Source organism: Xiphophorus hellerii, chromosome 21 (assembly GCF_003331165.1).
Source record: "Xiphophorus hellerii strain 12219 chromosome 21, Xiphophorus_hellerii-4.1, whole genome shotgun sequence".
Lineage (NCBI taxonomy): Eukaryota > Metazoa > Chordata > Actinopteri > Cyprinodontiformes > Poeciliidae > Xiphophorus > Xiphophorus hellerii.
The window spans coordinates 6,134,014-6,194,961 of NC_045692.1; the positions used below are offsets into that span (position 1 = coordinate 6,134,014).

A 60,948-nucleotide genomic window follows, 5' to 3' on the forward strand; every position below is an offset into this window, starting at 1 on the left:
GCATCAGCACAGACGTCCCCAACGCCAACGTCAGTCCAAGAAGAGTCTTTTTCAAAGAAGTTCCACGAATGATTGGGTTTGGTTCCTGACACACTCGGTATAATAGCACGTTGCATAACCAAAAAAGGAGATTCAAAGCAATAAATATCTGTTTTTGAGTTCATATGCCTATTTATTCAATAATTTAGCAGCAAAAAGGATTTTTGAGATGAACATTTTTCACACTGGTACATGGTTTTCGATTGAAATGCGATTAATTTTGATTGATCAATTACAGACCCTGCAATTAACTTGATGAAACGTTTTGATTGAGTGCCACCGCTAATTCTGTTACGTAATAGAAAAACAGAAAGTAGTGCAAGATGTGAAGAGATGAATAAAATCAATCTGAAAAGTGCGGTGTACATTTCTATCCAGCCACCCTTTAAAGCAAATGCAACATCAGTTTCCAATTCTTTCCACAGGTTTACAGTTGAATTGAAGTCTGGACTTTGACTAGGCCAACCCAACTTATGAACATTCTTCGATCTGAGCTATGTCAGTGTCCCTCTGGCCATCTGTCTAACGTTGCTGACTTGCTGGAAGGTGAACATCAATTTCTTCTTGTAAATCTGCATAGTGATAAGTTCTATTGGCAACAAGTTCTCCCGCCTGAGATGTGGATCTTTGATCTTCCACCAGAGTGACACTTTCTTTGCAAATATCAAACCTCTGAGGCCTTCGCAGAAAAAAAAAAAATTTAGACAGATTAAATTACACACCGGTCGACTCCGTTTAACTAATCAGGTAAACTTCTGAAGGCATCTGGCAGCATTGGATTTTAATCAGGAGTATCAGAGTAAAGGGGTGCGTTCACTGCGGTGAAACACACACGCAATTCCATCTGTGAGCCGCCTTAATCAAAACGAAGCACGCACAAGTCGGTGCGAGTGCGGGCTAGAAAATGCTGACTGGAAGAACTGTGGGTTTCTACAGGAGCTCACAAAGCCATGAAAGCATGCGATGACAGACTGTGGCGAGCGCGCTCCATTGCCTGTGCAGGAATATAAGCCAACACACACATGCACACGCCCACACACAGAGTCACCTCCACATTCACATGTTCACGCCGACTTAAGGCCTGTCACAGCAAATAGAGCCACTTACATTTTGGCTACAAGTACCTGCCTGGAATAGGAGAAGTGTTTCAAATCTGTCTGAGCCAATAAAAGGTGCTACAGGATCACTTGCATCCTTAGCGGATTAAATTGCAGTTACAATCTACCGAAGGACACAGTTACACACAAAAGGAGAATGCTTATCATTTGGCTATTACTTCGGTCAAGACAAAAAATCGAAACCCTGTGACTGAGTTAGTTCCTTTTTTTGTCATGTTACAACAGAGAGCTACAGCACGTGGGTTGTCACCTGTGCTGTAGGCTATCATTTAAAGTAGTACCTGCAGCGAACCCACAAACTCCATGCAAAAAAAACCTCTGGCTGGGCTGCAAGCCCGGCCCAGAAGCGGCCGAGGGGCCTCTGGTAACTCTGGAGGAGCTGCAGCTCCTGTCAGCAGGACAATTGCAAGTCTTGTACTCCACCCGCCCCACCTTTGCAGAAGAATGTCGAGAACGGAGTCATTGTTATAAATAAAAATCAAGCTTGGAGTAAGCTACACGGGAATACAGCAAGAATATGGCTGAGCAGAACAAAACGTTTTGACCTTTTCGAGAACTACAGGCCCTCTCATCCTCAGGCATATTTCACTCCGCGAAGGTCCACTCCTACTCAAGGTGGACTCAAAGCAGACGTCCATCGGACACGTCTGTGCAAAGGAAAATCTTTATCTGCATGCATATCTGTTGTGCAGTAACCGGTTCGGCAGGAAACAGTGTTCCCATCGACCTATTTGTATGAGCTGATAATGTTGTGAGTTGGCGCAAACAGTTGCCAGGTCACGGCCAGACTGCCACTCTATACCACACTAACAGGTGTGTGATGGCTGCCCCGGTGGAGAAGAAATGGTGTAAGGTGTCTAACTTGCTCATCAACTTGATAGTATCCATTCAGATTGTGGGAAAATGAAGCAATTTCTCATGAGAAATGCAGGCGACCAATATGCTTGACTATGAAATCTCAACTGTCTGCAGACGGTGTGCGCGGAGTTCGCGTGGATACAAAAATATGTACAGCATATGAGTATTTTGGATTTCAAACACCACTGATAACCGTACCATTTCACTCTTCTTTAGCAGGGATGGGGGATCTGGTCAGAGATGAGGAGAAGAGTGAGTTATTTACTGACCAATTCTGGATGGGTATGTGGTAGAGGCTTCAAAAGACTTGAGCACGGGATGAAGCATCACCTTGCAACACGACAGCAAACCCACTTGCATATCCAGACCCTAAACACGCTATAACCACAGTAAAACATGAGTAGCACCATCATGCTACTACCATGCACAGAGCTCAACTCTTTTGTAAAGGAAATTTGATAAGAAATGCAAACCTGCTAGAGACATACCTCAAGAGGCTTGCAGCAGTTTGAACACTTTTGCAAGGCACTGTACATTCAGAAGGCGGGTTGAGAGTAGAACTTAACATAAAAACCCCAGAAAATCAAAGGATGTCGCTGCACCACCACCGTTTTTAAGAATCTAATTCCTCCAAGAAAGAAATATGCTTGCCTCTGTCTGTCTATGCCTGTCTGTGGGTGTGTGTGTGTGCGTGTGTGTAGGGGTGTTTGTTCCTGTTCTCATTAGGATCCACACTGCAGGGCGCTGCTTCAATGTTGTTTCCTGTATAGCCCATTACAGCTACCTGCCCCGGGGTTGGAAGTTGAAGCCCGAGACAAACAACGAGCCGTGTGCAGTAAAATGCACCCGAGAGATTAGTGTGGCGAGGAAATCGCGCTGTGTAAAGAGGGGTGAACTTAAGGTTGAGTCAACCTGAGGCCACAATAAGCTGGCGTGGAGATTTCAAGCAAAGCGTTTTGTTTTGTTTTTTTATTATAAATATATATATTGAGCGGGGCAGGTGACAACAGGCAGGCCTTGAGATGTGTAATTCAATTCAGAAAATAGAGAAATACATTATTAAAATATCACAGCAGGAAAAAAAAAGCAACCTTGCAAAAGGTTCACATGTGGCGCATAGATGTGATTACAAGCTAAAGTAGCAGCATTTCGAGTTTTACCAAAACTGAATGACTTTCAAGATATATAAAGCTTAAAGTAGATGGTTGTTTTCTATGTGAATCTATTTCAAATGTAGTGATTTGATGTCCTTACAGCCAAACCTACTTTCATTCTCACTGTTTCCCCTTCCAATACTCTTAAACTACACAACTATCACAGGTTTTGTATGGACTATGTGGTTACATTAACACAGTGGTGCCACAAATGAAAGCCTGCAGAGGTTTCACAGACTGCAGGGTTTCTCAGACCAACTGAAACCAAATGAGCGCATCCTTGTTGTTAGTTTGCTTGCCAGGTTGAAGGAACATCCACAACACTAGGTGGGGGTAATGGACGATATTCTCTGAATTCAGAGGGGCTCGAGTCTGTTACACGCACTCATAAAGTGAAGAAGGGCGTTTTCACACCTGATACTGCATTAGACTCAGTTTGATTGGGGACCAAACCACCAGTTACATTTTCAGCTAGTGCGGTTCGCTTTCTCACTGCAATTTGTCAAACGATCCAAACCCTTTGGAAAAACCTGACCCTACCTGCCCTCGCCTGTGGTGGCGCTGCACCAAGAACTACTGAAGGAAACAACATGAAAACCTCTGAAGACCAGAGCGCAACTTACTTCTTCACAAAATGTAAATGAATATGGAGTGGCGTTGGATTTATCTTTTGTCTTTTTCAAAACACCACCAGCCATTTCTCCTGCTAGCGCCAGACCGCTAGACTCATATAGATTCTCTAGGTTGTATTTACCCAGAGTGCCCTGCGCCGCAGTCAGCTCCCTGCTTTTGGAGCGGTCTCCGGTCCGCTTGGCCGTCACATATGGATTCGAACAGCAGCAGAATTCACTTCGACCAAAACCTAGGTTTGTAGGTGGACAACAGCTCCATTGTGAACTCACACCTCCCCCAACCAACCAGACTTTCTAGGCAAACGAAAGTGGACTAAACAGGCCTGGTGTAAATTCACCCTAACAGGCAACTTGAAACATTTTAAGTATATCTCATAAGAGAATACTATTTGCATAGTGTTGTTATTCTTTGTTATAATCATGGTGAGAGTTTGGAACAATGGCTGTAATCTAGACGGCTCTAACTGTGGTTTACCAGAAACTTAACACTTTAGAAATGACTGTCACCATTTCCATATCGACGGAGCATGATGTGTTGCTTTTAGAGATTTTCCAGTCTAATTCATGTTGTCAGACAGGTTATATCTAAGTACTTCATTTCATTGTATGTTTTTGACATGCATGAAATAACGATTAATTATTTGTTTCCTATTTATCCTGAATGCTTCTTTGCTCCAAACTCATCAGGTCATCGCTAAAGCTTCATCACTTAGATGGTGTCGGCCCACTGTAGGTATAAAGCTAGCTCAGAGGCTAGTGATAGCCACTATAAGCCACTAAATTATTAATTTTGGGAAATTTAATACTAAGGCCAGAACATGAATCCTAAAAAAATAACTCCAGGAAGGACGAGGCATTACAGCAAAACACCCTGTATCTGAACAGGAGATCCTCTACTAAACATTAGTTGTATTTATAGCAGTGGTCAGATCAATAGAGAGTGATATTTGCTCATGTTTCCTACTTCACTCCCCCAAGTGCTTTGTTGTGCTATTTTCCTGAATGTGCCGGCTGGAAGAGACTACGTGAAGATGCACAGAGTCTTTATATTATCTGCCAAGGTATTTCAATAAAACATAAGGTTACAAATGTGCGTCAGTTCAAGGCGGCAGCACACTTTGAGATGACATACTCCAGTTTAAGGGATGCAGAGGGAAAAATTAGCTCTTCTCTTTAAATGCAATTTTCTTTTAAGACAGCAGCTTTTTGCTTTTTCCCTGCTTCCTCAAAGAATGGATTTGAAGAGACCATGACTAATAGTTGAGACCATAAGATGTTCAAAATATAGTGCGCAGTTTTATACCCCGACCCCGGTTTGACTTTCTCCATAACTTTATCTCCGACTGCTCTCCTTGGTCTTCATTTTTGCGGTCTGTTCAGCAATGTTCTCCAACAAACTTCTGAGGTCTTTAAGGACGGAAAACTAATGCTGCACCCTGAACACACCATTCCTACAGAGAAAAAAACGCTGGTGGCAACAGCTACGAATGCGTCTTCATGAAGGATCAGAATGCAAACAGCCAGCAGGCCTTTCATATTTATTTTGTAAATAATTTTGAATGCTATGAATCATTTCCCCAAGTCCCAATAAAACCCATTAAAGCTTGCGGTTGTGACATGGCAAAATGTGGATATTATTGCATTTCAAGGCAATGTTTTTCTAAAATAGTGATTAAATAAATGGAGAAAAAAAAATCCCCTCAGAACTGTTTTAATCATCACTGTAATAAAAAAAGGGAACTGCTTTAAAGCCAATGATTTTGTTGTGTGATTTAAAAAAGAAACAGAAAAAAAAAAGACGCTGCCAACAACCGTATTCCTTTAATTTCCCCCCAAATAGTATGATGATTTAGGAAGTCTTTTTATATGACTTATTACTCTGGGTAACTGAGAAAAATAACAGACCCCGCTTAATATGCAAGTTTCCAACTCAGACTCATTAAAAAGTCTTCAAACCTTAAAACCAATACATGTTCTACTGCGGCAGTAAAACCTCACAGCAAAATCTGGAGTGAAATCCATCCTTTAGTTTGAGCATATTGATGAAGAGGAGAAAACCTCAAACATCAACAAGAAAAACCTTTATTAGTACCCTTCACAATGCCTGTAAAATAAAAGGAAAATGAAGCCGCATTTTATTTATACGTAACATTTCGGAGGCTGAAGGAACTTTTAGTTTGGAATCAACGACTCGTTTCCCTTTGCATATCCTAGGTGAATGTTTAAGAGATAGTAAATGTGTAGAGTTTGCCAAATATGACTTGAACTTCCCACATTCGGACAATTGAGTATGATTGTGGATTTGTGACGCTGTGGGCCTGCTCTCCTTCTAAAGGGGATAAGAACCTTGTTAGAGTGCTTGAAATCATTAAGCCTTGAAAAAACTGAAGAGAAAAAAAATAAAAATAAAAATGCAGCCTCAACTACTAAATTTAAAATGATGCATCATTGGGTCTTTTGGTAGAATGATCTGAAGTGTATGGCCAAAACAACAGACACAAAATCAACCTTCTTCCATGCCCATCTTAGTGTCCACATCTAAATCACATAGAAAACCAGCAGCCAGAGGTGGCAGGAAGAAGTGTGACTCTGGTGTGCAAGATTTATTTATTTTTTTTCGATCACGTGCAGCAGTAGTCGTGTTTCCATGAACGTATTTTTACGCGTATTTTGAAGTATTGCGTTAGAAAACATTGATGGAAATGCCAAAACTTCAAAAGAACTTCTTCATTTTTGCAAAAACCATTTTCATGCCCGCTCGGGGCGGATTTGGGCTTTTACCGAAAACGAGATGATGCCGCTGAGGGGAGATGGAAAAACATTTGCCCAATAAGTTACTGACGTAGCAAACGTTCCCGTCCACTGGTGGGTCTGTGTGCCTCATCAGAGTCTCAAAACTCAAACAAAATGTTGAAGTCTAAACTTCCAGTTTGGAGGCAACGAGTCTCCCCATTTTTCTGAGATATGTGGTCCATGTTAGTTTTACAACCTTTACTTCCTGTTAATTACAGCCATACGTAGCGTCGACATCTGACTAAATAACACTCTTGGGTGATTTGCTCCAGACCAGTAGACAGAAACACGGCTAATTCACTTTTTTGTGACATTTTAAAAGTTTATGTTACACATAACATAAAGTTTGGACTTTTGAGGATGAGATTTATTTATTTATTTTTTTACAATATTTTATTGTAAAAAAAAAAAAATTCTACCGAACTTTACATGTAGGGGCAATGAACACAGATACTTTGCACATTTACTCTGATTTCCATTTAGCTCTTAATTTTAGCCAATTCTAGATGCATCGAGAACGCAAGTTGCAGCATTTTTTTAAAAAATGTTTGCGTTATTAGTCAGATTTTACATTTCTGTGAAATGGCAGCTTTCATACATTAATCTCAGTTTTGAGTAATAAACTGTCACAAGTTTAAGGGAACTGACTCAAAACTGATGATTATGTTAATTCGGACATTTTGGGTTTGGTTGCTTTAAATAGTCAAAAGGGAACCGACATAGCTCGTCAGTGCACTCAAGACAGGAAGTGGAAGTGACACTAGAGAAACAGTGGCATCACACTAACAAAACAGATGTAAACCGTGCAGCACAAAAGGGGAACTAAAACAAAACAAAGTCTGAAAGTGAAATCAGAGCAAGATCTCCTGATGACGAAGACTTGGTTAATTATAGTCCCATAATCTGCCCTGGCTCTGAGCAACAGAGATATGCCAATCAACTGAATATGAAAGAAAAAAAACCCCATCAATACTAAGAATTCCCAACATTTTCTGCCCTTAAACACATCAAAGAGCAGCATTTACCGAGTGTGAAGGTGAGGCCCAACAGATTTACGTTCACAAGTGGAGCACTACGGCTTTCACCAGGACGCTCCACATGGGACTTTATTAGAGATTGCTTCGGGTTTATTTAAAATGGAATGGAGGCAGAGATGAAAAAGAAAGGAGAAGAGAAAGGGAGAAAAATGGTGTGTAAAAGCAAAGGAAATAAGAGTAGAGGAGATTTTAAAAAAGCGTAGATGGAAGTCAAGTCAACACCTTATTAGTCTGCTTCTACACCTCCAGAAAGAGAGAGAGACCGCAGCAACAAACATCTACAATTCAAACCTTCTACCTCCTTTGTTCCCTATATATGGAGCACTAAGGCTGCGTTCACACAGCAGCCTGAAGTGACACAATTCCGATTTTTTTTTTTTGACGTAATGCGAATCCGATTTTTTTTACGACAGTCTGAACAGCACAGGTCGGATTCTTTTAGAATGCGACCCATATCCGATGCGTATCCGATTCAAATGCGACCTAACGTCCAGGTCGCTTTCATCCAAACTGAACGTCAATGATACTAAACAAATGTCACTACTCTGCGTCCTGACGCGCAAGTGGGAAGAAAAACAACAACTATGATGGACTATATTTAAGGATTAAGTTGTTAATGTGCTGCTCCGGTCGGACAACAACTTCAAATGTGTAAGCGATGCTCCACCGTTAGCCTCCATGTTTACTTCCACAAACACCGAGCACTTCTTCTTTTTATGGCTGTTGGCAGAACACTGAGAACGCTGACGTTACTGCGCCCCCTACTGCGCATGCGGGACACTTTCAGGTCGTTGCCCGTTCACACTGCAGAACACATACAGGTCGCATATGTTTGGAAGTGTGAACGGCCCCAGCAAAAAAAAAAATCCAATTTCACAAAAAATGGGAATTGGATCACTTCAGGATGCAATGTGAACGCAGCCTGCGAGTCCAATCAGCGCATTTCTATCTACAAATTATCACCTGTTATAGTAGTTCAATTATTATTTTTTTTTTCCTCAGTGTCAAATATTCCAGCGGGTGGAGACTCTGAACCATGCTTCAAGGGTTTGCCAGAGACAGTACCAGCTTTGAGACAAATGATGTCAAGGCAGCAACAACGGACCCATCTGTTAGAAGCAGATGCATCAAACTGCTGCGGGGTTAATACACCTGGGATGTCGGTGTCAGATGGCTCAACTGCAGGCATGTTTCCCTGGTTTTAAACCTTCTTTTATGCATCCGAATAGATGGAACAAACACAGACGCGCGGACGGCTCGCAACTCTCACGTCCTGCGGCAGCGTCAGGAGCTTCAAATCAAAGAGAAGATCCTCGCGTCTCCGCGGCAACCCCTGACTCAACACTCTGTTCAAAGGCGGGCCGGCTCCGGAGACCGTCCCGAGGAAGCAGGCTGGCCGCTTTTGCTCGGCGTGTTCGCGAAGCGGCTCGTCCATCTGCCTCTCTCTCGTGACTCAACGCCGTCCTCTTGTCTGCGCCGCCGCGCCAGCCGCGGTTTAGCAGGTGTTGGTGGGGACGGCTCGCACTGATACTGTCAGTCACCATGTTTTCCAATTACCATAGCGCCCGCGCACCAACACGATTGCCTGATTGGCAGCGTTATTTCCGTGGCAATTATTATGATTCTGATTATGTCAATCATTTCGCTCTCTGCTCCATGTGCCATCAAATAGCAGTAGCTTCGGCTTACCAGCGCCTTCCCTCCCCTCACCCCACCCAACTCACGTGTCTTGATGGCTGTTTGAGGTATAGTCTCTGTTTTTTACAGTAGAAAACTTTTTAAAAATTCATGTTCTGCTTGCTGCGAGCGCTATTACCTTTGAGCGCGGTAGCTCATTCCAGATTACTAACGGTCTGTATATGGTCCCCATAATGATCATTTTCACTCTGTGTCAGTAATAATTGCGAGGTTAGTTCTATTTTAGTGCAAGCTCAGGGCTTCTGGTTTTATCTCGCTACTTCTTGTATTATTCATGTCATCCTTGTGTCTTTGACTTTTTCCACAGCGCCCCTCCACTCAAAACGGCAATTACTACTATTACCTCTTCCGCAACGCGTCTGGAGGAGGAAAAGCCATTTTCTTTATTATCCTCGTCATCTGCAGCCACGACTATCATCATCTATTTACTACCTGATTCAATTAGTGAGCCATCAGATGAAAGGTCAGAGCTGTAATCAGTCCTTTGAGAACATGTTTTTCTGCGCATCGAGCCTTCCACTGGGCCTGGCTTTACATCTAAGGACAACTAATGACCTTTCTTTCGCATCCTGCGACCAGAACTCGAACACTTGTTCGGCCGCTCTAATGCTGCATCCGCTCCATCAAACGTGTCCGGCAGGCCGAAAATATTCAAACCTGTTGGAACTTTTTGACATTTTGTTTCACGTTTTCCTTTTTTGTAGTGCAGAAACACCCTTTGCTATACGTATGACTTCATGTGGTTTGTGCTGCGTTCGTTTCCTGCAACATCTAGCAACGCTAACCAGTTGCATTTCGGCTTCATCTGATCAGATGACCTTCTTTGACATGACTGCGGCGTCCCGTACTAAGCTTTGTGGCTTTATTCTAGCAGTGGCTCTCTCCTTCTTAACATGTTTTTCCTACTTAAGCTGTGAATCTCTGCAGCTCCTCCAGAGTTCCCATGGGGATTAAAACGTATCTGCTTCTCCTGAAAGAACTGCCTTGCTGATGAAATTTTCTGATTGTTTACTCTCATCTAAGCAAAAATGACAACATATTTATTACTATGTAAGTAGTGTGTTATATAAGAACATAAACAAATAAGAGAGCAGTGTGAATTTTAAACGTTTTAAGGATATGTGGACACTCTAAACTATTGTGTTCTAACTAACGGACCAGATGGATTTATATTCAAATTAAATTAAACACTATCTACTAATTAGATGACAGGCAGTTTGTTGCACTGAATATTACCTGGAGGGACTGGAGTTAAGGGGTCTGAATACAAATAATTCTGCTTCACGTTTATGTGCCTGCTTGTGTTGATTTATTCCATAAAACAATGCAAATTAACACAGTGAAGACTGTAGTTGTGATGTGGCAAAGTATATATATATATATATATATATATATATATATATATATATATATATATATATATATAAGTTCATGGGGTATGAATTCTTTTGCAAGCCACTGCAAGTCATACAGAATCAGCAGAAAACGTTGAGATTGACACGCTTTATGCATGAAGTCCTCAGATAATGCCTTGTTTATTAAGAACCAGCTTCCTGATTTAATTTTCCCCACCAAATTTTTTTGCAATGGATGGAAACCGACTCAGGCCTAATGTGCATTTTTCCTGCTCGCGTCAGCTCTACACGTGCAGAAGTGAATTAGGTGTAAATCTACCTGTGGACAGTTGTGTACATATGTATATATATTTTCATTATATGTACCGCATCTGCAATTTGCGCAGACTTAAATATGGCACGTTGCTGACAGCTTGCCGGCTCACACGCAAGCAAGCTGTCCCTTCGACTTTTGATTTATGTACTGAAACATTCATATCCGTGTTTGACTGCGTTTTATTACTGAAAGGTAACTAGGGAGTTTCCGATTTTTTTTTATTTAGCAGCACCCTCGGCTGACCCTTGTTGCGAGGTCGCTACGCTCTGTGCAAAAATGCAGCCAAATTTGGTGCAGACCTTTGTGTTCTCTACAGGATCAATCTGACTGCTTTTCCCCTGACCTTTCCTCTGCAGCCAGCAATGAACTGAATGTTCTCATTTTCTCCAAACTCACAAAGAGGTTACCATAAAGTTTAGCACGGAGGGTTATTCCTAAAGTTAATCTGCTAGTCTGCTTACATTTTGTCAAGTAATACCAGCGGACCGAAGTTTCCACTCGTTCTGTTTACAGTGCCTTGCCAAGTAATCATAACCCCCTTTTGAGCCCTTTTAGCGTTTAATAAAATGTATTTGACTGTGATTTTATGTGGAGGATCAACGTAAACCAACAGTAGAGAGAAACATGGTTTTGGTTTCAGTTACAACTGAAATCCTGAAAAGTGGGAATCAGCATTCTGCCTCCTTCTCTGTGATTCTCCTAAACAAAATTCAATATAAGCAATACCTTCAGACGTCATTTAATTAGCAAACTGGGGTCTATTTATCTACCGTCTTCCCATTTTTATGGAAACATTTCCACATTTTCAGGTACTTTCTGGTTTGATTCTCATCTCCCTTCAGTGTTCTGGTCTTCCTCTCATTGAAGTGGATTCCTCTGCTTGAGTTTTATCCGGACCAAGCAGCAAAGAGAAGGAAAAATTGAGAACAATGACATTGATTTTCGGCGCTGCTTTAGAATCGTAGTCTGCCTGTAGTTTTATCAACGCATCAGAGGAAGTGAACAAAGTTATTCAGTCCGTGTTGGCCTCACTTCCAAATATTGACTTAATATCAGCAGTCGACTGGTTCAACTTGGCACATCTCTCTTCACAGCGCAGGCGAGTTTCGGTAAGCTTCATATCGTCAAACTATCACTTTACTTACGTCATGGAAGAATGTTAGTGATATGGGGTAAAATTTTAAACTTTAAGAGAGTCCAGACTCCAGCAAGCAATCGTTTCTCTATAGTCGAGACCCTTTGTACAAAGCGAAGCATAGAACGAAGTGCTGTTTATTACCAGGCTAATTCCAAGGTGTTCCCGTGGTTAAATGGAAATACAGTCTACTCAACATGTTCTGGATCTCCAGGGTCTCTTTTCAAATGGGATGTTCCTGATCAGACGCTCCGCCGAATTGTGTTTCGATGTAGAGGCGCAGTTGCTCTGCTGCTAAACCTTTGACCCCGATCCTGATTGTCAACCCTCACTAAAGGTGAGAGACCAGATCTGAACACATACTGTAACTTTTCTGAAGTTTTTAAAAAAATTATTTTTACTATATGCTAATAGGCTAGAGTTTATCTGCCAAATGCCCATATTTGAAGTTGAATAAAACTGACACCTCCGCTACGACTGACCTATATCCGAATGTCAGCTGACAGACGTCTGGCTCTAACACGCGTCCATAATCACCTCTAAACATCAACAGCTTCTGCCGTCGACTAAACTCTCTGCAGTACGCCTGCCAGATCAAAGAAGGAAAAGGCAACCTTCAGTGCATGTGTGTGTGTGAGTCCATTTCAGCAGCTGCTCTGTCAGCATACTCCCAGTCCATGGGGGTTTTGGGCTGGTGGGGTGCAGGGGTGTGTGTGTGTGTGTGTGTGTGTGTGTAAGGCTGGGGGGCGTTTGAGGGGGGAGATGTCCACACAGCATGCCTAAAGAACTCATCTACAACCTCAGGCGCTGTGCTTGGTGTGTGGGATGATGTGCTGCAGACTCAGCCTCTCAGCTCACTGAAACCCGAACACACAAACACCTCCTCATCACTGACCCGCCTGTACACACATTAACATGCCCGCCGTCTGCATTCATCCAGCAAATACGCCTGTTACCCACGACGACGGGCATTTTTCATCGGGATGTGGGTGCGAGGGGGCAGGGGGGGAGAGCAGAAGCCTGTTATGAGAAACTTCCATTTGATTTGTTATGAATGCAAAGCACAAAGCTAAAAGCTCTTGGGATATTTAGCGTCTGGCTATGAGCTTAATAAGTTTGTGTGTGCTGCATTAATGTGTGTGTGGGTGTGTGTGCGTGTGTGTGTGCGTGTGTGCGTGTGTGACGCGCCCGTGCGAGATGCAAATGTGTGTTTGTTTTGCACTTGGAAAGATGGGAGAGCTCTTTTCTGGTGTAATGCACTCATCTGATGGCTAGTGGCTGGAGGCGCATCCTCTAATTCACTCTCGGAGGCTAATTCCATGCTAACAAGTCAGCGATGCCACATGCTTGTCCTTGCCCACAGCCTGGTAGGCCAGCCTCAAAGCAAACCAATTACCCAGCCTCACTCTGGGTCTGTCAGCCCCCCTCCTCCCCCCCGCAACCCCCAGTAAAGTCACTCTAAACTTTTTTTCCCCCCCCTCAGAGGCTTTTGAATGGAAGAGGTCTGTGAGGGGTGTGAAGGCACGTCGCATTAATAAGCCTGTATTGCTGACATGAAAGACGCCTGGCGAGTGACATGAAGCAGACAAGGCTGAGCTGCGTCGCCTATTAGCCAAAACAGCCATTTAGTGACGAAACCGTCCAACAAATTGAATCGCTACATATTTAAAAAGGAGATGAATGCAATTTTTTTTTTCTTTTGTACATACTTTGAACTTTTTTTATTTCTTTATTTTTTATTTCCATTTTTTTTCAGCTTCCAACAACAAACATCAGTGCAACTAAACCACCTTCAGGAGCCACTTAATTAGAAAATAGAGATGTTTAATTTAAACACACAACATGAAAACAAAAATACATTTTTGTAAGCGATAAAGAAAAAACATGCGTCCACGTGAGAGGATGCAGAGCCACTGGAAATGCTGCAGTAGGTACGCCAGACCAATCGGTGGCACTGTGACACTGCCACAGAATGACGCAAAGGTCATAGAACACTGGACGGCGCCATGTTTGTTTTTGCGTGAGTGAGGCGCATGCAGGATAGCAAGAGAGATGGGGCTTAAAAAACCCCAAACAAACATGCGGTTCACAGTAGACATACTGGTGCGTCACATGGGGTGTTCAAGAGTGTGACGCAACAGGTAGTTGAGTTTAACCTCATTTTTCCTGTGATATTCCAACTGGCGGTAGTTGGAAAATCACTGGGATATTAAAACATCCCACTGCCACCCAGTGGAAATGACGCATCTGTGTCGTGATCCTCTGTTAATGCTGTGGTAATTCTCTCCTAGAGACCTTCTTAGCAAATATTCCTACCTCCTAGCTGTTGCTAACCCCTGGTGTCGCTTTGTGCCTGGATCTTTCTGGAACCCCACTTGAATAGTAACCTGTGTCACCACATAAATGTCTGGCTTCCTTTAAAAAAAAAAACCCTCCCATGGATGAAAATCTACCTGCAAAACGAACTTCAGAAGAGAAACGCCCAACTTGTCGCCCCGCTCATTCATCCACCTGGAGTACCTGCAGGAGAAAATGAAGATTAACACACCTGTGATTCATGCCTGTGTGCGCTCCAGCTGCCATACTCTCATCTATCAAAACACTCACCTGGAGCTCTGTTCCCAGTTGATGTCTCCACCCTGGGGGTCTCCCACTAAATTCCCTGCCATTCCTCTAACCTACAATAAAAAGAAGAAACCCAAACATTCAATCAACCTCCAGGTCCCACCTGAGCTGCACTATTCTGTTCCTCCCTCCCAGGTTCCATTGCCAATCTGAAGCGTTGGAGCCCTAAGCCTTTATGATTTGAACTTTTATTCTAAAAGTCCCATGTTTCCCCTTGTTTCAGTCACAATTCATCTCAGACGTGATGGTTAGAGGCTCCGAAAGACTTGAGATTCATGCAGAGGTTCACCTTCCGGCAAGACAGCGATCCTAAAAACAGCCGGGGCTACAAATAAGTAGCTTAGATCAAATGATGTTAGAATGGCTCTGTCAAAGTCCAGACTCCAATGGAGGATCCATAACGAGGCTTGAACTGATGTTCTCCATCCAATGTAAGTAAGCTTGAGCTGCTTGGTAAAGACAAACGTGCAAAACTTCTAGTCTCTAGTTGAGCAAAGCTGTACAGATATCCCCCAAAATACTTGGTTCTACCAAGTATTGACTCAAGGGGGGGCTGAGTAAAGGGGGCTATGAATACTTTTGTAAGGCACTGTAAATGAACATATCACCACTATGACGGATCCTTTGAGAAAATATTCTGCCCTTAACCAGTTTGAGTGTGGAAAGAGCAGCGAACACAAAGGTGTCAGGATATGCTAAGTGGACTGACTTGACGCTGTGCACGACTGCTGCAGTTCCACTGTGGGAGCAGCTAATTGGATGGTAATTAACAGAGCGAAGGCCGATAAATACCTTTGTGAGCAGGCTTGCCAAGGACACGGAGGTGATGGGACGGTGTTTGTGAACCAGAGCGAGAGACGAGGCTTTTTTTTTTTCCTCCCTTGCCATCCCCTTCCTCCAGCTCCTCTGAAAGATGCTCTTCTCCCTTATCACACCTCCCGCCTATTCTCTCCTGCCCCAGCCTCCTTCGTTTCCATGGAAACACAGGATAAAAAGAGTTACTTCCCGATTAAATCAAAGATTTTCCAAGTGCCAAAAATATTACCGGCTGAGCCGTGTTCCTCGAGTTCAGGATGACGCTCCGTTTTCTTCTTCCAGGTAACGCCTGCGTGCTCCGTGTCTCCGCCGTATGATAACAGACGCGGCCTATTCATACACCCAGGCAAAACTGTTAGGCAGTTCTGTCTCCGAGGGACCAATGAATGGCTTGAGTGCTGACAGTATTTCTTTCTCGCTGTCTTTTCTTTCTTCCAAGGCCTTCTAAATGTCCCACAGAACTGCCTAACCAATCTGTCAGCTGCCATGGTGAAGGTCCAGAGGAGAATTGTATGCATAATTGAGCATCTAGGATAGAAGAAGAACAAACCCTGAAAATCATTCATGTGATTTTTTTTTTTTTTTTTTTGCCACAGGACGCTGCAGTCTGATGTGGTTGCTCCGTCTCCAGATACACTCCAGCTTTACCTGACAGTAAACGGTGCTGTCTCTGTTGTCATCTCTTTGATCCCGATCACCTTCAGAGCTTTGCAAAGAGTAGCTGGCTCCCACAGCCTGAACAAATATTGACGTTGAGGATTTGTGCTGTGCCGGTGGTGGCTTGCAAGAGTGCAAAACCGACGGGTAATAAAGACGTAGGTGTGTCGACCTTCTTTTAGGTGCACAAATTGGAGTTGCAACGTTAAATAGTGGCATAATAATTTCAGTTCCAGCTCAAAGCTGCCATCAAACTACTACCTGTGGGGATCAACAAGACCCTCTTTATTCATTTTAGTTGCTAAACCTTTACAAACTCTAATCCATGGTGATATAAAAGGGCAGTACTATGAGACATTGACTGAGCTTTATATATTATAAAGTTATTCCCTCATCAAAAACATACCTGGAGTGCTGCTGTGATTCTTTCATGCATGTCTGAGAAATACTTTAATCTCCTGTGGAAACCCTTGGAGGGCACCTGAACACTCGCTCTAACGAATCGCCTTGGAGCTGCAGAGTCCAGCCGAGCTTCGCCTGCTCCACTCAGCTCCTCCAGACTAGCGGCAGCAGCAATTAGCTAACACCTGGTGGAACTGTGCATCTGCTGAGCTTCTCATGTACACGACTTTTCATGTGGATGCTCCTAACAACAATGTCAAAGGCTTAATGGAGGAAAGTTGTTGTGTTGTCGTGCTGAAGAGGAATGCCAGAAAGAGTTAGGAGCTTCTTAAACTAAGAGGCAGATTTCAATTGTGAAGTCAAATTCCTTTTCAGTCATGTTTGATATATACAGCATTTTTATAAAACCTGAAGGTAACAGTTGATTGTGATATAAAATGGCCCAAGGCACCTGGAAGATGCATCATACTAACCATTAAAGCTTCACATCTGCCCAACATGGGAGAGATTTGTCTGTCTTCAGTTCTAAGGATAAAGACGTTGACATGGAAGAACAAGCTTAAGTTATGAGATCATAATAAGGTTGGCAACTTATTTTTCTGAAAAGTTCCTTGAAATTCACTTCAAAGCACATTTTCTCTTGACCTTTACACAAGTCTTGTTGGCAAGCGGTGCGTTGCAGCGTAATAATCCATCGCTAACTTTAAATGAAATTATACACACTGACAAATTTGGAGCTACGCTGTAGAAAAATCCAGAGAATAACTACAGGAAAGCACGACAGCGACTTTCGTCTGGCCTCGGAGTAAAAACCGCTGTCACTTGTCCAGCTGCTCAGGGCCCCATGAGTGACGGGAGATCTGCAGCGACGCGGCGTGTAAAGCTTTTATCTGCAGCCTGCTGGGCATGTTCCTCCTTCACACATGGCCGAGTCCTGAAGGGTGATGAAAGTGTGAGGTACCTGACGGGGCGGGCAGCCGGACGGGCACATCCGCAAGTGCGACCAACACAAACGCGCTCTTACGAAAGCAAGTAACTCGGAGTGCGGACGCCAGGTCTTTCCGCTGGCCTCCGAGGGACACGTCTCATCGGAGACGGCCCTCCTTCCTTCACACTGCACTGATGGAACTTCTCATTCCTGGAGCGTCCATTTTATGTGTGCTAGACTGTAACCCACCTCCAAGTGAGGAGCTACAGCAGTGTGCAATATTTACAGTAAGGGCGCCTTTAACTGCTGCGGGACACATGCATTTTTTAATGCACACACTCTTTATGCATATTAACAGGGCCGTATATCTTGCATTGTCCCTTTTTTGTGGCTTTATTGTGCAGCAGTCTCTGAGAGCAATAGCCTGCTTCAGGGGAAAAGAAAGAAAAAAGGGGATTCTTTTGCAGATTGTGTCTGTGCCGCCTTGTACAGTACAGCGGCGCAGATCTACCACCCGGCAGAAGATGATTTATGAGGTACACAGCCACCAAATTACACTTAAATTCAGTGAGGAGCAATACAATTCATTAACACCCCTTTCATTCTGCTGCCTTTGTTAAACACGGGTTAACTGCCACAGGAATCCCAATCGATGCTGAAATGGTTAATGAGTAAACGGCGAGAAACAGAGAATATTAGGGATTGATTTGCTTTGGGGCTATAAAAGGAATTTATAGCGTGCGCTACCAAAAGGAGCCTTAAGTTAAGATGAACCCCGTGATCCTGGCAGCTGTTTTCCTGAAGGCCTGGAGTCCGTCTCACCGTATCCAGATGTTCAGTTTGTGGCATGCACTTTTAATGGTAAAAATTTACAACAACAAAAAAAAAGATTTAAAATGTATCTAATAGTGTAATCTCACACTGGAAGAAAAGAAAATGCTAATTGGAGTACATTAATTCAGTGGAAAATCTCCGGTTTAAAATGATTTTTTTTTTTTTTTTATAAAATCGTTATTGGCAACTACCTTGCGAATCCTGAAAATTAAATTTAACCAGTGCATCTTAGTGTTTTATGCTTTACTTTTATGGGTTTATCAGAGTCCCAAAGTACCTTTAATCTTTAATCCATATCTTCTTGGATTAACGTTTCTTGGTGTAAGAATAACAGGAGACAGAGCGCCGTTTCTCTTAAGTCTGTCACATCATAATGGGAAACGCTGGAGGACACGGTGATTCAAATAACGCGGACGTGAGTTGGCATTCATAAGTCTGAAACGGATACAAGAAAATACCTAAGGCCGGACAAGAACCCAATTTGATTTTGTTCACCTGCGCTTCAAAACGACCATAAGACAAGACGGTATTATCCATTAATGTCAACTTTAGATTTACCTGTATAGCACATTTACAATAACAGAAAAGACCTTATACAAATACATTCTATAGTAGCTAAAACAAATAATTTAAGACAAAGAAGAAGAAAAACAGCATTTAAAGAAAGCGTTCTCAGTAAGTCTGATTGTAATGTTTCAGTTGAAAGAATAAAAAAAAAATGTCATAGCAGTATGTTTCACGCTAGTTGTGCTTTAAATCATAATATCTCCATGCCAATTGGTTGTTGGGAAGGTCCATCAATAAAACCCTTTTCTTGTTATCAGTATGAAAATTAGTGCTATTTAAGCTTCTCATCTGTATAATCTGTTTTATGTGACTTTTCTTTGCTGCCATTGAGCATCTTAACCTGAGACATAGCTAAAGTAGATCAGTGATCATATCTTAAAGGTCTTGAGAAGAAGTTCTTTGGTCAGATGAGACTAAGAGAGTTTTTCCCTCATACTAGGTGGGTTTGGAATGAAGAGGATGGATATGATGTACACAAGGATCTGGAGTTCTGGGAAGTTACAGTGGGCGACGGCATCGTGAGCGATTTGAAATATCCGATTTTAAAGTATTTCAAAAAGCACTGTATTTTTTTACAGAAACCTGAAAGTGGAAAATGATTTGACCTTTCAGTTGGTCAAATAATTACAAAAAAATGGCTCAACAGACTCAAAGTTCCCCTGTTATTATTATACAAGGCAGGTTGCTGTCCTGTTGTAAAGAGGGCAGCATTGACTGCGGATTATTTCACCTCAATGGAAGATAAACTCACTTAAAAACTTTTGAAACATCTTTTAGCAGGTATGCTAACAAATGTGTCTGAGTTTGCACACAGCCTTCACTGATCAGGGGAAACACATTTACCTGGATTCAGCCGCGCCGGAGGTCAGCGCTCCGTAAATATCCTGGCGCTCCGGTTACATGTCACCGCATTTAATTGGGTCGACAAACGGCCCACCTGGGACTCGTGGGAAAGAGAAAGGGGGGTGGCGGCTGGGTGATGAGCTCAAAAAACGGGAACGAGGCCCCCTTTTTCGTTCGCGTCGTTATTTTTCCAAAGTCTTTACGACTCAATTTAGCGGAGTGGGAAATAAAACAAGCGGGGCGTCGGCGCTCCGGGGGCCTGAGATGAGTTAGTGGGGCTCCCCGAGCTGTCAGGGAGCTTGGCGTAGCGGGGTGGGGGTGAGGGGAGGCGGCAGGCAGAGCCACCCTAATCAAGCAAGTTTATTCAGATCAATGTCAGCCTTTAGCTTCGCTTCAAATCCCAGCAACTTGAACTCTCGAGCTGTTGGCTTGCTTTCTCATTCTTCTTCTTCTTCTTCCTGGCTCTCACTCTGGCTCCTTTCAGCACGCTCTGATAGCGCCGTGTGCTAATGGCCCCGTCTGCCTCCTCTTCCTTCATTTCTGCTGTTTTATTCCTCCCCACTGTTATTTTAGACCAAGTGGGAGCGCTCACGCCGGCAGAGGGAGGAGTGGGGCCTGTAATTAAAATTCTGTTCAGCATGACAACGCCGTTTCATGCCTCATTTTGCCGTGCGCGCGCGCGGGACGAATGCGGGATGAGCTCGGCTTTTAATAGGCGAACGAGCTCGCTCCTGGAGCCCCGGGTTGGGCGCGCGCAGGTAGGGCGGACGGCAGGGGGGAGCTGATGCACGCGCGCTACACGCACACCCTGCCAGCCTATGCTTGTGCTCGTGCTGCGGTGTTTTTCGTGTATGTTTTAGGGGAGGAGGAAGAAAAAAAAACTGCTGTGAACTTGTATCTGAGCGCGCGGGCTTACTAGTGCAACACGGCTCTGCATGCTCGCTTGCATGTGCTGACTCTGTGATGTGTTTACTCATTGAAAGGAAGATGTCGAGGGGAAGTAGAGGGGGGCGACCGAGAGCCTCCTGGGATTCCATCCATGGGGCTTGTCAGCTTCTGTCACTCAGTCATCAACCGGCAATATCCCATGCTTCCCTGCTCCGTTGCCCTCTCTCTCTCTCTCTCTCTCTCTCCTCCGACTGCAAAACAAAGACAGCGGCAGGGGCCACAGCTGCTGCATCCAAAGGGACCATCCCTCTCCCAGTCTTTAACCTCTGCTCCCTCCTCTTCCTCCTCATCCTCTCTCCTGCTTCTCCTTCATCAAAGCATTTCTGGCTATTTTGTTTCGCGGCTCTGCCGAGAGTTATTGCTCATGACAACGATCACGGTCGTTTATTTTCTCTCCGCAGCTCGGGCCCCTGCATGCACGCCCGGCTAGCGTTACCCTATGATATTCAAGCGCTCTCTTATTAAATATGCATGAACCCTGGAGATGAAAATTAATTTTGGGAATGTCGCCTCCCCACGAGCACCCCCACCACCCCACCCCACCCACCCCGGTTTTCTCTCCCTTCGCTCTCCCGTCCTTTGAATGCTCAAAATATGCCTTCGTCTGCCTTTGTGTCGAACCGTGAATTCATTATTTCATTCGCCGGTGATGGTGTAACACAACACCATGTGCTCGGAGGTGGAGGGGTGGATGGGTGGCGTTGTAGTTGTACAGATGGATGTTGCGATACCGATCCCCGCTCAAGCAGGAGGCGACGACAGAGAAACAAGGCCCAGTTGGAGAAAAAAACACACAAACACGAGAAAGAAGCCGGGAGTTTTCACGAAATCTCCCAAGTTTCGGGGAAAGTTTGCCCTGAGCTCTTACCGCTCATGAATATTTAGGGGCGGTAAAAATGGGAAAATATTACTTTGAATTATGCATGGAAGAAAACGATGGAAATCTGCAGTAGGACACTGCACGGCTGTTCCCCCCCGCCCCCGCCGTCTGCTTTTCTTCGCCACGCGATCATCTGAGGGCGACGCCGGTCCTCCTCGCTCAACCCCGGCGACCTCCAGGATGTGGGCGCGCGGGAAGGGGCCGAGACCAGCTGAGCTGCTCCATGAATGGCAGGATTTCTCTGTAAGGAGAGTGAGAACTTCAAAACGACGCCTGACAAACACTCGCCTTGAGCAGGGGGCTTGTGTAGGAGGTGACGCCGACTCTAGGATGAAGGATGAAACAAGAACTCCTCAGAGTGGAGGAACGGAGCTCGGGGAAAGCTTTTGAGTTATAGACGTGCTGCTGGAGTCAGACTGCCTCACCATTGTCATAATCAAAAACAACAACAAAAAAACTTAGTTGTTGCTGTATTCTTCTGTATTCATTGACAGAAGATTGTTGACAAGTGAACGTTTTTAGGCCGCCTCAAACTCCATTGGTTTGTTGGAAAGGTCAGAAATACGTTTTCACAGTGCTGTGAAGTAGTGATGTACTTCACTAGTGTCAACTAGTTGATACATGGAATCTCTGAATGAAATGCCTTTTTGAAAACAAGGCAGGGTTATAAAACCAGCTGCGTTCTGCATAGTCTTCTGTTTTACAGATGATTTTAGTGGCTACTTAGCTTGGTCATTACCTTCCAATACAACTCCACTCGATTCTAATCTCCCTTTGGGAGTTCTCCCATTGAGCTGTATTTCTTCAGTAGAATTTGAATATATATACTTGCTGTAACAGTAATTGCCCGTTGGGACCTTGAATCTGAACCTGAAGCAGGCCAATCAGCGAATCGAAGGAGCAGTTGTGAACGATGACGTTTTTCTGGGCCGTTTTGGAATCATAGTCTGCCTGTAGTTTTAGCAACTACAACACAGGAAGAGACGCGAACATTGAATTGTCATTAATAGTCACTTTCTTCGGCTCTGCACTTCTCTCTACGCAGTGGGGGACGGTTGTTTACAGCACAGATCATTTCCGGTAAGCTTCATAGCGTCAAACTGTCATGGACAAATGTTAGCAACGGGCTAAAATTTCAAACTTGGCGACTTTCATTACATTTTAATTGTATGTGTTCCTCTTGGCCAGGTCTACCTTGAAAAGGAGATTTTATCTCACGAGACTCTCATAAAATAAAGGTAGGAAAAGACATGAGAACTGTCTATTTATAATTTCTGTGGAACATTGAGTCAAATTATTTGCAGGAATTCCTGGTATTTTTGTATGGAGCAATGTCTAAAAGCAGCTTCTGAAGCTGAAAGCATAGGCACAATGTTACGTGAGATACTATTGGCTGCTGTTTCCAAAGGAGGCAATCCAAGAGTAGACCGCAAATACTAGCTTCTGCGGTAGTGCTACAATGCTTCAAACTGTACATATTAATGGGTATTAAGGTATGTTAGGTACTTGAACCATTAAAATAGGCATTTCTAAGCCTTTTTAGAGACAGTCTCAAGTATTCGTGGATTTCAGCTATTGGCTTTGGTCTCTAACCCTCGCCAATATCAAGGGTCGTCTGCAGACTGTAGTGCACTGCAGACTACAGTCTGCAGTGCACTACAGTCACTCTTGTCACTCCCTAGTGCCAGAGTGACGCATATTTGCAAGTACTGTAAGAATGCTAGTAGAGGCTAATGGCTAGCTCCTGAGAAACACCATCTGCTACATGGCTTCCTGTCAGTGCTGAAGGCCTTTTACAGTTTTGAATGGCTGAAATTATATTTAATCATCACATGTTCAGAAATTACACACGCTGATCAAAATGGATCATTCCACGCTGAACAAAAACTCTTTAAAACCGAAAATGAGACGTGAGATCTTCCCCAAAAGCTCAGCTAAATTCTTAATCTCGTCTAACTAGGATAGTTTTACCGTCAAATCCCAACATTTCTCTCGTCGGCATTTAAAAAAAAAAAAATATCTTTTTGCTCATGATTTATCTTTTGAGCAAGAGACTTTAAAGAAGAAATCTAAATGTGAAACTGCCTCAAGGTGTTGAAACAGCGCTCTACAGATACGAATGTTGAATAATGTAACTGTAAGGTGGGTGTCAAACACACAGGGTACAGTTACTGGTGTTTGATTGGCACACTCTCTGACTAATGCAATGAACTGCTGCTGATGTAAGATGGTCTTGAGAAAACAGTTTTTATTTACATTAGTGTACTTAGAATCAGGATTTGGTTCAAATTTCCATGAGAAACTAGCAACCTGTCCAAAGTGTCCCAAATCTCTTGAAAAGATGGATAAGCACACAACAAAGTCCCAAAGGAGGGGTGCATAGTTAAAGTGATAGAAGTGCCCCAGATACAGACATATCTCTAGAAGTGATTATCAAGATTCCAACTGGATTAACTCTGATTTTCTTCTGTAGCAATCCTGAACTGCAGTAATTTAGATTTTTAGCTCAAAGATAGCCAAGATGATGAATAACTGAGCTCTCTTAGCTGGTTTTTTTTTTTGGTTCATTAAAGCTGATCAGAAATTATTATTAGTTTTAAAATCCAATTTGAAACATTAGATAATTATATTTATATGCAAAGGGTTGTAAAAAAAAATATTTTTTCCCCGTAATGAAATCAGAATGCATCGTTTTTCTTTCCAGGTCCAAACCTTGAAGAAGGAGCTCGAGGTTTATCGACACCTTTTAACAGTTTTAAACGCTCAGGCCAATAAAGAATTTGTAGGATATTTGTAGCGAATTAGGGCCATTATAGAAAAAAAAAAAAAACATTTCCAGAAAAAAAAAAAAAGAGAGAGAGAAATTTTCAGATCCCAGAAATATTCTAGAGAAAGACATGGATATTTCTAAGCTTGAAAATTAGAAAATTTCCTTAAAAAACCCCCCAAAAAAACAAAAAAAAAAAACCTTGGAAGTTTCAAAAGCTTAAAATTTGACACGGAAATTATCTCAGTTTCAACTGACTTGAAACTCAGAAATTTTGAGATAAATCTCGGAACAAAAATATAGAAAAAAAAAAAGTCTAGCAGAAATTTGACATTTTTTTCTAGAAAACAATTCTCAACATTTTAGTTTTGTAAGTGCGGCAAGCTCTCACTAGTCTAGCCCCTTAAAGCTCTTTCATACGCGACACGTTTCTTCCAGAAAAGGAGGTCTTGAATCCGACGGTCATCTTTAGGTCTTTACTGAGCTTAAAAGAAAATCAAAATAACAAACACATTCAAAACAAATAGAAAGTGACGGTCAAAAGACTGTGTTACTCTCAAGGTGCCAGACTTCTACAAAGAGCAGGTACTTTCATCTTTCATAAACTAATTAGTCACTAACCAATCAAAAGGCACCATGTCATAAGCTCCAACACAATACAATTACAGACGCTTATCTTTTTCAAATAACAGAGTAAAAAATTTAACTCGCATGAACACAAAATAACATTTTGTATTAAGCTCCAAAAATGTATATATGGCTCCTACAAGTTTGTAGGCAGAAATTTTCTATTTACAAAGAATTTTTCCATCCACAATGGCCCTAATACACTGTGCCCCCAGCATGAGTATGAATATATTACACTGAACAGATATTCCAGGGTACCATTTGTGTAAGACATTGGTGCACAAATGGATCCGTCCACCAGCATGTCCTCTCTACCTAGTTACTTCCTTTGTAGCAGTTATGCAAAAGAGTTCCCCCCCATCAGATAGCCACCTGCAAGCGACTGAACAGCAGATAATCATCTCCTTCTCCCAAAGTTCTTTTCTTTCTGGCAAATCTTTGCGATTTTCATCCCCAAAGGAGCCCTGGATAGGCTTTCCGAGATGAACAGCACCCATGCCAGTTCTTACACATTTCTGAAATGTAGACTTCTATTTGGGTTTCCAACTCATGTGCCACAGAAGGAGGGCAGAGATAGAAAAGCAACCAAGAGTTTCATTAACCTGAAACCATGTGGGTTGTTGACCCTGGACAGACCTATGGCCGCTCACAGAGGCCAAAAGTAGAACACCCACATAGGTGTGAGTCAGAGCCGTAAAGTTAGACAACGGGTGTTAATCATTGGCAGGCCTTCCACATACAAGGAGTTTGTGATCGGCAGGTTTTGAGCACATATTAATATTCTTAGAGGTTCTGCTGAATGCCCAGCGTTTCTCTCAGTTTCCCAGGAGTCAGACTTCCTCGTGTTTTAAATTGAGCTTTGTCGACAGCAACATCCAGAAACTTTGGCTGTTTCTCCACACATTTCGTGGTAGTGTGAAGGCATTCTGTGAAGCATGAGTTTTAAAAAAATAAATAAATAAATAAAGTAAAATAAGACTCGTCAGTTTATCAACACTGGCTTAAGAGATCACAAGACGCACGGACTCTTTAGAGGCAAAGTGTTTCAAAGATGACGGATGATGCAGGATCTTGGCACAAAGGCAGAAAAATATGATTATGCACCAGAAAGGAGCCGCCCACTGAACTGAATAGCTTTAACTTTAAAATGGAAATAGGGCGTCAGCATTGAACCATGGTGGGGCTCCTTGATTCCAAATGTATGGGGATTTTTTTTTTTTTTTTTTGTGGAATATTTTCAAACAAAACTAGCACTGTGCATTATTGTATTTCTGTGACTTTGTGTGACACCAGAAGGTTTGTGTCTGCCTGTTCAGCAGAGGGGGAAGCTTTCAGCTGCCCCACTCCAGCCCCCTGTGGCCTTTATTCAGTCACCCCAAATCCATCTGCATAACTGCATCTTTCATGAGCGCTGGTCAATGCCCGATCCATACTGCATGGCACCGCGTATGCGTGTGTGTGTGTGTTCCGAAAGAGTGTGTGAAAGCCCGCACTTTATTTTTCCTCTCCATTTTTTTTTTTTATTTTTATTTTTTAGCTCTTCCACACCTCACAGTGTTTTCTCTTTTTTTTTCTTTTACGTGTGTAAGATGCTGCACAATTGAGCCCCAGTCCTGGTGCTTGTCCTTTGTTTCGGATTACGGTGTTTTTGAGTCCGTCGTCGACTAATTGCTCGGGTCAGCGGATGAATGGTCCCCGTTTCGATTTGCTACAAATTAGCACTCTCACCTGTATCTCTTCATCACGTTCATGGTTCCTACTAGTGGCACCTTGTTTAAGCCCAGTCAATAGTAGCAAAGAGGAATGCAGGGTGCCAGTGGCTGGAAGACGACCCCTGTAGTTCTTATCAGGTAAAGTGGTTTTTGATTAGTGTTAATGGCTCGGACTAAATAGCCTTCAGCTTTTCCACTGGCTACACTTGTTATTATGTGTGCGTGTTGCTGCTCTGCTCAAGGGCATGCCAGCGATTCATCAGGTTGAAAAAGCTGCATCTGCTTTGTAAGGATGGGGGGGGGGGGGGGGGGGGGTGATCTCGCCAGTGCTTTGAAAAAAACTACGTGTAGCAATTGAGCTTTCACATTTAGTCATTCCCCGACCAAAAACGTCCGCGGTTTTGTCGACTAACGTCAAATAGTTTGTTCATTGTATAGCGGAAGAAAAGTGATTCATGGTTTTTCCATTTTTCTAATAAATGTAACTGCACTGGAGCTCTGGATGTGTTTTTTAAAGTCCTGCTGGAAGGTCAACCTCAACCCCTGTCACAGCACTGTAAAAAAAAAAAAAAAAAAAAACATTCTCAAGATGAGTCAAAAAACAGAGAAAATTAAGAGTTGTTCTTCTGACAGATTCTTCACAACCATATTCCCAACCAGTGTCATGTGTTCCTTGGTCCTCATGACAGTGTCTCTTCAGTGATGTTCTCTTGCAAGCCTCTTTTTATTTTATTTAGAGGCATCACAGTAAAGTAAGCAAGTAGCACAAATGCCAAAAAATTTAAAAACCATTTGTCCTTAATATTTTACAGGATTCAAAAGGTCTGAAGCACCGTAATGGGCTGGACACACGGTGAGCGACGAAGTACAGCAACAGGCCAAAGTTTCGTTGTCGCACCTGGGGGGAAACCCAGCACATGGGATGCGACAGCAACAGCCGTGGCAGCAACAAAAGTTGATGGGTTTTCAACTTTCTTGTTGGTTCGCCAGCAGCCTGTGTGTGCACGTCTACGTGTGTGTGGCTTCAACGCACAATGAGCGACAAACGACAGTGACAGGCCAAAGTTTCCACCGCTCGGGCTGAACCCCAACACAACGGGATACAATAGTGATGACAGTGGCCAAAGTTGTACATCTAAAAGCACCTTCACTTCACTTCCCTTCAATTGTCGCCTCATTCTCCATGTAGAAAGTTGAAAGCAGCGGCTTTCAACTTTCTAGTGTTGCGTCGCAAGCCTGCATGTGCACGTCTTCGTGTGCTGGTGTTGACACACGGTGGAACGGCGGACCATAGTGTCGGGCTAAAGCTTACGCCACCTGGAGTGAAACCCAACCCGTGCGATGCAATAGCAACGGCAGGTATTTAGCATTTTTCGCCTTTCTTGTGTTGCGTCGCTAGCCCCCATGTGTACATCTGTGTCTACATGCATGAATTTCGCTCGTCGCTTGGCTAGCAGAGGGGAAGCAATTGTCGCCTTGTGGCCCAACATCCAAAGGAAATATTTGGAGAGGAATCGACATTGCTTCCTGTTTGTCAAGCCCTCAACAACACTGCTCCTTCGACTTCAACCAAACCCCCACACCCAGCATCTTCTTGCCTTTCCCCTCGTTCAAGAAAGCTGCATGGTCTCCCCACAGCCACGACGACAGGGGATTCTTAGTGTCAGCAAGCACACAGACATTAGCAAAGAGGCTTTTCTTGCTCTGCATACATCCAACCCTCATCTAGTTGTGGCCCAGAAAGACAGACTGCAGCACCCGCTCTCCAAAACGCTCGGCATCTGGTGCAACAGACAGCCTTGCATGTTAATGCAGAGTTAATATTATTCTTATGAACTGCGAGTGACTTCGCATGTTAGTGAGCGCTCTGTCAAATTAATGTCACTTCCATTAATGCCGCCGTCTATTTCGTGTCATGGGCACGCTCGCGCCAGGCACCACAGTGGATACACACACACACACACACACACACGCACACACACATAGTTGCAGAAGCTCAGGCAGAGATTTACACCCCTGCATCTCAACAGTGGACAGACACGGTATTTACACACGCACTTGCGCGCACGCCGTTCCTCTACAGATGCAACAGAGGAGAGGAAAATGAATGTCCCGACTCATTTATCACATAGCCTCAAAAGTACAAATGAATCCTGTGATGAAAATCTGTCCTGAGAAATGTCAGGAAGATATTAACTCCAATACATCAAAGTGGAGCTGCAGTCTCTAAGCTGACTGCCAGCCCCTACCGCCCGCCTTTGGTTAAAGAGGGGGAAGCGCACCGGCGCCAATGTAATTTTTGCCAACTCTGACCATTTGTCACACAGAAACGAGTAAATAAAGACACAAGTCACTTCCATCCCAAGATTAACATCCGAAATGGTGCAGAGAGAATTTCATTAGCGCGCAAATGCCATTCTTTAGATCTGTCCGATCTCACCGAAGTGTGAGGGAGCGAAGAAGAAGAAAGGATGGAAGGGGGGATTGCCTTTTCATGTAGATTCCACTAAATGCTTCCCTAACAAAATATGGCAGACTTGTACTAATAAGTAAGTTAAGGCTCAGTGGACAGAGAGAGTGAAACAGCACAGAGGCTAATGGAACTGAGAGCTTTCCATGCCTCCATGGGTGTCTTAATTGTCGAAAGGAGATTCTCAGAAAGATGAGCGTTTCGGCGAGCTGCTCGGGCCGCTGGATTTCGGGAGGGCCTTAAATTGGGAGAGCGGACTCACTGGAGTTGTTTTAAGTCTAAGCCTCTCTCGTGTGCGCGGGCGGCTGGATCAAATCCCTCAATCCCAAGTCTGCAAACAGGTCGAGTAATTAACGCCTGTTTGTGCGCGTCTTTCAATGCGGCCGATGGGGGACTGCAGTCGGCTCGCATCAAAAATCCAGAACTTCTGCTGTTCTGTGCTTCCTCATCCTGCGGTATATGCGTCATGCGCTTGTTTATTCTCGCATAGCTTCGCCCTAGCATTAATTTTCATCACATATGCAAGTAATCTGAGCTTGTTTTTTGTTTTTTCCCCGCCCCCCAATCACAGTCAGTCTGGATTTATTGGCTCTCATTGCTATTGTTAACAGGCTACCTTTATGGTGATCTATGCTAGCACTGCTGGCTCCTAACTAGTTATTACAGCTCTAAGAATCCCAACCAGCGCGGTTCATTAGGGGGGAAATTAGAGTGCAGCGGAGTCCATGAGAGATACACAATGCGCTTTTAATCTAAAAAGGTCAATGTGCACAAGCCATTTTAGAGATTCACTGCGCGCTTGTAATTGGGGGGCCTTGTCGGAAGACGGCGAAGAATTAAATGAAGACAAAGTTGCCGAGCGCGGGGTTGGCCTTTGATGAGAATCAGGAGGTGAGGATGCTTCATTTGCAACCTTTAATCAGTCCAGCGAGATCCGATTCATGTGTGATTGTAGAAGAAGAGAAAGTGTGTGGGGCGGGTGTGGAGAGAAATGAAATGGTAATTAGTATTGATTACCTATGTGCATATGACCCCGTGCTCTCCCCTTGCATTCCTAAATCAACCCAAATTATTGAATTTTCTAATTTCATGCTCAGGGAGAGGGAGCCAGCAACACAAAACTGCCTACACGATGAACCAAGTAGTCATGGAGGAGGAGCGGCGGTGGTGGTGGTGGGGGGGGGGTCTCAAGAAATGCAAGTGAAGAGAGACCAGTCTCCTTTCCAGCGTCGAGCCGTGTGAGTGAACCTGCATTAACCATACAGGGTCTAAGTCGGGGATGATAATTATTCTTGGACAGTCTGTAGGGAGCAAAGGTGATTCGGGTAGCTTTTTCTTCAAATTACATTTCACGTCACTCCACTGTCGCTAAGCGATGGCCTCAGCACAGCCATATATGTATGTAATTACTCCCAGTTAGCACAGGCAAAAAAAAAAAAAAGTCAATTTAAGCAGTTAAAAAAAAGGGGAGCCCAATTACATGTATACACAATTAATACACCCATGGGAAATTGAAATTTTCTTTCAAATGATCAGATTAATTCCTAATTATGGCAACACACACACACACACACACACATAGTTAATCTACTTTAGTAATAAGCCACCATACAGTGGAATTGTGAGAAAAGGTGGACAGCCAGTGATGGGAGGGAATCCGTGTCACAGTGGACCCGGTGAACCGGGGGGACTGCTGCACCTGACGGCGCTCTGCCGCCATCTACTGGATGGTCTGGGTTCACAACTAACTCGGTTAATCACTGCCCTTCTCAGTCCTCTCCCTTCACGACGGTTCAGGACGGAGGGAGAGGGTGACCTTCTGTTTCGGGCGAAAATTCCCAAGGTTAGCACTAAAATGGCTGATTGATTATGTAAGGATGAAATTAAGCCGATGTTGTTTGTGTAATGATCCAAAAAGGGGCCTGGAGCATCTATCCTCACTGAAGGATTGTGAGACAGCAGAAATCTGGGCAGAGAGAGAGAGAGAGAGAGAGAGCCAAAGCAAACCCCTCCCTCCCTCCCACCACCTCTACTCAGTGGGAAAACAACTGAAAGACTCCCAGAATGGTGACTACACACAGAGCAGCATTCTCCTGTTAGTTTTCATATTGTTTTTGTTGTAACCGTTTCCAAATCTGTGTTCGCTACTTTACTGATCATTTAAAACGTTGTTCTGCATATTTTTCGGGCGCCTCTACAATTTGTAGAGTGCAAAGTGATGCGATTTTGACTTGTTCAGTAAAATTGCATCTCTTTGTCAGTGATTTTCTTGTTGTCTCGGCTCTTTTTGTTGACATTTGAAATCTTTTTTTAGTCATCATTGACCATAATTGTACTTGTTTGCTTCTTGTTCATCTGATATTGTGTTTCAGTTTATTTTTGATTGAAATTCCTTTTAGTTTTCCCTTCCCTAGGTCCATAGTAGGTTGTTCTCTTCTGTTTTCTAATTTTCAGACTGTATTTGTGTGTGAGTGTTCATAATTTTATGGTTGTGGCAGCCATTTTGAATCTGTCTTTCTTTTTTTTTGTAACAAACTGGTTCATAGTTCTGGCTGCTCTGCCTGAAATCCTTGTTCGCTCTGCATCTTTCTAACAGCTTTATGAATATTTGCGACCCCTTTCATATGAAGCAGGGTGTTTTTTTTTGTAAATGCTAACAACATATTTGATTTATTTCGCAGCAAATTAAAATAGTAAATGAACAAAATAAAAAGAAACAATCAATAGGCTACACTTGTCAAGTTTGATTTTATTTTGTGGTAAACCTTACTCTCGTACACATCTAACTCGCTGGATCAATGATGGACAACTATTCATTACAGCATCGCCTACAGTACAATGATTAATATTACTATGCTTACAAGCAAAATAAACAATGTTAAATATATAAATATTAGTTCTCTGTGTAAAGCACGGCACACAGTTGACTTGCAGCAGTAGAATGTCGTTGCATCAGTCGTCACAAATATGCTGGACCCGCACGTTTGTGCTGGTCAGAAACACGCTCTGGTTTTTCCTTTTCTTTTCTTTTTCTTTTTTTCTACTGCAGATAAAGTGTCTACTCTGTCCTCTTGCAGCTCTGCAATCAGAGCCTGTCTACGCAACCGGGGACAGAGAAAAGTGCAATTAAAAAAAAAAAAACAAAGAAAAAAGAAAAAAAACACAACAACACTAAACAACCAGGGCAACGGGAACACGCATATGCATGGCAAGACTGTTGTGTTGCGCAACATCGGGAGTACTGGAAGGCTCGGTTAAAATTCATCAGTTGTGATCTGAGGGGGGGATGACGGTAACGGGTGAGAAGCGGAGGAAACGAACACGACGCGCGGCCAAACAGAAGTCAGCTGTTTCGCTGAGCCTCCGTTACAACATCTGGACTATCAGCACCAGAACTTACTAGTCTCTGTCTCACACACACACACACACAGAGAGAGGCTGGACTTCACGGGACAGCGGACAGCGAAGCGGCTTCACATGGCGACCGAAGCGTCCGAGTCTTTGGGTCGGCTGTGTATGACGTGCTCCACCTGTCCCGAGTCGGACACGTCGTAGCTCGTCTTGTACTTGGCCAAGATCTTCATCAGGGGACGCAGCTTCAGCCACCACTGCTCTTTGGGGATCCTGTGGCTGAACAGAAGATCGCAAAAATATTCACCCAGCTCGCTACTGCTGCGCTTTTAGATTTGTTTCTTATCTTCACTTTTAATTGACTCAAGTGTTGATTAATGGTTAGATTAAAAGCAGTTTCTATCGATTGACTAACAACGTCCGCATTAGACCTTCTTTTAATGTTGCAGTTTGCCTGTCATCCAGCAGAGGGCACCGCTGGTCATTCTTAAGCAGAGACAGTTGATACAGAAATAAAGATGACGGGACCATACCAGAGCGGAAAAGAGAACAGGTCCAAACAGAGTGCGGTGTGGGATGCAAATTGAACTTTATGTAGTTCTGATTTGAAATATAAACAAGTTCCTTAAGCTTCACCTTAAAGCTGCAGTATGTAAATTTTATAAAGGATATGTTTTTATATGCTTGTTAAAACTGTCACTGTGTTGTGATGGTGTAATATGAGACAGATAATCTATGGGGGGGAAAAAAATCCTTGCCTTCTGCTAGTGCTAACTAAAACTAACCAATCAGAGCCAGGAGGCGGGGTTTAGCACTGCCAAACATGCCTATTTGGACGCCACAAACATCTCTCTGTTCATGGGGAATTTCTTTTTCTCTTATTTTACATCTTTCAATTCAGCTAAATAATGTTAAAATGTTTAGATTTTTTTTTTTAAATTCAACATATGAAAAAACGTGCCCTTTATGTCATGGAAAGACGGTCGACGCTCTTCATACAAGAGACAAATCTCCGTTTTTTTAGAGAATTGTCGCGTGTCAATCACCACGATCAATCACTGACGCATTAATTGACATCTTGCATCCCTGATACTCACACAAAATCGGTGTGATCCTTGAGCTGCACGACAGGCTGGAAGACCAGAGCCCTGGCGTGCATCCCCAGCAGACAGCAGGTGTCCTCGGTGTTGGCAAACACTCGGCCTGCGGGGGAAACGTCACGGCAATTACAGGACTCACACGAAGGAGCTCTAGCTTCATCCTCGGCGTACGAGGTGCCTTAACGAGAAATGACGGGGCTTCCTCTACCAGCAACTAAGACCAAACACTAACGAAATCTAAACAAAAAGAGGTGATCACGCAGAAATCAGAATTAACTTAAAAGGCTACAGACAGACACGGTACAGAAGAAGATTAGGACCACTGGAAAATACAGGAGAATTCTCACTTTACTCTCTAAATTCTGACTTTTTTCTTACAATTCTGACTTTTAATATTCAGACATTAAAAGTCAAAATTCTGAGATTAAAATCAGAATTCAGATTAAAGTCATAATTGAGGTTAAACTCTGAATTCTGAGAAAAAGTCAGAATTTTACCCAAAAAAAAAAGTTGGAATTTTGATTGTGAAGAATTGTGATTTAAAAAAAAATCTGAATTCAAAGTTTAAAGTCAGAATTCTGAGAAAAAAAGTCTGTTTTTTTTTTTTTGCCAATGGCCCTAAACCTCTTCTGTAACAATGAGAGGCAGGGGGTAGAGGAGAGAAATCCAGCCCATGGTTTCACACATTTCCAGCTCGCTTTCAGATGAGTCATAATCTGGAAATGGAACTGCATGGCAGCAGCTGATAAACATGAAAGACATGAACACAAATGTGTGTCTGCACAGGAAGTGTGCATTTCTAAGCTACATGGCCACTAAATGGCAACACAGGAACACAAAGATGGTCATGGAGCCGGCATGAAAAGCAAGATTTACCTTCATCTTAAGTCATCCGTGTGTAAGAGGGAAACAAAACATAAAAAAAGAAAACCAGCTTTAATTGTAACGGCACTTTGTAATGATTCACTTCAAACATGTTTTGCCTCGATAAACGGCAGCAGTTGGAAGAATAAACGCCTGAGAGATTCCATGACAGATCTGCGTCACAACGGTCATGTCTCTGCAGGGAGGGAGGATCCTCTAGGGGTCAACAGCTCGGGTTTTCATCTACCGGCAAACACAGCGACTGGGACGCCTTACCTTTTCTGTATGACTCCACCAGCTTCTGGGAAAGCCACTGCATGGCCTTGGCGGAGATCTTGGTCCCGAAGTTGCGGTCGAACGGCGACGGCGCTCCTCCCTTTCAAAGCAATTCTCAAGTTTAAACACTTTTCTTTCTCCTTTTCCATAAAGGTTTATTATTCATATTTGCTGGTGCAGTTGACGTTTTTGCGTTTTGTCATTTTACAAGCGCAACCTTCATCGTATTTTGTAGGGGTTTCTATGTGATAGGCTGACACAAAGTCGTTTAGAATTCTGAAAAAGAAAGAGAATTCTTTCTTTTTTCAGAATTCTCACATTTCAGAATGTGAGAGAAACACATTCTCATGTGGAATGTGTTTCTCATTCTACATGAGAAACACAACACAAAATTCAAATTTTTTGAATTTTTGGGGTGTATTTCCATCATCTTTATACACTGGAATAATTTTGTTATCACATTGTTCTTTTCAATGAGGTTTTTTTTTTACTTGGTCAGATCAGTGGAGGAGATTGAACAATAAAAATGCTGATATATATAATTTTAGGGCCAAGAAGTCTTGGTTAAATTTAGGTCTGGGATTTGACTAGGGCATTCTAACAAATAATTGAGCTTTAAACCAGAGGTGCATCGATTGCGTTTTCTTGGCCAATCACGATCTCTCAAAAAACCTGCCCTGCACATTTTGGCCAATGCAGATTTTCTTTTTCTTCTGAAAAGTCGCTAAACATTGTAACGGAGTTGCTAAAGCAGAGGAAATGTGGTCAGTGGATCATTTTCAGACATTTGCAGCGGAGGATAAGATCAGTTTCAAGTTTCGGCCGATCACAAAGCAGAGTTTTGCATTTAGGTGAGACATTAAAAATGTACTTTTTCATAAGCTTTCCCTTTTTTAATCTTAAACACATCTTGACCTCTGACCGGTCTGTTGTGTTGCTTGTTCTTAGTGACCCTGTTTGTTCATCAATGTTCTCTAGAAACAGTTGGATTTTATATTGTTACTACATTACACATAGATGAACTGTATTTATTAGGTAAAAGCAACTCATTCCACTTGTTTGTCTTTAGGGCTATCCAGCTTATAGGGTCTAAATAAAAATGCACTCCGCACTTTACAGGTAGTAATACTGCCAAGCAGGCTTCCTCTTCATTCCACTTAACAATTATGTGCTATTTTAATTTGGACTGTCTCATTAAAATACATTAAAGGTTGTAGCTTTAAGATAATAAAATGTAAAAAAGTTCAAGAACCCCCCCCCCTCAATTTTCTGGTTTTGTTTGTTCTGCATATTATTAATTCTCTTATTAAAAGTTCTGTTTGATCCTGCTTTATCTGTGCTAATCTCCAGACGCAGACAAAACAAAAGACCTCATTTGCAAACAAGGGATATGCATGCTTCCAACACAAAAACAAATCTTCCCCGGTCTGCTCCCCCCCCCCCCCGACTTCTAGAATAATCCACTTTGCGGCAGCAGAGCATGCAGGACGGGGCCCGGCGGTACCTGCTGCATGTGTCCCAGCACGTTCTTCCTGCAGTCGAACACTCCTCTGCCTTCTTCCGTGTACAGCTGGTAGATGAAGTCCGTGGTGTAGTTCACGTTGGAGTTCTCGTTCCTAAACGGACCGAAGGAGGTGTTGTTATGGGTGTTACATAATGCGAGCTTATGAGCTGTGGACAGCAACACGCGCTCTGTTTAGTGTATAAGCAGCAGATTCAAAAACCGAGGGACAGAAACGCAGATTTATTCTCTAGTACCAGCGAACAACAAACAAAAGTCACAATGAAATAAAACTAAACCACCAGAACCCTGGTTCTCACCTGAGCACCAGTCCTCTTTGGATGCTGGTCTTCATTTTCTCTGTCAGATGTTCAACATTAGCCTAAAGGAAGAAACATTGACCAGCGTTGACTCCCTTATCAAGGGGTTAAAACGACAAAGCGGCCAGTCGGGCGACTCGGCCTCGTCTTTACCTGTAGATCTCTGATGTCGAATGGCTCCTCGTAGATGTAAGCGGCGTCGGCACCCGCCGCCAGCCCCCCCACGGTGGCCAGGTAGCCGCAGTAGCCCCCCATGGTCTCGATGATGAACACGCGCCTCTTGGTCCCGCTGGCTGACTGCTTGATGCGGTCGCAAGTCTGACACATGCACACCAAGCTCGCAGAGTGAGTACGTTAAAACATGGACGCAGGCTAACGCAATCCCTTTAGTTCACAAGTCTGATCCTCTGACTGAGAAATGCATTAAAGTGGATTTTTAGAACTCAAACCAGCAAGTATACAAGAGGCAGTAATTAGGCACCGAAACTGTTAGCATACTGGAAGACATTCCACATGAGAAACACAACGTCAAAACTGCATGCTGGTCATTCAAAATGTTTCACAATTTCATCAGGCTAGATGCTGTTTTTACCAGACTGACTGGAGTCCTGCAAAAGAATGAGAGCACATTGCATGTAAAAACATCAGAGGGGTGTTTTTGGTTTGTTTACCCTTTGCTGGTGTGAACTTCCTGTTTAATGGCCCAGTGCTGATAATCAAGTATCTAGTCAGGTAATGGGGCTGTTCGCACCAACACGCATTAGTTTGAAGGATTTTTGAGAAACTCTGATTGTGGGGACATTATTTACACATTTCATCCTCTTCTTTCTTACTTGCTCTAAATGTTTCTGACCGAAAGAGTAAAACGGGTAAAAGAGAAAAAGGATTCAAATGTTTTGGAGGAATCTTTAGCCTAGCAATGCTCTAGTCGTGCTTACAATCTTGTTTTAAACTTTTGTCATGCTGCACACCCCCAACTTTATAACTGTGCAGACAGCATTTTTAATTCAATTGTATCACAAGCAGGAGAAAGAAATTTAAAATTAGTTTGAGAAAAATAATTGGTGATATGCAATATTCACACATTTTACTTTCGCTAATCTTGCAACCTGATATTTTGCTAATTATTAGGACTGGACCATTAGTTCTACTGATGTCTCGGGTCTTTTTCCCCCCCAACAAATCAGTTTAAACAAAGTAATCAAAGCTTCATTGGCGGTGCTGGCGGCTCAAACTGCCTTACCTCCACGATAGCGTTCAGGGCCGTGTCTGCCCCGATAGACAGCTCTGTGCCCGGTACATTGTTACTTATGGTGGCAGGCAGCATACACATTGGGATGCAAAACTCCTCAAAGGTAGAACGGGCGTCACACAGCTGCAGCAGACACTCAAGCGCCTGAAGCGGCAGCATATAGAAAACTTGTTAGAGCCACTAAGAGAGGGCCGGCCGCTGAGAGAGCGATAAAAACCCTCTCAGCCAGTGAGAGCGTATCCTGCCATTCCGGCTTTTCCCGTGTGATAGCTGCAGTGGCTTCCCTTTGGCAAACAGAGGAGTGTGGCGGGATAGCAGAGAAGGTAAAATGAAGAGGTGTGGATGGAAGGGAGGGGAAGAAGAGAGGGGTTCTGGGAGGCTGAGGGGGGGGGGCAAAGGGTGAGAGGACAGAAAGAAGAGAAAGAATGACAGACAGGGAGTGTGTGTTTGGCGCGCCTCAGCGGTGATACGGCGTATAGCGACCATAAAACTGCCAAGTCGGCTATGGAGGTTTTATACACTGCAAGCCAAACAAGCAGCACTGGTCAAACCCACGAACACAGGGTGGTGGGGGGGGACCAGCATCATTGTGTTTAAAATGCATGGCGCTTCTTTCACATCTAGCTCATTAGTTTATACATTTCAAAGCCTAAATACGTGTTAAGAATATCTGAGAAATGCAAATAAAAAAACAGAGCTTGTTTCCATATTTTACTCTGACTTTCACTTATTTCCATACAATATGAATACAGTAGAATATGTGATTCATTGTCAACTATTGGAGCCCGTTTCTGCCTCCCAAAGGCTTGTTGCAACTTAATGTCAGTTCATAAGATCCTACATTAAAATATTTTTAATACAAATTGGAAATGTGTGTCAAAAAGTTAGCTTCAGAGTCTACATTAAGGCACAAAATAATAATTGGCTTAGTAACAAAATATTGCTGAAAACCACTAATGATGGTTAAGTGAGTTAAAAGTCCTAATTACGAGTCATTGCAATAATTCACATCATTGTGAAAACTTACAGTAGAAATTTGATAAATTCCCATTATTGATGTTTGAAAATCCTCAAAACTCACTGTATTGTTGAAATGTGTTAGTTTTTTTTATTATTAACACATTTTTCCACTGAAATTTGTAAATTTCAGTTACCTTATTGAATCTCAGCAGAGATAATATGATTTAATGCAGTTACTGTGGGCTGTTGTTGTTTTTTGTTTGGAAAAGAATCAAACAAGCAACTGGTGCCCTGAAGAAGCCAAATTCTTAAGACTTGTAACTTTAATTGTTACCGCAATAAGTGAGACTTTTTAAGGTCCTACCTTATAAAAGCATGAATTTAAGACTTTTTAAGGATGTGATGGGTTTCTTTTTTGAACTCTGCAAGACGCAAAATGTCCGACAAAAGCCAGAAGTGCTGTATTTGCATATTGTCTGTAAGAAAATAAAAGCCATAAAAGCAAGCTTAAGAGACAAGCTTTCTTTTTATATTTGTATTTCTCCATCTGTCTAACAAGCCAGCACCGCTGCACTCTGTTCGCATTTCATCTTCATGCTAAGAAGAAGGGAGGGGGGGGGGCAAACACAGAGAGGGGGGCAGGCAGAGCAAACATGGCGGTCACGACGCTTGTGCAGCTCAAAGCATGCCTCCATGTTCTCACTCACTTACTTACCTGTTAATGAAGGGAGGGATGCTGCTGTACACTGTAACTTTCACCAGTCTGGCCTCTCGGACGCGCGCGCACACACGCGCGCCGAGTGGCTGAATTTCCAGCGCTCCGAGTGGAGCGCCGCTGTAGGCCAGATGTGGCTTACAGACGCTGACCACGACAAGAATTTCTGCCAAATAATTCCCAGACAGGGAGGCAGGAATACAAAGTCACTGGTGAAAAGACCGAGTGAGCGATCTCTCCCTTCTTGTAACAACTGGCTTTCGCTGCGTCAGCATGTTTGTGGATTTCATGCTCGAGTGCGTGTGGGTGTTTTGTTTGTCTTTTTTTTTTTTTTTTTTTTTTTCCCCCCCCATCTGTTGGTGTGTTGCTGAGGTCATCTAAAAATCTTGTCGCCAGGCCCCCGCCCCCCCATCACTTACAGTAGTGATGGCGTTCAGAGCCGTGTCAGCGCCAATGCTGAGGTCTGAGCCAGGCACATTGTTGGAGACCGTGGCCGGGACCATGACCATGGGCACACAGAACTCGTCATATTTCCCACGAGCCGCTGACAATTCCAGCAGTGACAGGAAGGCCTGCAGGGCAGAGCCAAGGGCTTTAGTAGTGCGAGGGTGCAACTGTGGCAGGTGGGTTTTGGTTTTGAGAGAGGCGCTACTTGCCACAAGAACAAAAAAAAAAAAGGAGAGGAAGGAAAAGGACACAAGTGGACGGTGCCAAGGGGAGGAGCCAGGTCTATCACAACGGACAGCAGCGAAACAGACAGGTACCACTCCACATTCAGCCCCACGAAACACTCATATTCACAAAGGAAGACTCTTCTACTTCCATACATCACAGGAAAGTCGAAGCTGGTGAGCGTCTAAACGGGATTTGCGTGAAATGACTGGAGAGAAGCAGATGTTCACCGTTTCCTAATCAAATCTGTCTCAGTAGGAGAATTATCTATTAAAAATATCTAAATGCTTCAAGTTATTCTCACAGAGCTTCTGCATTTACAGCAAAAATCGAGGAAAAAAAAAAAAAGTCAGCTAATTTGTGCGTCTACTAAAGTCATCAGCGCTCTATTTGCGGTTTTAGGCAGAGAAATGACTTTGAAGCATTGATATGAACACATGGAGCATATGGTGACGTGCTGGCATGAAAGGAATAGGGCTAATGGAATACATCAACGCTAAACAAGATTCAGAACATAAGCACATCTGATATTAGGAGTAAAGAACAACAGCTGTCTGCTTTAATTTGATGAGGAATAACGCTGCAGCTGAAGTCATAAATATACATCTCTAAAGAGCTTACGAGCTTGTAGCCAAAACGAAAGATAGACCTCAGGAGCAAAACGTAAGCTAATAAACAGGCAGCGACAGAAAAGGATTTCAACGTACCTCAAATCCGCCAATTACCAGCAGAGCGTTTATGTTGTACTTTCGCATCTGCTCGGCAATTTTGTCGACATGCTTCGCAGGAAGCGTCCTGAGGAGGAGGAGGCGAATAAAAAAAAAGCTGGTTTTGTATTTATAGTCATTCGATGAGATTTCTAAGAATAATGCTAAAAATCCTCGCAAAAATGATAAAGTCACCAGAATACTAGGAGGATATTCAGGCTCTTGTTTTTTCTTTGGAGCGAAGAGGATGGATTACAGATGTGACACGAAACCCCTTCAGGTCACAGCTGAACACTGTCGCTTTGTAAAACATACCTCAATATAGTTCATTTCCAATAATGTAATGTAACTGATAAAATACTAATTATCCAACAAAAAAAAAAGAAAGAAAAACACCAACCAAGCAATTCAAAAATATTTGCCAAACTGTCAAATTACAGCAAATAATAAAAAAAAATCTAATTATAGTAAATAAAAAAACAATATTTGATTGATAAATAAAACACAAGCTAATAAAAATTAATAGAAAAAAAACAACTAATTTAACTAATAAATTTCACCAAAAAAAACTAGGCAATAAATGAAAAACAACTTACCAATATAAAAAAGATAATAAACAAAAAATAGCCAACAACTGTCAAGATAGATAATTAATTTTAAACAAATGTTAGGTCAAATAAAAAATGGCACGAGATGAAAAACGCAAAAATTAAATATACATGAAACAAATACTACATGTAGCTAACAGAAAAATGACATAAGTAGCTAGCGAACAAGCTAATTGTTTCATTAAACTATAGAAAATAAGACTAATTTACTAAATAAAAACTGAAAGTAAAAATAAGCAACTAATAAAAACATTAACAAACTCTCTTTAGCTCAATAAGTGGAACCTTATTTCTTTCTGAAAAGGTGTTCATGACTTTTTTTCCCTTACATAAATCACAGTCATTGACCTCCACTCCTCTTTCTGTCTGTTTTTAATCTGTGACTAGCTGTACGCCTCATTTTAACAGTTCGATTTCGTCTGAACTTTCTCCAGGCTTTAGTCGCAGCTGCCTAGCAACAACAAACATCTCTCGCCTCACTCAGTGCTGATTTACCAACTTCAAGGAGTTTTATAATCCTTCCCATTTTTTCAACTGATCGCTCTCTGGTTGGAGCCATGTTTTCTTTCCTTGAAGGAGCTCCAACAGCACATTAAGCGCCGAGTTCTCTTAACTGCACCATTGTTTGAATAATTAGACTTGTGCAGGCATTAGTTATAGAAATGTGAATTATGCTTGGATTCTAGCATAATTCACATTTTCTACTTGATCTGGAAAAAATAATGCCCCATTCGTTACACGTAGCATGATTTTTTTAATAGGCGCGTTCTACATAGGGAGAATAGTCAGCTTTTAGATAAAATAGTTTCGTTTCATTAGAACATCAGATGTTTTTCCATATTTTATGTTGCTTTGTTTTCCGCCTTTATAACCTCTAATCTGAACAACAATCATTACAAGAAAAAAAACAACAACTGAGATTTATAGATTTGAGCTTTTTTTGGGGAGATTTTCACCTTTTAGTTCCCAACAGGGAGCCACCCTGTCCAGTCCAGCCTCCAACATCCCCCCATTTAATCTCCTTAATCTGAAAAAAGGACAACAGACACACACGTCTTATTAAACACTGGAAAGTTTCACATTACAAAATGCCTGAAAAAAAGAGAAGTACAGAGCAATCGCGTGATATTATCCAAGTCTGGCAAATGTCAAAGCTACTCGAGATGGTTTAAATTTCTCTACTTTTACGGACGCCCACGTTTAAAATATGAATGGGTCAGAATTATAGTAATTTACTGGCAAAAGCCGAACGCATTCTGTAACACGGAGAGGATGAGTAATGAGTTCTGTGGATTCCAGGCAAAAAAAAAAAAGGAAAAAAGCCCGGCAGTGTTCTGAGCCAACTCCCTCTCATGACCTGAAGCCCTCTGAGGTTTTCTCAGGGGGGGAAAGGACAAAACTAGATCAGTGGGAGGAGTGTGAACCCAGTTCTATCAGTAACAGAACAAAGAATGACAGTCTGGTTTTGGATCAGATTCCCCCCTGCAGGTTTCACAGGCATCTACACTTCATTCACAACTAAATCCCTGCTTGTTTTGCTGAAAAACTGAAGTGGAAATCATCTGCAATTCTACAGAGACGACATTCTGAGTCAGATCACAACTCTCCTGTTGCCATCTGGTGGTGTCCTGTGGTACTGCGTCGGCTCAGGCTAATGGAGGGAAGTCGGTGCTGGAAATTGGTTTACATTAATCTGTGCGGATTATCCCCCGATTATTCTTCAGTGAGAAGAACAAGCAGTGAGAGTGCAATATCTGAGTCATCAAGCCAAAGCAGCACTCCAGATTTCATTCCAATAGGAAATCTTTTTTTCAAGTTATATGATTTCCTCCTTTCGGTCCAGGAGCTCACCTGCCCTTTGTAGAATCCTTCAAAGCCGTCGCTGACGGCAAACATCTTGTGTCCCTCTGAAATCCCCACCCTGACGGCCGACCGGACGGCGGCATTCATGCCCGCCGCGGGCGCTCCCACGTTCAGCACCGCCACGTTGAAGTTGCTCTGCGGGAGGAACACGCGGAGCAACGGGTCAACTCAAGTCAAGTTTAATCTTGTAACACATTTAAGCAACAAGACACTTCATAGCGCTGCAAACAAGCAATAATCATAACATTTTGTGTTCAAAATCAAATACGCTGATCGATATTCCACTAACTACCATTCAAAGGCAGCTCTAAACACACTTTTTTTTTCTTGCTTTAAAAGGAACTTGGTGTTACCCGCTGGGCGTTATTGCCAAAAATTATGTCATGGCATTATTTTGTTTTTGAATGTCTCGATAACAATGTCACAGACAAACACCCACAAGAATATTTAAAAAAAAAACATACAGAAATGTATGCAAGAATCACACAACGCATTTAGTGCGTCTAAGAGAATATAAAATAGATAAATAAATATAAATGCCAACTAAATTTGGCCAACAAAAAAAAAAAATGTCTGAAATCAGCAACCAAGTGCAAATAAAAATGCTTAATGAAACAAACTGTTCAACAGAACATGAGCTTTACGAGACGTTAAAGCTCATGTTCTGTTGAACAGTTTGTTCATGCGCAACTAAAACTAGGAATCTTATTTTAATATAGAGAGAAATCTTCCTTTTAAAAATGCTGAATACTAAAATATAAAGTAAATGCCTGAGCTTACTTCCTAATGACCAGGAACTTTGTTCATTTTCATGTTTTTCCACCTCTCTTTTGTTCCACTGTAGTAATGACTGTCAGTGTTCTGGTTTTTAGCATTCTGGACACCATTGCATTAATCAATGCGACTAAAGATAAACGCATGGGTGAGCTTCTCCAGATCTTTCTGCGACATTAGTCCTTTAATCCTGGAAATGTTCTTCAGGTGATAGAAGACTGAATTTGTAACTGTCTTTATGCGTCTCAGAAGGTGCAGGTCTGGTTTCCAGCTGTAAGAACCGAAGCTGCGTGCCGACTCCGGGTCGTTTCTGCGCTGGAAACAAAGCAGCCGTCAACGCTCACTCACTCACTCTGCAGCTTTGCTAAGTGACACGCCGCACGACGGGGAGGATAGCTGTTGATGTTCCAACAGAGGAAGTCGATGCGTAGCTTCTGGCGTGCTCCCGGGAGCACGTCACAGCTGTCGTTACGGATGGAGAGCGAGTCGGGCTGCTGCTGCCTCCACGCCTCGCTCGGTGTGAGCCGCCGCCCCTCCTGGCTGGGTTGACCGGGTCGGCTCTCAGAGGGAGGCCGAGGCGTCGTCTCGTGTCACATCAACCCAGCTCTGAGCCTCCGGAAGGCCTATTATGCTCACTACAGTTAGAGCTGTTTAGCAAGCAGGTGGATAGTAGCTGTCGGGATTACGTTATTTAATGAACGGCTGCTGAAAACCTGCATCACATGGGTCTAGGCCTGTCGCAATAAGCAGTAGATCAATTCATCGCACGATTAATTAAAACAAGCTTAATAACTGCCATTGGCATAATTTATCATCTGTCCTCCATTTTCTCTCGTTCTACCAAAATCTGGATGATAAAAGTCTCCAGTCTGGTGTTTTGGTCTCAACCAGCCCCCCTTTTTTGAAGGACAGTTTTGTTTACAGACTTCATAATTCATTTTATTTGCTGTTTGTATTGTTTGGTTTACTTATTTAGGGTATTTAAAATGACACCCAGCTCCTGTGTTAAATGTTCAATAGAATTTAAAGTTTATCTTTATCGTGATAAACTTTATTTATGATAAACAGCGGGGATGTGAGCGCCAGTCATCTATCTTTTCCTTCCTTTTGAAATTATTATCAATATTTTCTTTTCTTTCTCTCGCTCTTTTTTTTTTTTTTTTTACAGTGAATTGTGTAGCCCAAATTAGTATTTCTGGATTTAAAAGTATATTATTACCATATTTTTGTTATTCAGCTCAACATGATAACTGTTAAACTTATAAAAAAAAATTTTTTTTTTTAGCTATTTGTTAACTCACTTTGTGGCTAAAGTTAAAAACTTTAGCATAAGACAAATAATCTGTGAAAATAATTGACCTCCTCTGCCATCTTCCATCCCTTCCAGTACTAACAGAAGTACACAGCTCAGTCAAAAACAACCAATCAGAGCCAAGAGAAGGGTCATAGTGCTGCTCACATACCCCCCCCGGACTCTGCAGTATCTTCCAGACATCATGAATGCTAAAGTTGGTTAGCATGGTCACCAATGATGGCAGATAAACGTTTTTTCTGGAAAGGTAAGTTGTTTCTCCATTAGTACATTTAGCAGTGTGTACATGAGCCTGATTGACAGCGTTTATACACACTTCCTGGCTCTGACTGGTTGTTTTTGACCAGGAGGGGATCATTTCTGGAGATCTGTAGTAGCTCAGGGAGAAGACGGAGGAAGTTCAGTTGTCTTGCATCTGATCACATGTTGGTTGTGACCCCTAAATGGCTAAAGCTACATATTTAGAGAATTGCTTTGCTTTTTTATTGCTTCTTGTTTTGCCAAGAATCCAGCAGCAGCAGCACGGTGTGTGAGGCCTGTACTATCTGAGTCATTCTTTGTAGCTAGAACCTTAGGACAGTAATAAATAATTTAGCTTATCAAAGGGTTGGGGGAGGCTGTTTCGGCTCTCGGGCAGCAACCTGCTCCTTTGGTTGTGTGTGAAAGTCGTGCGCGCTGCGTTTTCAACTCACAACTGGCAGCTCAGACTCGGGTTTGCGGTGAGCCAGCAGTTTGTACGTCCTCAGGTTGTTTTCGAAACTCCTGTAAAACACGGCGAAAGACAGTCAGCTCTCCTGTTCGATTCGAGGAACGCGTCAAGACATTTTTGCTTCCATTTAAACTCTTCTTCTCCTGCTTATGAGCTATAGCAACACACACCAGCTGTCCAGACTGATGTTAACCAACCAAATCGTCACATCTTCTTTTCTACTAATGCTTTATTTGGAGCTGAGATTTCTACGTCAGCCATACCTGCCCCGAAGTTTGACGGCCTCCTCAAACCGTTTCTGGTCCATGGCTTTCTGGACCTCTTGAGTCTGAGGAAAAGAGAGAAAAAATAATAATGTTTGCATTCAGTTTCATACATTTAAAGCATATGAAACAAAAGTTAACCGCAATCCATTTCTCTCTTGTGGCCGAGAGCCACAATGTCAGATTAAAATGCATTTTAGTTGCATATAAACTTACTTTGGAGACACATTCTAATCTGAGACACTTTTACCATGAACTGATGATAATGGAGCACATATAAAGACCAAAACTTGAATGCCTGTTGTTCTATAAACAAAACAAGGTTGTTCTGGCGTATATAATACCTTCCTTTCAAGAAGAGGTCAAATGAACGTGTGGCCAATTACGGCATATAGAGAACATGGGCTTCTCCTCACAGATCACAAATATTGTGTCTGTTTTGTTATCAAAACAAATAAGGAAGTGGACAAGGACACAGCACAGCTGATGTCAAGGTAACAATAGATAGTATCACAATCAGCAGCCAGGCAGTTGCAGGTGTTGTTTGTGAGCATAAAGTGTTTTTCCTACTGTTACAACACATCCTTAATACTGATTTTAAAAAGTACTTGCTCCATTTGCAGATTTTACTTATGACATGTGAAAAATGTCTTGTTATAAGTGAAGCAATCTGCCAATGGAACTAGTACTTTTTCCATTAATATTAAGGAATTATTGACTTGAAACAAGCTTCTATATCCTGCTAAAAAGTTACTTTCAAGTTAGTCTTTGTCTTATTTCAAGTGTACTAAGATATTTGCACAAGAAACTAGACCAAAGATTTTGTGTTTCTGCAACGTAGGCAGAAATGAAAATACATTTAAGCCTAAACACAAAGAAAAGAAAGAACAATGATATTTGTCATATTACCTGACTGTGATCTATGATTGAAAGAAATCACTTATGAAAGACATAACGAACGGAAAAGTAAGATTTTCCTGTTTTTATTGAAATAAAAAATATTCAGATAAGAGCAGAAATCTTCCCAGGGACATCTGCCAAATTCCAAACACGACTGGCCAACAGAACAACAAAGCTCTTTTCTGTTCCTGTGGAGATGATTAGCTGTTACATCATCACTCTGGCAGTCATCGCCAGAACGCTTCAAAAGATCATTAACCATCAACGCCTCTTTCTCAGACAACATTTTAGACGTTACAGCCCTTCTGAGCCCAGTTGGCTCCTTCTCAGCTCCTGTGCGTTGAAAACTTAAGGGGTGTGGGGATGTCTTGGACCGTTTCCAGCTCAGCGCTACACTCACCGTCTGAACACACTCCATCAGAGGCACGCGCACCGACTGGTTCCCGCAGAGAGAGACCACACAGGCCGGCGTGTTGGCGGTGGTCTCCAGGAGAGCCAGGATGGCCTCCACTCCCATACGACTGGCCTTTTACGGGTGGACAGGAACAGACAACAGTGCGTTATTATCGCTTTATTTTTGCATGCACGTGTTTATTAAAACATTTAAATCCTGTTCTGTTTGCTCCTTTCCGGTTCATTTTCCCTTCTTGACCTATTTTTGGTAGGCTTGTAGTACGGGCGTAGAAACGCGTCTGCACGAGTCGTGCCCTCAGCCTCGAATCTCATCATGTGCTTAACTCAAATCCCCGACACCATTTCCTTTAAGACAAACACACTGAGGCTTTACCATGAAATACTCTACCGCTACCATTACAACTCCAAATGTTTACATATTCCTGTGTAGAGCTTCCACTTAAAGTGTTACAGTTTCCTACAATGTCACTGATTCTTGTTTAGTATTTAGTCAATATGGGAACGAAATTAAGGACGGAATTTTTTTTTAATTAGGGCTGGATAAAAAGGCTGAAAAATGTATCGCGATATAAGCGTTTCAGTCGATATCGATGATTGTTTAGTTGTTTTTGTTTTAAATATCTGAACTACAGCCAAACTAGTGACTTTTTCTGTTTTATCCAGTTTTCACTTCATGACCTTATTTTTTATTTTTAAGCACTTATTGAAAAGGTTGTTGCTAGGCAACCACAAAGTAAGCGAGTTAGTTACCAAATTTGCTTAGCTGGCTGTGAGAGGTTGAGCGACTAAAACCTTTCCTCTGCCTACATCTCCCAGAATGCCATGCACTACTGAATCGGGGTTCAGTTAAGTTATTGAAAAGTCTATCGCAGGTATTATCTATTGATATTGATCACATGTATATCTATATCATGATATATATTGTTATTGATTTATTGCCCAACCCTATTTAAAATCTATTAAAAATCCTAAAGTGAGGATTTTTTTTATTCCACTGTTTTTCCAGAATTATTGTTTTTAAAATGTGTCAGATTTATTACATTTGTAAAGCAAATTGTCTGAAGCTCTTTGGCTCTTTAATTGGTATACTCCAAACTAGAAGTAAAAAACTGAACGGTTCAGTAAGAGCTTTAGTTGTTTAATCACAGCATCCCTGGTGAAGATGTGTAAAGTTTCTTAAAATAAATTAAATTATGCATTACTAATAGCATAATTTCACACAGAAAATCTTTGACAAATCAAGCCTTATAATTGAGTACAAGTATTCAATGTGGGGGGAAAAAGCAGCATTAATAGGTACATAATTCCTATTAAATAAAATTCCTGAATCGTGTTTGTATGGAGGGCCAAAAGGGGCCAAATTAAATCATAAAAAAATATGTATTCCAGCCCACAGTCAAAGCCAGAACACAGTTGATTAAAACCTTTTAAATGCTTTGGATTGACAATGATTTGCAAATCCAAAAAAAAAAAGACTTGTACAAAAGTCTTTCTTGTTCTTTGAAATCTTGCACATTTTGTTTAATATTGAGCAGAAAAAAAAATATGTTCAAGAAATGTATTTGTGAAGTTTTAAAAAAATAATAATTTTTTGTGCTTCCATGTTAAAGATTTTGGTCATCACAGCCAAAAGACACCACTGAAATACATAATTCATTATCTGAATCAGCTATAATAGGTTTGCATTTTAATGATTTAATGACATAGTTCATCAATTAATTGCCTGTCAAATAAATTAAACATGTATTTCATGGTACATTTAATTATTTATGTATTTAATTTTGTCACTTTTCGCCCTGCATATTTTTGTAGTTTGTATTTTATCAGAGCGACTTCTGATTAGTAATTTGTGACTTCCTGTTTAATCTGGGATGTTATTGCCCCATTCTTCCTAGTTTAAATTCAAATAATAAAGATTTTATTATTTGCCTTACACACAAGTTAGGCAAATGTGTGCAACTTCATTGGCATGACCGTGAGAAAATAGCTGAATAACATCAATGTGCCCACGTTTACAGTCAGTGCAACAAATGAAGTTGAATGAGGATGCATTTAAAAAAAGATCACTACTAGATAACTGCAGCAAACATTTTAGTATGCAATGATGCAACAGCAATTAAAGATTAAACAGTTCTACTTTATAAACACTTTTTTTTTTTTTTACCAGGGATTCTAATAATCGTGCAATTGGCGCTAGTGTAGCTTTAGAAATGACTTTAAGGAAGAATGTGAAATAATTTATCCATAGCCCTGCTTTCAGAGCTAGCTTTTAATAACGTTGGCATAACAGAAATGTGGACTGGTTTGTTCTGGACCCTTAAGGTAAATTCAAGGCCATGATTGTTTATGCTTTCTTTTTTTTTTTAATAAATTGGTTTTGTGTGAAACTATAAAGTGTAGTATTTACGGGTCATTAAAAAATTTTTTTTTTTTATGGTAATGCACTGACTATTTCAAACTGCAGTAACTCAGCCTGTACTTCAAATATTATGAATAATCTCAAACTTTCTATCTGTTCAGCCTGATGTTGAAGAAACAAAAAACGAGAAACCATGGTGACAATGGATATCTTTCACATCATGTCCCGAATACTTCATTTGATTAACAATAAGAAATGAAAGCAATGTGCTAGGTTGTTTTTTTTTTTTGTCTCATTCCTCCTTGTGAACCTACCAAGATGCGGTCAAAAGCAGACGGCGTCCCTCCTCTCTGCACATGGCCCAAGATGGTGACCCGTGTGTCAAAGCCCAAGTTTTTGACAACAAGCTTTTGATGACAACACACAAAAGGATTTAGCAGCAGGTATTGTTGCGGAAAACCATCAAAAACCACTTTGTATATGCAGAAACATTCAAAAATAACTGGGCACATCACACACTAAAAACACAGGCACAATATAAAAGCTAAAGAGAAGGGGAAACTGCAAAGCACAAGCAAGCCATTCTAATTTTTCAGTCATGTTAGCTAAATAGCTTGTAGCCCATAGAGGAACCCAGGCAGGATGTGAACCATTAAAAAGAAAAGAAAAACCCAAGAACTGATAAAACAATAAAACTTTAGACTTTATCACCAGTTAGTTGAATGAATGAGAAAACTAATGTGTGAAAGCAGGTGTAAATCATAGAGATGCACCGAGAACGAGGACTTGATGGAAACAAAAATCAACAAGTTAACAGCAACACGTTTGCGCTAACAACTTCCACTTGTTGGGAGTGGAAGTTGTTACGATGGGAAATAGACTCAAAGATACCGGTTTTATATCAGTTGGGATGTTCAAAATAAAGCCTGGGAATCCACAACACAAACGCCAGCCTCGCTAATTACAAAATATTTTACATGCTGAAGGCAATTTGCTAAATGCTAAAGCCAGTTTAAAATGTCACCGCAAAGGTAATTTTGTCTCTGTTTTCAAATAATATGAAATTGCTGTTTTACAGATACTGCCGTTTAAAACTTGTTAACCACAGTGGGAGCAGATTTGAACTTTTTTTTTTTCTTACACTCATTACTTCACCTCCCTTCAGCTAAACATGGACATATTTGGTATTCATGGAGACATGAAGACTCTTGGCTAGAAGCTGATAAAAAGGATTTGGACGTTTGAGTTGAGCAGGAAGCATTTGAGTTGGACAGATGTCAGTGATCAAGAACATTCTGCAAAAAGACATCGTATGGAGCTCCGGTAGTGCCAAAAAGTATATATTTTTGTGGTTTTATTTTTTCAATAAAACATTTGTTTTTTTTACTCAAGATTTCCAAAGAATACGCTTGAATTAAAGTCAAATATAACAGTTTGTTATTGTTTTATTATGTGATAAAAAAAATTAATGTGTGCGTTAAAAAATATATATATATCAAAAACAAAAAAATGTACACATGTAATATTAAGTTTAGTAAATTTAGTAAGTAAAAATGCAGGAAGTCCCAAGTTTTGTACTTGTTTATGTATTTTTCACTAAAACTTCTGTAAATATGCTTCAGTTTACCTCAGGTGCATCAGTCTTTGCACGGTCAGGTTTCCAAAAGTTCAGTCTCATTTATGATACTTCTAGAAGGTTTTTATACTATGTAATGACAAAAGATTTCTGACAAGAAAACATCCAAATTATTATACTTTCCATCCTAATTCTCTCTGAAACAATAGCAGCTATTGTGGTACTTAGACGTGTGATGGAGTCCTGTAAGAGTTTATTTCGATACCAAGATTATTGAAATAGAGTTAGTAATTGCTGAGACAAACGAAGTTGGATTTGGGCGTGTTATTTTAAACACAAACTTCCGAAAACCCTGCGGGGCTCAAGTTTTAACATGCATGACATAATGTTTCAATTTAATTCAAACAACGAGTTACACAACAACAAGCAGGCTAGCATGTTTAAAATGCTATTCTTTAACTTGAAATTTAGCTTTGAAAAGAAGCAGAATAGAAGCAGATGAAAAAGTTTCTTAAAATATGAAGATATTACATTGACAAAAAAATAAATAAATTCTGATCGGTGCATCTCTACTAAACAAGTGGCAGCTGGTTTGGGAAAATGTGTGTTTGGTTTAATGAGTGTCCTGCTGTCGTTAAGAGTACAGAACCGTGAAAGCCTTCTTACCAAACTAGCAAGTGTGCCTGATAGAGCATTCCAGAAACACAGCAACAGAGTCAAAAGCCACACCGGGGCAGAGGGTCAGAGTCATACAGGAGGCTGGAGGCTCGCTGCACACAGCTCTGTACTTACATTCTTAATATAGTCAGTTGTAATGGCTTTGTTGTTACGGTCAATCGCCCCTTCGGCGACAATTATGATATTCAGCCTTTTCATCCCTGCGCGGTTCTACAAAAGGAGGGCGTGGTGGAGAGACAACATGACAGAAAAACTGAGTGTGTGGCTGTGACGTGGGCTTTCAGAAGCACGGGAGCCAAAAACAGAGAAAGAACAGCTTCCTTCATGATATAATCAGCGGTGTCCTGCTTCTATCGCTGCTTGTCAACACTTTTGCTGCGTGAGATTTAAACGCTGTTGCTAAACAGCAGCAGTGAACGTTCGGGTCAGATCTGGTGGCATCGGCTGGGTCGCCGTGCTTCTGGCTTCCCCTTCTTCTTTCCACACTCGTGTACTCACATCCTTGACAATACTAGAAGTTATAGGCTTCCCGTGCCTGTCAATGGCTCCCTCTGCTACTATGATTATGTTCAGCCTTGTGCCCCTGGAACGGGTCTGGATTACAAAACATTGTGAGGTTTTCAAACAGGAAAAACACTGAAACTTCCACACTCGTGGATCTGAAACATCAGATAACTTATGTATTAATGTTTTGGGGGGGGGGGTTTGTGGAGAAATAAAACTAGTCATTCAAATGGCTGGTATATTGGTTCATTTTTGCTGCTGTGGGAATGCGACGGAGTTACCGCAGATAGTTTCTGGCACATCTTCTCCTCCCAGCCGTCCTCTGGAGGCATTTCAGGAATCAGAACCCAGTCGGCGCCACAAGCCAGAGCGCTCACCAAGGCCAGGTAGCTGCCGTGTTCCACACAGATACGTCAGCTTCATGCGAGTACCGCTGGCACACCCACTGAGTCTGCTGTTTATTTTTCTTACCCACAGTGTCTGCCCATGACCTCCAACACAAACGTCCTCTGGTGGCTGAAAAGGCCGGATGATGAATGTGGAATCAGTGCAGGATTGGTGTTGGAAACTAAAGAGATGCAGCATTTTTTGGCTCTCACCTCTGTGCGGTGGTCATGATGGCGTCTACCACCTCGATGATTCTGTGCAGGGCCGAGTCGGTGCCGATTGTCATGTCGGTTCCACAGAAGTCGTTGTCGATGGAGCCCACCATCCCCACGATGTGCAGGGCCGAGTACTTCTGCACGGCGTCGGCTTCGATCAGACCTGAAGGGACCAGGAGGGTCTTAGAAACTCGTTCAACTCTTTGGTTTCATCACATGTTTCTTTCTGGCCCCTTGAAGCCAGAAACAAACTGTTTCAGCATTCCTTTGGGTGGCAGTATCATGTACCTTCCAGTAACAAAGGGCCATTTTATACGACAGTCATGTGACTGTGTTACCTTCAGTTGTTATAAAAATACTACATAGAACAAATATGACTCTAAAGAAATTTGAGTTAAAAATTTGAAATTGGGCCTCTGTCTCTTTAAGCTCTTCCTGTAATTCAACTTTCAGAAAGCTGTCACAACATGGTTCTACTATTAACCCTTTACCAGAGTTTTACTGAGAAGTAGCTCCTATAACGAGCTCAGCTAATGCTCAGTTCCACCAGGTGTTTGCTAATTGCTGCTGACTAGTCTGCAGGAGCTGCCCTGGAGAATAAAACTTCTTATGGCTTTGTTTTATAGCCACTGTTCCATAGAGTCAACAAACTACAGATTGTTGCCATGGAGAGGGATGTATCGGTTTCCCTCCTGGTCCTGTTACTTCACAGCTCGATGTCAGATAAGAGGAAGACAAAGATCAAATGTATGGATGATATGTGGGTAACTTAACAGATTTGGTTGCAATTTATTTAACGGATTTCTGCGTAAAAGAGGTTACATACAAATGCGTGCCTCACCTTTGAGAATTGTTTGCACAAACACATTTTAAAACGATGTGGACTTCTCAAATATCCACCGTTTCCTGTTGGTTAAAGTAAAAACGGCTGATATTTTCGGTTGTGTTCCACTACCTTGCTGCACCAGCTCAGAGAGCAGGCCGCTCCATTCCTCCCTGAACAGGTTGGCCCCCGTCAGACTGCCGTCGCCGCCGATCACGCACAGGTTGGTGATGCCGCGCTCCACCAGGTTGTGAGCCGCCTTCAGGCGGCCCTCGTGGCTGCGGAAGTCTTTGCAGCGGGCGCTGCCGATCACAGTCCCACCCTGAAGGCAGCGGAGAAGAAGGCAGGGGAAGCATTTCTGGTCTAAATCAAAAGGTGTTGACGGAGAACTCTGGTTTCTCTCAGTCCTACTAACAAACGATAAAAACAACATTTTTTTGTGTTTTCTCTTTTAAAACAGTTCATTCTAAGCAGATGCATGTTTATTACCACTTGTAACATGCTGGAGACACTCTCCCAGGTGGCTTCTCTTATGTTGTCCCCTCCGTCCACCATCCCCTGATACCCCTGAGCGGAAAACATGACAGGAAATATGTCAGGACCTGTTTGTCTCCGTAATTCATGAAAAGGCAAGATGCAAACCAGTTAGTGCAGGTGACAGGAAACAAACAGCAATACTGAAAGAGTTGCGGGAATTTTTGGTAAATACGGGTTGTCTTCTACAGTGATGATATAGCAGAAGGTTGCTTTCACATAAAAATCATTTCGGGATGACTAAAATCTCCCAAAACCTTTTTAGTTACAGTACAACTGAAAATGTTAAGTCAAAATCTTAAAATATATGTTCAGCATAGACTTTGCACATTGCCATGCCAACGGTGAAACATGGTAGTGGCAGTAGGTCTGCAACCATAGCCAATTTTGCTAGACGATAAATTGTCCCAGAAGTTATTGTGATAAATGATAATATTGTCATTTTGAGATCTTTTTCAACTGGTATAACAACAAAAGCATAATAATGCAAGTAAACCTCAGAGATCAACAAACTTTCATTTCCAAAAAACTTTTCACAATTTTAATGAGAAAAATGGTTGGATAATTATTAATTATTTTTGTGTTGGTGTTTATATTGCCTCTTCATTTCCCTAATATTACGACTTTATTCAGGTTTCCTCGTCAGCCACATAATTCAAACAGAGTCTCTAGACCTGTTAGAAACATTCTGTTTCTGAATCGAATTGTGACCCTGCAAAATCGGAGTCAAATTGTTAGACACTGAAAGACTTGCATCTCTACTGACCCTTATAGAGTTGGCCTGAATTCAAAGTTCAAATAAATAGGAAAAATAGAAAAGAAGAAAAAGAAGCGCCTGTCAGACAAGATAGCGGCATTGGGCGTGCTGACATCACTGGGAACTCTGGAAACCCAAGGAGTGCATAGGTGGGGGAAAAAAAACTGATTTTCCAATAATATGATTAATGGATTCAATCAATTCATCACCCAGCTCTACCATGATGTCATTATTTTTAACATCACAATGAACTAGAATTTTAACAGGGGTGTGTACACTTTCTAGATTCACCATTTTAGCGCTACTCTCCTTCATATGTAAGGTTTGTCCCTCGTCACTTTGTGAGCTGCAGGAACAGTACGGCGTTCCCGTCAGCCACCCGCTGAAGCCTTAAGTCCGTTATGTAACGGCATGCGGCGTGAGCTGGGACAGATGAACTGGGATCACGGTTCGAGCAGCAGAGCACGGCTGTTGCTTCCTAAATCCTCTCCCTTTGGTACTGATCCGTACCTGCGCAAACGCTGGTCGCATTCATGTGAGATCAATCCACTTCACGCTTAAAAACCAACACCTCCTCATGAGCGAGAGCAGTCATAACTAATTTCACACGACAGCATTTTGTGCAGAGTCATGCTTTCTGTTGGACCTGTGAAGCGGACGGGCTCACCTCATGAATAAAATAAACTTTAGCTCCCACGTACAGCCCCATTCGGACCACGGCGCGGACTGCCGCATTCATTCCTGCAGGAGGAGAGGAGGGAAGTGACACAATGCTCATAATAATTGACAACAGAGGAGCTTTGCTGTAATGCAGTGCAGCTATAGTGTAGGAGAGGGAATGCATGCTTAAGTGTAAGCTCAGAAAATTTCTGTTTTGTAGACTTCTGTGGTTTAGGTCAGTCTGTTTCTTATTGCAGAGTTGAAAGCCTTTTATGGGCACAATGTCTTCCAGCTCGTCCCTACCCTCTCTCTGTTACAGTGCGGTTTGTACAAAGTGCGCTCATTAACGAAGAAACTCTGCTACGCGATCTGAGAGTAAATGTAGGGTCAGGAGACCGGAACGGTTAACGCTTCGCTCGCTGGGGGACGGACAGAACCCGGCCGACTGGATCAGCTCTAAATCAACAAATTTCTCAAAAACCGGTGGGCTGCCGGAGGGTTGTTGCTTAGCAACGCAAAAGTTGAGGCTGTTGGACAGCAGGGGAGAGCATTTACGAAAACAGTCTGTGCATCTGCTGGGATTTTTATTTATTTTTTTGTACTCAAACGCTCCTTGGTATTTATTTGATAAATAGTGCGTTTAACTTCAAAGGAGGTAAAGTTTTTGCAATGTCCTGGGGAAAAACAAAAAGTTAGAAAAAGGATTGTTCCGAAGGGTATCTTGAAGAACTCATTCACAGTCGAGTCAAACGACCTGTTGAGCGGTTACATAACGGTGCACACTAACGCCTATTGAGGAGTCTCTCCCACTCGTCTCCTCTGAGGTTTTCGAGGCCCGGATCCAAGCACCCGATCTCTCGTTCTGCATGACTGGCGCTTTCTCCAGCGCGCCGCGCACAAAGCCTGGAGCAAAAAAGGCCTGAACAGTGCCCCGACGACTCCTGTCACGCATACGCAACGTTACTTTGCTCTGGGATCCGCTCAGGGTGGGCTTAAGATCAAAACCAACACACAAAAATCTATTCTTAGAGTTTTTGGTTTTTTCTTTCTAATTAACTACTTTGAAGTTTTCAAACTCTATATTAAGAATTGAATTAATTGCATCTGGAAAAGAAAAGTAAACTTTGATCTTCCCTATATCAGATACTTAAAAACATACACGTTTTTTTTAAATTATTATTCCAAATTCATCATATGCACCAAAACAAAGAAAATATGCTATTTACGTTCTAAAAATGTAGCCATTTTAATTTGATGCACGGGTCTAAATGACTGATATTGCTTCACTGTCTGTGGAATTCAAAACTAAAGATATTTTCAATAGAACACGCATCACATCCTTCCTCTTTTCTACTGTTGTTCATCACTAATAACGCCAACATTGGCTGTACGCCATATTTGTATAGAAGGTCTTTATTTCGAGACAAAAAGTAGTTCAGACCATTTTTAAAAAAAAAATAAAACAAACCATCGACTAAAAAAGACAAACACATTTATGACGAAGCAGGCAGTTATTAAGATATTTTTAAAAAGCTCGAGGTATATTATGCTGCAGTTGACTGAGCTCCTACTATCCGAGTCCGACACGAGTTTAATAATTAGACATGGAAACGGTGCGTCTGAATAAACATATGCTGATGAATAGTGAGGGCTGACTAGAGTAGAATTAATAAATTTGTCTAATTATTAAGTTCAAAATGCACTCCTTAGAACAGGGGTGGGCAATCCTGGTCCTCGAGGGCCGGTGTCCTGCAACTCTTAGATGTCTCCCTGGTCCAACACACCTGAATCCAACAGCTGAATCACCTCCTACGTGCAGTCAAGTTCTCCAGAGTCCTGCTAACGACCTCATTATTTGACTCAGGTGTGTTGAAGTAGAGATGCATCTAAAAGTTGCAGGACACCGGCCCTCGAGGACCAGGAGTGCCCACCCCTGCCTTAGAGGCTGAGCGCGTTCGCGTTTTTGATCAATAAGAGATGAGCCGGTGGAGCACGTGACTAAGAGTTTCCTCTGTGACGCAGAAGCGGCCGGGTGCAGCTCATCACGTACACAGGATGGAGGCTTCCCGCCGCTGGCCCGCACTCTGCTGCCTAAACCTCAGCTCTCACCTCCCTCAACATTAGCTCAGCCTTCCAGGGCTGCTGGCCCTGAAAGGCGAGCAAGCCGCTGCCGTGACGAGCAGCGCGCCCGCGACTTTCACTTCCTCGTTCCCATTAAATGCACCACAAGATAACTGACGACCTTCCAGCACCTGGTGGAAAACGCAGCACGCAGCTCGACCTTGGCATCTCTCTGGGCTGCTCGGTTTCGGAGAGTTTGAGGATGCGGACGCCAGAGTCGTCACGTTGCGTCATGTTAGCATCTCAGCTAACAGCTGCCTCTTCCTGGATGATTCAACATCACGCTTTTAGTTTGCTGGAGACTGAAGGGCCCACTGCGCAAAGCTTTACAGACATATTGTTGCATAAACACGGTCTTTCTTACCACTGACAACACAGCATCACTGCCGAGGGGGTGTTATGTTCGCCCTCTACGGGCATGTCTGCATTAATGCATAGTAACCTCGAAAAACCCCTGTGTCCGTGCATGCGACAAGTTACCTTGAGCATCTCCTCCGCTTGTGAGCACTGCGATGGCTTTCCCCGCTCCCGACAGGTTCTCAAAGAATATCTTCTTGCTGTCCGGCTGCGCCATTTTCTCGACTGGTTAGTATTTGTTTCGGGTCAGAGTAGTTAAAAGTCTCCTAACAATTCTGTCCAGGTTGCGGCGAAAAGTGATGAAGGGCAGCAGTCTTCACAGCCCCATCTGCCGATAGTATGGCCGTTGTGCTTCTCGTGTCTCTGTTCCGCGTCTAAGCCGGCGAAGACGAGTCGTCGCGTTGATTGGCTGACCGACGCACTAATCACGTTCTTACTCTATGGGCCTCAGCTTGGTGATGAACCAATAAGACGAGACGTAGCTGGCAATGTGGGCGGGCTGAGCAGTGCAAGGTGCGTGATTCGATGTGGCTGTGGCGTAAACCCAACTTTAAAACTAGGTTTATGCCGCTTTGAGTCACCAATTCTGAAACTCTTAATCCGTGAAAACTTCCCACACGTTTTCAGACGTATTTTATTACATTTTCTTTGGAAACTATCCACTTTCTACCCATTTTCTGTCAATTATCTAACCCTTTTTTTTTTTCATTAATGTTTCTATTTTCGTTATATTTGTTTTATATGCCGCTGCTCTGACCCAGTGCCGTCCCAAGGCTTCACAGGGCCCTAAACGTGAAGATTTTACGACCTTCCCACAACAATTGTTTACTACGGTTCAACAGGTCCTCTTATGTAATCTATATGTTTCTGCATTATACATTTAACTTGCATAGTTAAATGTGCAAAAATGTGTATTTTTATTTATTTTTGTGTTTGTGGTGCAACAAATTAGTGTTTGCTCAGTTTAAATCCCACGACTCGTGTAATATATGTTTGACTCGATAGCATACAGAATGTGACATGTTCAAAAATGTAAGTTGTCCAATAAAACACTTTTTGCAATAAGACTAATGCCCCCATCCTGGTGTGGGGGGGCATACCAGCTGCTTAGTCTGCACTCTCCTTTGAAAGGTTAATTATTCAAAGTCTAGGCTAAAAAGTTTTCTAAATTTAAGGGATGACCCAGTATCTACACATAACAGATGGTATAGAAGATAAATAACTCTTAAATTAGATCTTGGAGTATTTGTTATTTTCAGATTTTAATTTTTTTTAAAAAAAATCCAATTTCTTTAGTCAAATTAATTTAATAACCAATATAAAAGACAAAAGTTTGAAGGACAGAAAGTAGAATTTTGGCCAAAACAACATAACTCCCAATAAGCCAACTATAAAAAAAACTTTATTAGGTACACCTGTTGAATTTCTTGTTAGCAAAAAAGGTGAATTGGCCCATCACATACCAGCACATATGAATCTATAAATATAATAAACGCGTGGAACCTTGAAGCAGATGGACTACAGCAGCAGAAGACCAGATCTGAACATAAAACTGAGACTACAGTTCGCACATAACAAAATTGGACAATGACAGACTGCAAGAGTCACAATTTCAGTCAGAAATGGCTGATTTGGTTTGAACAGCAGATGTGGGGCCATTATTGCTGATCATGTCCATCCCTTTTTGACCCCAGAGTGCCAATTCTATGATAGCTTCCAGCATGTTACTGCACTGTACATAACAAAGCTCCAATAATCTAAAACCGGTTTCTTGAACAGAACTCCAATGTGGCCTAAAGTCATTGAGGTCTTTTTTTTTTTTCTTTTTCCTGAACTGGAGATTCACATATGAGTATCCATTTGTCAAATCTAGCAAGTGTGTGATGCTTTCATGACAATATAGACTCAAATTCCTCAGAAATGCTGAGCAAAAAAACCGAGACAGTTGTCAAAGGAATATGGGGTGGAAACCAGCGGCAAAGTGAGGACATTGTAGAAAACCTAGTCCACAAAAAAACAAAACAAAACAACAACAAAAAAAAGTAGCAAAGGTTCAAAAACTCCAGAAGACCTGAAGCCCAGAAAATCACAAATGTAGACCACTTAAAAATAGTCCCAGGTGAAGGTATTGGAAGTGAAACAAATGAGAAAATGTGGTTGCACAACAGAATATTGTATATAACTTGAAAACAGATAGAAAGAAGA

General features: G+C 42.2%; 1 protein-coding gene and 1 long non-coding RNA gene across 9 annotated transcripts; both read right to left on the reverse strand.

Annotated features, from left to right (window-relative positions):
* Positions 1-13,933: 13,933 nt before the first annotated feature.
* LOC116712310 (uncharacterized) lies at positions 13,934-16,098 on the reverse strand. The gene is made up of 3 exons (XR_004337499.1): positions 15,553-16,098; positions 14,743-14,813; positions 13,934-14,655 (listed from the first exon to the last, which is right to left on the reverse strand). It is a non-coding gene; the product is annotated as an uncharacterized LOC116712310 (long non-coding RNA).
* A 15,842-nt stretch (positions 16,099-31,940) lies between these two features.
* pfkpa (phosphofructokinase, platelet a) lies at positions 31,941-59,124 on the reverse strand. Of its 8 annotated transcripts, none has more exons than XM_032550823.1 (23): positions 58,867-59,124; positions 56,273-56,346; positions 54,804-54,881; positions 54,447-54,636; positions 53,489-53,654; positions 53,361-53,405; positions 53,171-53,279; positions 52,500-52,595; positions 50,446-50,538; positions 47,759-47,884; positions 46,459-46,523; positions 46,179-46,248; positions 43,389-43,535; positions 42,494-42,564; positions 40,930-41,017; positions 39,970-40,122; positions 36,777-36,941; positions 36,624-36,685; positions 36,307-36,418; positions 34,803-34,902; positions 34,539-34,544; positions 33,660-33,765; positions 31,941-32,841 (listed from the first exon to the last, which is right to left on the reverse strand). In XM_032550823.1, exons 1-23 carry the CDS (start codon positions 58,958-58,960, stop codon positions 32,685-32,687), a joined length of 2,373 nt encoding a protein of 790 aa, XP_032406714.1. In that variant the 5' UTR covers positions 58,961-59,124; the 3' UTR covers positions 31,941-32,684. The 8 variants fall into 8 exon arrangements, with proteins under 8 accessions (XP_032406714.1, XP_032406713.1, XP_032406711.1 ...); XM_032550822.1 differs by lacking the exon at positions 39,970-40,122 and adding an exon at positions 37,867-38,019 and having other exon boundaries at positions 58,867-59,123; XM_032550820.1 differs by lacking the exons at positions 39,970-40,122; positions 52,500-52,595 and adding exons at positions 37,867-38,019; positions 52,884-52,979 and having other exon boundaries at positions 58,867-59,123.
* Positions 59,125-60,948: the final 1,824 nt, after the last annotated feature.

Coding starts and splice junctions, on each gene's coding strand:
- pfkpa (XM_032550823.1), bottom strand. CDS start 58,960: ATGGCGCAGCCGGACAGCAAGAAGATATTCTTTGAGAACCTGTCGGGA. Junction 53,655..54,446: donor CTCTGAGCTGGTGCAGCAAG/GTAGTGGAACAC, acceptor TGGTCCCTTCAG/GTCTGATCGAAGCCGACGCC. Junction 46,249..46,458: donor GCCGTCAAACTTCGGGGCAG/GTATGGCTGACG, acceptor CGTGTTTTACAG/GAGTTTCGAAAACAACCTGA.